We start from the raw sequence: 72089 nt of genomic DNA on the forward strand, positions 1-72089 counted from the left end.
TCTTCACTTCTTTTTATCTTCATCTTCTTTTTATCTTCATCTTCTTTTCTCTTTTAATCATTGTATGACATATTGTAGGAGATTAACTTTGTGTTAGTTCTTTAACTTGTCTAATACACACATTATTATTGACCGACCTCAGATAAGTATGACTTCTACATAAATCTACTTACGATTGCTTAACATAGCGCTAAATTGTCCTACACAATTCATTAATTATTAACTCCTAATATTACTTTATGCTCTTTACATTATTTCCATTAAATTCCTGCCATTTAATTCAAGTCATTTAGTTTATGTCATTTACCTTTATGTTATAAAATGTGAAAAATAGGAAAAAGCAGGTTAAAACTAATCGATTGGTCCCCATAGTGTAATCGATTGGTTCCTCAGAAAAATTGAAAATAATAGAGACAGAAAGTTGAGGACAATTGATTGGTCCCTCATGTTAATTAATTAGTCTGTTACAACAATTGATTGGTTCACTTGTTGTTTTAACCATAACTTGAGCTACGCGACTACAATGGAGCCGCAGTTTGAGGCGTTGGAAAGCTAACGCATAATATTATCCTATGGTGAGATCTTAGGAGGCTAATTGTATACGTACGATTACTAATGATGAATTAATTAATTATGATGAAGATTAATTCTTATTGAGGTGTTTATTATTTAATCTATGTATTGTTGGTGAATGATATTGGTGTGGACATGATATGACCGACTCTGTGAATGTGCAAGGAGTGCCACCAGACCTCCAAATTTTAAAGGCCTCAAATATAATAGTAGGGCTTAATATAAATAAATAGTTATATAATATATAAAAGGGAAGACAAAAACAACGTCAATGTGTCAATGTATATTGTGGTCGAGTGGTGGAGGTAGTGTTTTGCTAGTTTCAACATGTGTGTTTGAATCCTAATTTTCTTCATTTTAAGTATATTTTCTATTTTAATACGTTTTAAATTTTTTTATTGCATGAAACCTACCTACAACATGGACACCAGCCTACCACTTAAAGATCTTTTAAATTTTCAATTTCTTCTCTTCAGATTTTATTTTAAATAATGACATTTTAACGAACATTATATATATATATATATATATATATATATATATATATATATATATATATATATATATATATATATATATATATATATATATATATATATATATATATATATATATATATATATTAAGTTGCATTGCGTAGTTTTACTTTTTTAAATATTTAAAAATTTAGTAAATTTATTATTATTATTAAATAGATAATAAATTAAGTTATTAATTTAAAAGATTTTAAACTTATTTTAGCATAACTTTTTTACAAGCTTTTTCATTAATTTTTTCATTTTACTATATCAACTTTATATTTATATATATATAAGTAAGCATTATGGTGTGTCTCGTTCAAGTGCAATCAAACTCATATTACAATCAAACTCATAATACAATCTCTTAAATATTTAAGAGTTTTATAAATGTAAAAAAAATAGATGGTGATATAACATATTTCAATATAATTAAGACTATACAAAAAGTTTTTAAAATACAAAATTAAAAATATTTATATTTTTCTATTATTGTGAATGGACACATTAAATATTTTGGCATAATAGTTGTGAGACCTAATTTTAAGTTTATTAACCAATACACTTCGTTATTAATATGTCGACATTGTTCAAATAATTATTTCCTCATTAAATGATATGAACTTTCCTATAAATTAAGGATTATAAAAGTAGAAAAAAGCGAGGAAAAAAAAACTAATCTTCGATGAGTCAAATTTTTACACAATATTTCTATATTATTTGTTATTCTATATATTTAATTTTATTTAAAATTTAATTGAAATATGATTTATTTTTTAAACTTTGTTATGTTTTAATCTATTAAAGGCCTAATTTAAAAATAGAACAGGACCTTCAAATTGTTTGGGACGGTCCTAATGATATGCACTTATGAATGATGATAATTCAGTGATATTGTGTGCATGAATGTATGCCTATTAGAATTGTTGAATTGACATTAGTGATGGTGTGCGCAGCCAGATGGAAGGCCACTTGTGCAAAGTTTGTTTGCATGTCATTGTTGAAAATCATGCATCATGGTGTACAAACTTCGATTTAGATTTGGTGTGCTCTGGTCTGATAGTGTGAGTTCAGAATTGAGTAGCTATTTCAATGAGGAATTTGTGAAACATTACTATATGGTGATTAGTAGCGATTTTGGTGTGCTCTGCTCCAATGGTGTGGATTCAGGAGCGAGTAGTTAATTCCACTAAGGAATTAGTGAAGCATTACTATATGGTGATTAATAACAATTTTGGTGTGTTATGGTCCAATGGTGTAGATCCAGGAGCGATATGAGCCTGTGTTGTCCATGAATGATACTACATGCATAATGAGTCAGTTGGGGAGTATATTGCATACATGTTTGCATATATAATTGATTGTTCATGATGTTGTTGATTGGTTGAGGATACTTGATGTAAGTAGTGAATTGTTGTGAATAACGTGTATACCTGATGATTATATGATTATCCTGCCATTGCTTTGTTCTAACCGGTAACATATTTTGAGTGTATTATCACCCCTTTTTATTTATTTGTGGTGTATTTGCTCCTGTGTAGTATAGGTGACCAGGTTAAGGAGTAACTGCTTGAGGTAGAGGACGCATTCAATGCCTCCTTAGTTGCTTATTTGTTCAAATCTTAGTGAAGTCGCTCTAATATGTAATATCGGGGGAACGGGCTGTTATTTGTTTTATTTCCTGTTTTTTATGCTATTTCAAAGTTGTTAAATCATTTTGGGTATTTTTACAATTTAATGAGATTATGATGTCAAACATAATTGTTTTCCGCTGTGTATTTCAAAAGACTATTTGGTCTTGTGTTTGTTTTGATGGGTAGATCACGAGTAACACTCTAATTGTGGATTTTATTTGTCGTATTATCGTAAGTTACATCGAGTCGAGAATTACGGTGTTACAAGGTTCGTGGCGGCAAGACACACCGTAACACACATGGATTTGATCGTTGCTCCAATTTGTTATTTTTTAATTCAAAAACTACAACACTTTATGTTAAGTGTTGTAATACTTTGTGAAATGCAAAAACTTGCAACACTTAGTATGAAATATTGTTATATCTTGTTTAAAGGTGTGTTTCATCAAGGATTGTAATGTTGAGCAAATCAAAAAAAGTATTTAGTTATCGTATCCACAGAGACTGGAGCAATATTACCAACGTTTTAGATTGCTAATATAGTTTAAGTTTAAGTTTTCGAAAAGTTTAAAGTTTCAATCGAAAGTAATAGTGAAACGTAAGATAAACAGAATAAAATAAAAGGAATTGTAATATGACAAATTATCTTGCAGGGATTGGATTTATTCTACCGTTTACGTATGTAATGTACCGATTATTTTTGGCATAACAATGTATTCATTCATACTTCCACATACTTTTCAAAACAACATGTATGTCTACATGAGAGTTTCAAGATTCCAATCGGTTTGTTGAATCGATGATGTCTCAACCGATTAAACAATCTGATTGTATGAAGATCAAGTATTTTGAGGTGGATATTAAAAATAGTTATATGTCTAGCAATTAGAGTTTAACCGATTCGTTATCTTTGATTCATGAGTTCGAAAGCAATTTTCATTAACAAATCAAATTCATAAAATTTGACGATAATAACAAGATAGAATCAATAATCATGAAAACATGTTTATATTAAGAATACAATTGGTAAATATACATACGATTACAGTAGATTCTTCCAATCCCAGTAAGAGAGAGAGATTAGCTAGCCATTTTCATGGTAGCTTGTACAAAAAGGAAGAATTGGGGATGAATGAGCATCAATGACGATTACTCGATCCTGATGCGTATCCAACTCGATATTTTGATTCCCTCCCCTAAGTGTCTATTACAACCCTTTTTGACAGAATATAAATAAATGTTACAAATTGTTATCAATAAAAACCAGATATCCCTTCTGCATTACTCTTGGTCCCTTTTTATAATGGTTCTGGCCGCCTGAGTTCGCTTAGCGAGATGAAGTTTCGCTAAGCAAACTATTTCTTCTCCACTAAGTTTTGAGATGTCAAACGGCCTTCCAGGAGCCGCCAAACTTCGCTAAGCGAATTATAGTTCGCTAAGCAAACTTCCTTTCTTCTCCATTAAGTTTTGAGTTGTCAAACCGCCTTCCTGGAGCCGCAAGACTTCGCTAAGAGAACTTACTTCGTTACTCCTCGCTGCTAGCAAACTGGGATGTTTTGCCTCTGACTTGGTATCGCTAAGCGAACCAGAGCTCGCTTAGCGAATCAGGCCTTCGCTACCTCTTCGTTGCACCTTGCTGCTAGCAAACTTGGATGTTTTTCTTCTGACTTGGTTTCGTTAAGCGAACCAGAGCTTCCTTAGAGGGTCGGGCTTTCGCTGTCTCTTCGCTGCTACTCGCTGCAAGCGAACCTGGATGCTTTACTTTTGACTTGGTTTCGCTACGCGAACCAGAATTCGCATAGCAAAACAAGACATACTTTTGTTTTGTTTTTTCCTTCCTTTGATCCATTCCTGCAATAATTAACCACACATCATTAGAATTATCATTTTCTTGACAAAATGTGTATTATTTCATGAATAAGTGTTTCCTTAATTCGATAAATGTTGTTTTATATAAGTAAATATCATCCATTTTTGGGCATTTATCAAATTTTCCCTAACTTGAATTCTTGTTTGTCCTCGATCAAGATTGTTAATTATATAGTTCTGTTTTCAATCATTTTCTGAGATGATATGGTTCAAATGGAATATGATTGTTACAAATGGTCTTTGTTCCCTTTTCACCTTGATAGAATCAAAGCATGACTATGCAATAATGTGCTTCTATGCAAAAGATCATTTTATGCAATCAACTAAAGCAAACCATATCTCTTTCTTTGAATCATCATATCTCTCATTTTCATAAAAATGATGAAGATTTCTTTGAAGTTGTTTTGATGGTAAATTTAACTCTCATTAATAACCTTGTCAACATCTTAATCAACTCATATTTTCACCTTGACAACTTCTTTTTGAAACATTGTGTGAGCATAATTCTCAAGGCTTTTGATATGTTTTGCATATTGGTCTGGTGTTTGTGGGTAAGATTTGTTTCCTAAATCTAAAATATGACACTTTTGTTTGATTTCTCTTTTGAATTCTCCTCTTTCTTTGGTTGCAAGTATTTGGAGAGACTATGTTTTTCTTTTTCATTCTATTTTTTAATCATCATGTATAGTCTCTGAAGGAGAAGGGTGATCCAAAACGCAGCGGAATTTAAAAAAAATCTCCTTTAGTGATCCTTACGAAGGGGCATGATCAGTGATAGAATCGTTACCTCTTGTGGCGATTGTAACCTTTGATGCAGATCTACGGAGCGATCACGAACGTTGAACGATGACAACGTCTCTACTCAGTCCACACGAACGGATTCCTTCAATCTCAATGCTAGCTGCTATGAATGAAGGCTTTGAGTGAGAGAGAGAGAGAGAGAGAGAGAGAGAGAGAGAAACGAAATTGCAACTGCACAAATGCTTCTACACCAGGGTTCTATTTATAGAACCACTTGTGTGGGCTGCAAGCTAAAAAGTCCACTTAAGTGTATGTGGCCCATATCTTATAATATGCCGAAATCACTTAAGCACGTGGTACCTTACCATATTTCATATTCTACTTAAGTACACCGTACCTTACGATGTTCTACAATTCACTTAAGTGCATCGTACCTTACGGTGTTCCTTAGTTACTCTATCTCTCATCAATCTGTCCTTTTGTGTGTGACCCTATAAGTTTTCACGACATTGGCAATTATATCAAATCACGTATTTAACATAATAAACAGTGAGCGGTATCTAGCAACACATCACTGCTACCCAAGACACGAAAATGTCATGTGATCTGACAAATCCTTTTTTGATAATACTTATGTGTATAATTACCCTTTTGTCATTATGTCTATATTGAACACAAGGCATAGACCGTGTCATCCTTGTCCAGTTCAATATTGGGCCCATAGACATTTATCCTGTTACGCAGGATGGACAAATTCCATCTAGGTCACTCATGTCCCCCAACATGCTTCGTGGAGTACCCATCAACTGTCTTTATGGTCATCCAGTTACGGACAATGTTTGATCAGCAATAAGGCACTTGACTCTACATCTAGGATCCATAGTGGTTTCAGGTCGAAGGGTGGAATACACCATTATCACCATGAGAATAACTTATGACACTTTGCATAACATTCTATATAGTATTCTCATAACGGGTCAATCCAGTATAAATACTACTCTTAATATTCATACTTATGTTTAAGACTTGATAAATCCTTATCCATGATCCATGAGATGTGATCATTAGTCTATATACATAATAGTCTTAATTCTTTAATGTTATCCCATTTCACAATAAAGCTCGACTATGGATACTTTAAGAATAATGTCCTTGTGTTTAATGTAGTCTCATGATTAAGTCACACTTGATACATTAAACGGACTAGCTATTCTAGGGACTTTATTAAACAAACATAATAAAGAAAAAACCTTTTATTATTAATAAATAATTCGATACAAGTACCAAAAGTATTGGCCTCTAGGGCTTACACCAACAATCTCCCACTAGCACTAGAGTCAATCAGGCATACCCCTAATGCCCATAGATCTAGTATGACCATCATGCTTCTGCTGTGGAAGAGACTTTGTCAGTGGGTCAGCAATATTGTCAAGTGTAGGTACTCTGCATATTTTCACATCTTCTCTATCTATTATCTCTCGAATGAGGTGATAACGCCTAAGTATGTGTTTGGATCGTTGGTGAGATCTAGGTTCCTTAGCTTGTACGATAGCACCATTGTTATCACAATAGAGACCAATGGTATCCACAATGCTAGGAACTATGCCAAGTTTACTAATGAACTTTTTGATCCAAACAACTTCCTTTGCTGCACTTGAGGCAGCAATATACTCAGCCTCGGTTGTAGAGTCAGTAATTGTATCTTTCTTTGAACTTTTCCAGCTCACAGCGCCACCGTTTAAAAAAAACACATAACCAGATTGCGATCTAAAGTCATCCTTATATGTCTGGAAGCTAGCATCAGTGTATCCAATTACAACAAGCTCTTCCTGACCTCCATATATCAAGAATGAGTCCTTAGTCCTTCTCAAATACTTAAGGATATTCTTGACAGCTACCCAATGAGCATCACCGGGATCAGATTGGTACCTACTCGTTGCACTTAAAGCATACAAGACATGTGGTCGAGTACATAACATGGCATACATGATAGTGTTGGTGTAAGCCCTAGAGGCCAATACTTTTGGTACTTGTATCAAATTATTTATTAATAATAAAAGGCATTTTCTTTATTATGTTTGTTTAATAAAGTCCCTAGAATAGCTAGTCCGTTTAATGTATCAAGTATGACTTAATCATGAGATCACATTAAACATAAGGACACTATTCTTAAAGTATCCGTAGTCGAGCTTTATTGTGAAGTGGGATAACCTTAAAGCATTGAGACTATTATGTTTGTAGATTGATGATCACATCTCATGGATCATGGATAAAGAGTTATCAAGTCTTAAACATAGGTATGAATATTAAGAGTAATATTTATACTGGATTGACCCGCTATGAGAATACTATATAGAAAGTTATGCAAAGTGTCATAAGTTATTCTCATGGTGATAATGGTGTAGACCACTTTCGGCCTGAAACCACTGTGGATCCTAGATGTAAAGTTAAGTGCTTTATTACTGATCCAACGTTATCCGTAACTGGATAACCATAAAGACAGTTGATGGGTACTCCATAAAGCATGTTGAGGGACATGAGTGACCTAGATGGAATTTGCTCATCCTGCGTAACAGGATAAATGTCTATGGGCCCAATATTGAACTGGACAAGGATGACACGGTCTATGCCTTGTGTTCAATATAGACATAAGGGCAAAAGGGTAATTATACACATAATTATTATTACAGAAGGATTTGTCAGATCACATGACATTTGCGTGTCTTGGATAGCAGTGATGTGTTGCTAGATACCGCTTACTATTTATTATGTTAAATGCGTGATTTAATATAATTGCCAACGTCGCGAAAACCTACAGGGTCACACACAAAGGAAGGATTGATGAGAAATAGAGTAACTAAGGAACACCGTAAGGTACGGTGCATTTAAGTGGAATACGAAATATGGTAAGGTACCACACGCTTAAGTGATTTTGGGCATATTATAAGATATGGGCCAAAATACACTTAAGTGGGCTTTTTAGCTTGAAGCCCACACAAGTGGTTCTATAAATAGAACCCTTGGGTAGAAGCATTGTCACTCTTGCATTCCGTTTCTCTCTCTCTCAATCAAAGCCTTCATTCATAGCAGCTAGCATTGAGATTGAAGGAATCCGTTCGTGTGGACTGAGTAGAGGCGTTGTCATCGTTCAATGTTCGTGATCGCCACAAGAGGTAACGATTCTATCACTGATCATGCCTATTCGTAAGGATCACTAAATGGAGAAATTTTTAAATTCCGCTGCGCCTTGGATGGCAATTCTCCTTCAGTGGTATCAGAGCCACTTACGAAACCATGAATCTGATAACTGTTTATTTTCTGTATTAATACGATTAAAACAAAATGAATCAAAGATTAAATTGAGATCGATCAAGTTATATATATGATATATGTAATCCTGATGCAAAATATATTATATATGATATAGTGTTCTTGTTTCGTTCATTCAAACACTCAATGGTTGTTTTCCTTTGAGCGATCAATGGTTGTTTGCTTCTTGATCCGACATTAGTATGGTGAAGCAATGATGTGTTGATCAATCATACTGAATCAACAATCGAGATGTGTTTGACGGTCTAAAATTGGTGCATCAGGGTTAGTGACGGCACAAGGGTTTTGTTGTTAGAGAGTTATGCGATTGGGGTTGTGACTGCACAAGAGTTGTGCTTTCTAAACACTTTTTCGAACAGTGTTAACCGGTTAACGCATATGGTTAACCGGTTAACGCAAGACGGAATACTGTTTTCTAAAAGATTTTCAAACAGTGTTAACCGGTTAACGTATATGGTTAACCGGTTAACGCGTAACGGAATACAACTTTCTAACAGTTTTTCAACAATGTTAACCGGTTAACGTATTTGGTTAACCGATTAACGCAAAACAGAATACAAATTTTGAACAGATTTTCAAACAGTGTTAACCGGTTAACGCATATGGTTAACTGGTTAACGCAAGGCAAAATTCACCCGTTCGGCTAACTCTGCGTAATGTGATCGGTCGTCGAGATTTAATTTGGTTTTAATTAATTAAAAGAATTGATAATAATAATAATAATAATGTGTTTATTATTGTCTTGTGGTGATCGGTTATGGCCTTAGTTTTCCTTTATTTTGTTTTGGGTTTTAAAATATGACCTGCATGTCGTGCCTCTCTCTTAATCTCTCAATGTAACTTCTTTTCTCATCTCACTCCCTCGTATGTAAAACGAGTTTCTTTTATGTAATGTAATAATATAAAGAAAGCAAAGAAGTCAGCGCCAAAGGAGGACAACCTTGAAGATCTTGCTTGGAGAAGCTTAGATCGTTATTAGGTTAGCTTAGGTTCTCTCATTGGCTTGGGAGAACAATTGCGTTAGGGGCCATAACTGTTTCATTATATATGTATGTTGATGCATGTGTATGTATGTTGATGCATGTGAGAGACGATTTATATGATAAATAATCCGGTGAGATCAGAATAATTGCAAATTCCCTCAAATTAAATATTAAGTTTATGCTTTCCATGTTTTAACACTCATCAAGACTAGTATCGGATAATGTAGGTTTCGCCTACGCGAGGTGCATGTTCTATATTAGTAAGGTGCGATGGGATAATTGTAATATCCAATTGTTAAAACAATGGGTCAAACTTGACTAAACAAATTATAATAAGATTATATATGTTTAGAAGCAAGAGTTGGGAATTATCCATGTGGTGGATTGGAATAAGGAGTTATTCACCCAACTGAAATTTTCGAGAGTTGTATGAGATACAATTGGAAGGAGTTCCTACCTAAATAACCTAGTTTTGTGTAGTCCGCCTACGCGGACTTAGAACGAAGTGAAATATGGATCTCGACCCACTAGAAAATCTTCCAACGGGATTTTCCAAATCAAATGATGAGGGTCATTTGTTTTGAGTAAAATAGTAGGAGCATATTTAATTAAAGGCCTAATTAAATATGTCAATGATACTTATATTTTCATTAATTCTTATGTAGATTACTATGACAACAAACACCTCTAACAACATCTTGCGATCAATCCTTGACAAAGAAAAATTGTCTGGGACAAATTTTCTAGATTGGCACCGAAACCTGAAGATTGTCCTCAAACATGATAAAAAGCTATATGTCTTGGAGAAACCTATTCCTGAAGAGGAACCTCCTAGTTCTGCACCTAAGGCAGAAAGAGATGCTTATAAGAAGCATGTCGATGATGCCAATGAAACTGCTTGTCTCATGCTAGCTACCATGAACTCAGAATTGCAAAAGCAACATGAGAACATGGCAGCGTTCGATATGATCGAACACCTGAAAATGCCCTATCAAGAGCAAGCAAGGCATGAGAGGTTTGAAGTTTCAAAATCCCTTTTTCAAGGCAAGTTAACTGAGGGAGCCCCTGTAGGTCCCCATGTGCTCAAGATGATTGGGTATGTGGAAAACCTTGAGAGATTGGGTTTTCCCCTCGGAAAGGAACTTGCGACTGATTTGATCTTGCAATCGTTGCCAGATAGATTCAGTCAATTTGTCCTAAATTTCAATATGAATGATATGGAAGAATCTCTTCCTGAACTGCTCACCATGTTAAGAACTGCTGAGCAGAATCTGAAGTCAAAAGGGAAGTCCATTCTGATGATCGGAAATGGAAAGAGACAAAACAAAAGGCCCACTAAGCAGGGTGATAAAGGGAAAGGCAGGGAAGTTGCCAAACCCAAACCCACCGTTGCTGCTTTAAAGCCTAGTGGAGGCATAGCAAAAGAAGACACCTGCTTCCATTGCGGTAAGACCGGACACTGGAAGAGAAACTGCCCAAAGTACCTGGAAGATAAGAAGAATGGAGTAGAGACTTCAATTTCAGGTATTTTTGTTATTGAAATTAATTTATCTACTTCAGCATCATGGGTATTAGATACTGGATGCGGTTCTCACATTTGTACAAATGTGCAGGGAGGGACTAAAAAGGAGTAGAGATTTGGCAAAAGGTGAAGTCGACCTACGAGTTGGCAATGGAGCAAAGGTTGCTGCTTTAGCCGTAGGAACTTATGTATTGACTTTACCTAGTGGTTTAATAATTCAGTTAGAGAACTGTTATTATGTACCTGCAATTAGCAGGAATATTATTTCCGTTTCTTGTTTGGACAAGTTTGGTTTTTCATTTATAATAAAGAACAATTGTTGCTCAATTTATTTGAACGATATATTCTATGCTACTGCACAAATGAACAATGGATTATATGTCCTTGATCTTGAAATGCCTATTTATAACATTAATACTAAAAGGATGAAACCTAATGAGTTAAATCCAACTTACCTTTGGCATTGTCGATTAGGCCACATAAATGAGAAACGCATTTCCAAATTCCATAAAGATGGACTCTTGGACTCTTTTTATTATGAATCATATGAGACATGCAGATCTTGTTTAATTGGAAAGATGACAAAGTCTCCATTCACAGGAAAAGGTGAAAGACCTAATGATCTTTTGGCTCTCATACATACTGATGTATGTGGACCACTGAACATACCAGCCAAAGGAGGTTTTCAATACTTCATCACATTTACTGATGATTTCAGTAGATATGGTTATGTGTATTTAATGAAACACAAATCAGAGTCCTTTAAAAAGTTCAAGGAATTCAAGAATGAAGTACAAAACTAACTAGGTAAGAATATTAAAACTCTTCGATCAGATCGAGGTGGTGAGTATTTAAGCCTAGAGTTTGATGACCATCTAAAAGAGTGTGGGATCCTATCCCAACTCACTCCTTCTGGAAAACCCCAATGGAATGGTGTATTTGAGAGAAGAAATCGAACCCTGTTAGACATGGTCCGATCCATGATGAGTCACGCCAATCTTCCAAACTCCTTTTGGGGACATGCACTATTGACAACAGCTTACACACTTAACCGTGTTCCATCCAAAAGGTTGAGAAGACACCATATGAGATATGGAGTGGTAAGAAACCACATATGTCTTACATGAAGATTTGGGGTTGCGAAGTTTATGTGAAACGACACATTTCAACTAAGCTTGAGCCCAAATCTGACAAATGCTTATTTGTGGGGTATCCTAAAGAAACAAGAGGGTATTACTTCCACAATCCTTCTGAGGGAAAAGTGTTTGTCGCTCGAACTGGAGTTTTCCTAGAAAAGGATTTCATTTCCAAAGGAATCAGTGGGAGGAAAGTAGAGCTTGAAAAAAAATTCAAGAATCACAAAGCATCGATACACCTATGGAGGAATTAGAGCAGGAAACACAAGTAGTTGTGTAAGAGCAACCTGCTCAAGTAGAACAAGACCAGTGTAGGTCAGGCAGGATACGTCACCTACCTGAGAGATATTGATATCTCATAACTGATCAAGGTGATGTATCACTCATGGATCAAGAACGAACATGAGCCTTGTGTCTACAAGAAGGTTAGTGGGAGCATGATCGTTTTCCTGGTATTATATGTAGATGACATATTACTCATTGGAAACGATATCCCTACCCTGCAACAAGTAAAGTCTTGGTTGGGGAAATGCTTTTCTATGAAGGACCTAGGTGAAGCAGCCTATATATTAGGAATCAGAATCTATAGAGATAGATCACAAAATTGCTTGGCCTAAGTCAGAGTACATAGACAAAGTGCTGAAACACTTTAATATGAATGATTTCAATGGTGATGTGTTTTGCTTAAGTGGTGGCGTTGTGAGCTAGAAAAGTTCAAAGCAAGATACAGTTGCTGATTCTACAACCAAGGCCGAGTATATTGCTGCCTCAAGTGAAGCAAAGGAAGTTGTTTGGATCAAAAGTTCCTTAGTGAACTTGGCATAGTTCCTGGCATTGTGGATCCCGTTGGTCTCTATTATGATAACAATGGTGCTATCGCACAAGCTAAGGAGACTGGATCTCACCAACGATTCAAACACATACTTAGGCGTTATTACCTCATTCGAGAGATAATAGATAGAGGAGATGTGAAAATATGTAGAGTACCTACACTTGACAATATTGTTGACCCACTGACAAAGCCTCTTGCGCAGCAGAAGCATGATGGCCATACTAGATCTATGGGCATTAGGGGTATGCCTGATTGGCTCTAGTGCTAGTGGGAGATTATTGGTGTAAGCCCTAGAGGCCAATACTTTTGGTACTTGTATTGAATTATTTATTAATAATAAAAGGCATTTTCTTTATTATGTTTGTTTAATAAAGTCCCTAGAATAGCTAGTCCGTTTAATGTATCAAGTATGACTTAATCATGAGATCACATTAAACATAAGGATACTATTCTTAAAGTATTCGTAGTCGAGCTTTATTGTGAAGTGGGATAACATTAAAGCATTGAGACTATTATGTTTGCAGACTGATGATCACATCTCATGGATCATGGATAAAGAGTTATCAAGTTTTAAACATAGGTATGAATATTAAGAGTAATATTTATACCGGATTGACCCGCTATGAGAATTGTTGCTCAAGTTTGAATATTAACAAGTTTGGACCCGCTATAGTTTGAATATAAACATAGGTATGAATATTAAGAGTAATATTTATAAGGACACTATATGAATATTAAGCTTTATTGTGAAGAGGAATATTATTTACGTTTCTTGTTTGGACAAGTTTGGTTTTTCATTTATAATAAAGAACAATTGTTGCTCAATTTATTTGAATAATATATTCTATGCTACTTCACAAATGAACAATGGATTATATGTCCTTGATCTTGAAATGCCTATTTATAACATTAATACTAAAAGGATGAAACCTAATGAGTTAAATCAAAATTACCTTTGGCATTGTCGATTAGGCCACATAAATGAGAAACGCATTTCCAAACTCCATAAAGATGGACTCTTGGACTCTTTTTATTATGAATCATATGAGACATGCAGATCTTGTTTAATTGGAAAGATGACAAAGTCTCCATTCACAGGAAAAGGTGAAAGACCTAATGATCTTTTGGCTCTCATACATACTGATGTATGTGGACCACTGAACATACCAGCCAAAGGAGGTTTTCAATACTTCATCACATTTACTGATGATTTCAGTAGATATGGTTATGTGTATTTAATGAAACACAAATCAGAGTCCTTTAAAAAGTTCAAGGAATTCAAGAATGAAGTACAAAACTAACTAGGTAAGAATATTAAAACTCTTCGATCAGATCGAGGTGGTGAGTATTTAAGCCTAGAGTTTGATGACCATCTAAAAGAGTGTGGGATCCTATCCCAACTCACTCCTTCTGGAAAACCCCAATGGAATGGTGTATTTGAGAGAAGAAATCGAACCCTGTTAGACATGGTCCGATCCATGATGAGTCACGCCAATCTTCCAAACTCCTTTTGGGGACATGCACTATTGACAACAGCTTACACACTTAACCGTGTTCCATCCAAAAGGTTGAGAAGACACCATATGAGATATGGAGTGGTAAGAAACCACATATGTCTTACATGAAGATTTGGGGTTGCGAAGTTTATGTGAAACGACACATTTCAACTAAGCTTGAGCCCAAATCTGACAAATGCTTATTTGTGGGGTATCCTAAAGAAACAAGAGGGTATTACTTCCACAATCCTTCTGAGGGAAAAGTGTTTGTCGCTCGAACTGGAGTTTTCCTAGAAAAGGATTTCATTTCCAAAGGAATCAGTGGGAGGAAAGTAGAGCTTGAAAAAAAATTCAAGAATCACAAAGCATCGATACACCTATGGAGGAATTAGAGCAGGAAACACAAGTAGTTGTGTAAGAGCAACCTGCTCAAGTAGAACAAGACCAGTGTAGGTCAGGCAGGATACGTCACCTACCTGAGAGATATTGATATCTCATAACTGATCAAGGTGATGTATCACTCATGGATCAAGAACGAACATGAGCCTTGTGTCTACAAGAAGGTTAGTGGGAGCATGATCGTTTTCCTGGTATTATATGTAGATGACATATTACTCATTGGAAACGATATCCCTACCCTGCAACAAGTAAAGTCTTGGTTGGGGAAATGCTTTTCTATGAAGGACCTAGGTGAAGCAGCCTATATATTAGGAATCAGAATCTATAGAGATAGATCACAAAATTGCTTGGCCTAAGTCAGAGTACATAGACAAAGTGCTGAAACACTTTAATATGAATGATTTCAATGGTGATGTGTTTTGCTTAAGTGGTGGCGTTGTGAGCTAGAAAAGTTCAAAGCAAGATACAGTTGTTGATTCTACAACCAAGGCCGAGTATATTGCTGCCTCAAGTGAAGCAAAGGAAGTTGTTTGGATCAAAAGTTCCTTAGTGAACTTGGCATAGTTCCTGGCATTGTGGATCCCGTTGGTCTCTATTATGATAACAATGGTGCTATCGCACAAGCTAAGGAGACTGGATCTCACCAACGATTCAAACACATACTTAGGCGTTATTACCTCATTCGAGAGATAATAGATAGAGGAGATGTGAAAATATGTAGAGTACCTACACTTGACAATATTGTTGACCCACTGACAAAGCCTCTTGCGCAGCAGAAGCATGATGGCCATACTAGATCTATGGGCATTAGGGGTATGCCTGATTGGCTCTAGTGCTAGTGGGAGATTATTGGTGTAAGCCCTAGAGGCCAATACTTTTGGTACTTGTATTGAATTATTTATTAATAATAAAAGGCATTTTCTTTATTATGTTTGTTTAATAAAGTCCCTAGAATAGCTAGTCCGTTTAATGTATCAAGTATGACTTAATCATGAGATCACATTAAACATAAGGATACTATTCTTAAAGTATTCGTAGTCGAGCTTTATTGTGAAGTGGGATAACATTAAAGCATTGAGACTATTATGTTTGCAGACTGATGATCACATCTCATGGATCATGGATAAAGAGTTATCAAGTTTTAAACATAGGTATGAATATTAAGAGTAATATTTATACCGGATTGACCCGCTATGAGAATTGTTGCTCAAGTTTGAATATTAACAAGTTTGGACCCGCTATAGTTTGAATATAAACATAGGTATGAATATTAAGAGTAATATTTATAAGGACACTATATGAATATTAAGCTTTATTGTGAAGAGGAATATTATTTACGTTTCTTGTTTGGACAAGTTTGGTTTTTCATTTATAATAAAGAACAATTGTTGCTCAATTTATTTGAATAATATATTCTATGCTACTTCACAAATGAACAATGGATTATATGTCCTTGATCTTGAAATGCCTATTTATAACATTAATACTAAAAGGATGAAACCTAATGAGTTAAATCAAAATTACCTTTGGCATTGTCGATTAGGCCACATAAATGAGAAACGCATTTCCAAACTCCATAAAGATGGACTCTTGGACTCTTTTGATTATGAATCATATGAGACATGTAGATCTTGTTTAATTGGAAAGATGACAAAGTCTCCATTCACAGGAAAAGGTGAAAGAGCTAATGATCTTTTGGCCCTCATACATACTGATGTATGTGGATCACTAAACATACCAGCTAGAGGAGGTTTTCATAGCGGGTCAATCCGGTATAAATATTACTCTTAATATTCATACCTATGTTTAAGACTTGATAACTCCTTATCTATGATCCATGAGATGTGATCATCAGTCTATATACTTAATAGTCTTAATGCTTTAATATTATCCCATTTCACAATAAAGCTCGACTACGAATACTTTAAGAATAGTGTCCTTATGTTTAACGTGATCTCATGATTAAGTCACACTTGATACATTAAACGGACTAGCTATTCTAGGGACTTTATTAAACAAACATAATAAAGAAAAAGCCTTTTATTATTAATAAATAATTCGATACAAGTACCAAAAGTATTGGCCTCTAGGGCTTACACCAACAGTCTCTCCCCAACTTTGTCTTTTTCTTTCTTCTTTTTCCGGAGTATTCTTTTTCTTTTTGTTTTGCTTGTAACCAAATTTTTATGAATTGGTTTTGGTTCTTCAAGAGCCTTGTGACTTGTTCTTTGATATTTCAAGTTTTATTTGATTCATTCTTGAAACCTAAAGGATGGTTTTGTTTTGTTTCAATTGATATTCTTGGTTTAGACTGGTTTTTCAAAAGTTCACTCAACTCACCAAGTTATGTTGAGGCTTTTTGGTTGAGTGGTTTTCCTCAAACATAAGGCTTGGCCTTGATTCTTTTTATGCTCCACAAATGTTTCAAAAATAACCGTTAGGTTCTACCTGATTCAATCGAGTTTCAATCAAGGATTATTAGCAATGACTTCTATTTAGTGCACAATGGAAAACTCCTCACTTTTTTCTGGTTTTTCGGCTATATGATTCAAGCAAGAAGATAAGTGATTTGTAAAATTGAAGCCTGAAATGATTTTGCAAGAATCACATATTTCACAATCATGCTATCATTCTACAAAGCTTTTAAAAACATGTACCTTTGCCTTGTGCATTTCGTCTAGTTTTATCATTACCACTCATGTTTGTTGTAAATAGAATTTTTATTTGAACTCTTGATGAGGATGACAAGAACATAACAAGAAAATTTTCAAAACAAACTTATGACATACCAACCGTTTAATAGAGTACCAAGTGAGTTTACGGTATGAACTACCGTAAAAAAGATTCAAATGACTACAACATAAAATTAATAAATTGAAATTTCAAAATAAAGTACTAAAATTTAAACTGATATTTAAAGTACTGAAATATTTTTAAAATATCACTCATTTTATGGTGAGCTTTCAGCTTTATACTTCTCTTTACTCTCCTCCCATCTCTTCATCGTCATCGGATGTTGTATCGTCACCGGATGCTATTTTGGAACCTCCTAAAGTTCCTTCTTCATTTTTCGTTTCCGCTTCAGCCTCTTCCTTCATCATTCTCATCTTCATGGCCAACTGCCTCTCCCTGATAGAATGGCTTATCCCCAGGCCATGCAATATGCGTATGAAATTCCTCCGGAGTCATGAAAGGGTGACCTGCATCGGGTTTCCCTCCTGGCTGAATGTACAACCTGTACAAAGAGACATGCAAAGAAATAACAGCTCCATGATTGGAATCATTTTGATCCCAAGTATAGGTGAAAGCTTGGCGAAGTCTCAGATCCCAATCACCATAGTTCAGAGTGTTGGACGAAGTTTTCCCCGTTTGCTCTGCTTGCCTTATCTTTTTTTTCTTTTCCAAGAAGAACCTATCCACATATGTGTCATTAACCTTGGTTTTGATTTCAAATGGCACCACACTTGGAATTCACACTCGAGATGCAATGAGCAATCCCATGATAAGACCAGGAAAAACAAGAGGACAAGTGCTTCTGGTTCCTGTTCCAAACTCCTTACCACTTTCTGCAACATTTCTCATTTCATTACCAATGATTTGAGCCACATCAATTCGCTTACCCGACATGATAAAATAAAGAAGTTGAGTTGTATCCAATGTAAAAGTGCTAGCGTGGATTCTCGGTCGGATGTTATGAAAAATGAATAGGATAAGAACTTGAGCTTCCAGGATTAGATCCTCCCTACGATACCTAGTTGCTGTACCAGAATGGTTTCTTTCCACTTCTCTTCCATCCAACAAAATTTTCTTTGAAATTTCCTCCATATTCGGTACCTTATTGATGGATTCTTGATACCTGCACATCTGCCCTTCCCGCAAGACTAAAGGATTTCCAAAAAGTTCATTAATATCATCCCTATGAAATTGAATCGTTCTTCCCTCAACCTTGATGGAGAAAGAGAAGGCAAATCATGCTGAGGGAAAGGCATTGGCATAGAATTCCTGAAGCATTTTAGTATTGATTTTGTAGTGAGGGTTCAAAAGCTTATCCCATTTTTGGATGGACCATAATGCATTTAAAGACATATAGGACCCTTCAGGGTTAATCTCAAAAATCCTTTCATACCATATGGATCTCCCGGTTAGTTCCTGATACCTATCCTATTGCTCTGGTCCAAGAAATTTTGTCAGATCAAAGGATTCTTGCCCCCTTGAAGTTCCAGCTCTTGTGGTTTTCTGTTTCTTTATGATCACGTTTCTTTTTGGAGCCATACCTGCAATAACAAAACACCAGAAATCTGTTCTTTTAACACACTAATTTTTTTCTGTTTCAGGCCAACTTCGCTTAGCAAACTTTGCAATTTCTGGAAAACAGTTTTGTTCCCTGGTTTTTCCCTCTTTTTGTTCATTCAAAACATTGATATCAGAGACTTGTGAATTGAATATATTGCAGATTAGGTGCATATTATAAACATAAAAACATAGAATATGAACTATGACACCTAGTTTGAACCATAAATGCACAAATCCCACAAGATCTAAAAATAACAAAAAGTAAAAGAGAATGATGGTTAAAACCTGCATACATGAGGTTCCTACAACTTTGAAGATGGAGAAGAGATAATGAAAGTGTGAAAAAGTGAATAAAGTGAAGGAGTGAATGGAAAAAGTGAAAAGAGTGAAGAGTTTCTAGGGTTTAGTGAGAGAAAAAGGTGAGAAAATCTGAAAAGGTAAGGCTAATACGAGACATAAAGGCTGGTAAGGTAGTATGTGGAGTCTTTTAATTATCATAAATGCATGTTTGACCACCTCATATTCGCTTCGCGAGATTAGGTTCGCTTAGCGAACTTTCTGGGTTTCAACATTCGCTTAGCGAAATTGGTTTGCTTAGCGAATTCTGCAGTAATTCAGAATTCTGCAGTTTTGACAAATGTTGTTCCAGTCCTTTTATTAGACTTTAAGGTTCTCTAACAAAAAAAATTACTTACAGAGTCGTTGCCTCCCGAAAAGCGCTCGTTTAACGTCATTAGCTTGACGCTTTGTCGCTTTTATGGTTCGTTCAACGGAATTGTGGTGGTAACTCGATCAATCTCACCACCTAAGTATGACTTTAGCCTTTGGCCGTTAACTGTCCAAGTTGCATTAGTATTTGGATCTTCCAACACAATTGCTCCATAAGGCCTGATGTCCTTTATTCGGAAATGTCCAGACCATTTTGTTTTAAGTTTTTCGAGAAATAATCTCAACCACGAGTTGAAGAGTAGAACCATTTGCCCTACTTTGAAATATTTGTGCAGGATTCTACTGCCATGATATCTCTTCACCTTTTCCTTGTATAATCTTGAATATTTATATGCTTGCAGCCTTAGTTCATCAAGCTCATGCATTTGTAGTTTCCTTTTCGTACCGACTTGTTGTGAATTAAAATTGAGAGACTTTAAACCCAAAAATCCTTGTGTTATAATTCAACCGGTAAATGGAAAGCTTTACCGTATACCATTTGAAACAAAGCAAGGCCTATTGGTGCTTTGTAAGCGGTACGATATGCCTAGAGAGCTTCATTAAGCTTTAGTGACCAATCTTTTCATGAAGTGGAAACTGTCTTTTCTAAGATGCTCTTTATTTCACGATTAGATACTTCCGCTTGTCCATTCGTTTGTGGGTGATATGGTGATGGAACCTTGTGTTTGACGCCATAATGTTCGAGAGCTCTTGCAAGTTATGCATTGCAGAAATGAGAGCATTCATCACTAATCAACACTCTTGGTGTACCAAATCTTGTGAAGATGTTTCTTTTCAAGAATTTCACCACTGTTTTGTTGTATGCTTTTGGCGATGCAATAGCCTCTACCCATTTTGATACGTAATCAACGACCACTAGTATTCATTGCTGAAAGATGAAGGAAAAGGCCTGACGAAATCAATCCCCCAACAATCAAATACCTCTACCTCTAACATGCTTTGTAATGGAATTTCATTTTGCTTGGAAATTCCACCGGCCCTTTGACAATTATCATAATTCTTGGCATGTTCATATGTATCTTTGAATAAAGAAGGCCAATAGAATCCTGCTTGTAAGACTTTAGAAATTGTTCGTTCTCCGCTATTATGGCCGACATATGGTGAATTATGGAAATTCCATGTGATGCTTTTGGCTTCCTCTCTAGTAACACATCTTCGTAATAACCCATCGAATCCGATTTTGAACATGTACGGATCATCCCATACATAATGAGTGGCATCGCGCAAGAATTTCTTCTTTTGTTTCTAATCGATATCTTTGGGGATGAGACCAGAAGCCTTATAATTTACAAGATCCGCAAACCATGGTCTTTCCTCAATCATGAGCAATTTTCATCTGGAAATTCTTCAAGTACCTCTCTTTCTTCTTTTGTAATCTCGGGATTCACCAATCTTGATAGATGATCCACAACCAGATTTTTGGTGCCTTTCTTGTCACAAATCTCTAAATCAAATTCTTGTAATAAGAGACTCCATCATATTATTCTTGGTTTTGAGTCCATTTTGTTGATCAAGTACCTGATAGCTGCATGGTCAGTATAGCAAATAATCTTGGATCCTATGAGATAAGACCGGAAATTTTATAATATGTACACTATAGAAAGCAACTCTTTTTATATGGTTACATAGTTAACTTGTGCATCATTTAACACTTTTCTTGCATAGTTTATAACATGAAATTTTTTGGTTTTTCTCTGTCTTAAAACAGCCCCGACCGCGTAATCCCTTGCATCGCACATGAGTTCAAAATTGAGTGTCCAATTGGGTGCAATGATTACCGGTGCCGTAATTAATTTTTCTTTTAAACTTTCAAAAGCAATTAAACAATATTTATCAAAAATAAATGACATGTCTTTGTTGAGGAGATTGCTTAATGGTTTTGCGATTTTTGAAAAATCCTTGATGAATCATCGATAGAACCCGGCATGGCCAAGAAAACTTCGAATTCCCTTGACGTTGGTTGGTGGTGGCATATTTTCAATGACATCAACCTTGGCTTTATTTATTTCTATTTTTTGGTTGGAATCTTATGCCCCATTACAATGCCCTTAGTCACCATAAAATTGCATTTTTCCCAATTTAATACCAGATTTGTCTCCACGCACCGTTTTAATACGATGTCCAAGTTTTTGAAGCATAATTCAAATGATTCACCAAACATGGAGAAGTCGTCCGTGAATACCTCGATGGACTTTTCGATCAAATCTAAAAGATGGCCTGCATACATCTTTGAAATGTTGCAGGTACGTTGCATAGACCGAAAGGCATTCTTCGATATGCGAATATTCCAAATGAACAAGTGAAGGTTGTTTTCTCACGGTCCTCGAGATTTACAGTGATTTGATTGTATTCTTATTATCCATCTAAGAAACAATATAATTGTTGCCCTGATAATCTTTCCAACATTTGGTCCATGACAGAAGCGGGAAATGATCTTTTCTTGTTGCTTGATTGAGTCTTCTGTAATCAATGTACATAAGCCATCCAATTACTGTCCGGGTTGGAATCAACTCATTTTTCTCGTTTGTTATCACCGTTATACCACCTTTCTTTGGTACGACTTGCACATGACTCACCTAAGCACTATCCAAAATTGGATAGATCATTCTTGCTTCTAACAACTTGACTACCTCTTTGCGTACGACTTCTTTCATTGTTGGATTCAAACGCCGCTATGGTTGGGCAAATGATTTGTAATTCTCTTCCATCATGATGTTGCGCATACAATATGATGGACTTATGCCCTTGAAATCGGATAACACCCAACCAATTGCGCCTTGATTTTCCTTAAGAACTTGGATAAGCTTCTTTTCTTCATGGTTGGCCAGAAGTTTGCTAATTATTACCGGTTTCTTGCATTCATCGTCAAGGAACACATACTTCAAGTGATCAGGTAATAATTTCAATTCCAATTTGGTGTTCTTTTCCCCGTAATCTTCTTCTAATTCCTCAATTTTTGTCTCTTTCAATAGTATTTCTTTTGCTGAATCTAGTTCTGTTAAGCATTTGTTGAGTTCCTTTTCTTCTTCCGGATCAAGAACGTTGAAAACATTCATGAGGGTTTTTTATAATGGTGCTGTCAAGTATGCTTGTTTTTGTATTTTCAATATTTCTTCATCAATTGCATCAACTCGAAAACAAGCTCCCTTATCCTTGGAATGTTTCATGGCGTCAAAGAGGTTGAAGGTAACTTCTTTATCTTGAACACGTACTTTCATTAAACCATCATCAATATCAATCATCATGCGTGCGGTTTTCATGAATGGACGTGCCAAAATCAGTGGTACATCATCATCTTCCTCTATATTCATGACAACAAAATTGATAGGGAATAAAAACTTATCTACCTTGACTAGCATGTCTTCGGCAATATCGGATGGCTTTGTGATCGATTTGTCGGCTATATGCAAAGTCATCCTAGTATTCTTCATATCCAAATCACCAATTCTTCGTATTAATGAGAGTGGAATGAGGTTGATACTTGAGTTAAGATCAATTAATGCTTTCCCAACGTTTACGTTTCCAATTGTGACATGTAGCGTAACTCTTCCTGGATCTTTTTCTTTTTGTGGAAGTGTACGTTGAATGATCGCACTGCAGATTGTGTCAAGATGTATTGTTTCTTCATCAGTAATCCTTCTCTTCTTGGTGAGAATTTCCTTCATGAATCGTGCATACATAGGCATCTGTTCAATGGCCTCCGCAAAGGGAATATTGATTGGCAACCGCTTGAAAATATCCAAAAATCGAGCGTATTGCCTTTCTTTATCCTTTTTGGTTAGAGCATGAGGGTATGGTAGGTTTTATACTGGTGGATTTATCATTTTCCCTTTTTCTTCCCTTATTCTCTGATTTTTTCGCCCTTCATTCGTTTCTTTCTCATCTCTACCTTTTCTCTCTTCGTCCTTTTCAACTAATTCTCCTTTATTATTATTTTCTCTTTCTTTCTCCTTTTCTTCTCTTTTCTTTTCTCCCTCTTCTCTATTTCCAACAACACTCCTTTATTTTTTCTCATTTTCGTCACCGTTTGCATTTAGCATTTTTCCACTTCCCGTTCTTATTGACTTGCAATGTTCTTTTGGATTTGGTTGAGTTGTGGCTGTGAAGGTGCCTTCTTGTTGCTCCGCTAGTTTCTTTGCAATTTATCAGACTTGAGTTTCAAGGTTTTTGAACAAAGCGTTGGAGTCTTTCTGATTAGCCATAGATTGTTGCATGAATTGTTGCAAGGCATCTTCAAGTTTGGATGTTCTATCTGGATGATTTGCGTTTTGCTGTTGTTGGTAGTTTTGATACTGATTTGGCATGCTTGTTGTTCTAGAGTCTTATCTCTAACCTTGGCCATAGTTACCGTTGTTTCCGCATTGATAATTTGGATTTCCTTGATATGGTGTCGGTCTTTGTTGATTCCCTATATAATTGACTTCTTCATTGATTTGAGGATAAAAACTGGTTTGATGGTCTCCCATACATAACTCGCAAAAAGCTACTTGTTGTGGTGCACTTGCCGAACCGTGCATTTCCTTAAGTTGTTGCGGAAATTTGGACATATGTTTTGTCAATTCTTCTACAGTTTGAGTGATAAGTTTATTTTGTGCTAGTATTGCATCGTTCGTACAAATTCCAGCATTCCAGGCTTCTTTTGTGCGGTTCCTCGATTATATTGGACTTGATGATCAGTGAGAGCCATTCGATTAATAATTGAAACTGCTTCTTCTACATTTTTTGGTAATAAAGAACCACCGGCTGTTACGTCAAGTAAGAGCTTTGGCTGAGGCTGAAATCTGTTGCAGAAGATGTGGATTTGTGTTAGGTTGTCAAAACCATGATTCGTACATTTCCATAGCATGGATTTGTAACGTTCCCAAGCATCACATAGAGTTTCATTTGCAGATTGAGCAAACGTGACAATGACTGTTTTAGCATCCATGAACCGGTTGTGAGGGAAGAATCTGTTAAGAAAATTCTCTTCCAATACATTCCAATTGGTCATGGTTTCAGTAGGTTGATCAAGTTTCAATCCTTTACTTTGCTGATCAAGGAGTGCGGAAACAATCTCATGAAATCAACTTCCTTTTCAGCTTCGGGTGCACCTAACGTACCGGCCAACTCATAGAAATTTGTGAGATGGCTTCATGACCCAAACCAGCAAAAAGGTTAGTGTAAATAATCTACAGCATCCCTGTTTTCAGTTCAGTTCATCTTGTGGCTGGGTTGTTGGTGAGACGAGCCATCGCCTTGGGATGTTTGCACAAGGAACGTTAACAATCTCGTCTCCCATGGTTTCTGTGATAAGAGTTATTGATAAAACATAAGTGGATTCCTTATTATTTTGTTTGGTTAATTGCTTTTTCTTCCTTGTACGTATTTTGTTCTTTCAGGCTCTTCTTTCAATCTCGAGATCAAAAGGTATTAATTCCCTTGAGCTCGTACCTCGCATACATAAAGCTTTGTAATTTCTAACCAATAAATGTTAGGAGAAAGTAAGATAAAATATAGGTGTAAATGTATATACAGTATTTTTAACAAATATACAAACTTAAAATATAACAATAATCGTTATGTTTGTAATATCTACACGCTAGTCCCCAACAACGGTGCCATTTTGATGTTGAGTAAATCAAAAGAAGTCATTTGTTATCGTATCCACAGAGATTGGAGCGATATTACCAACGTTTTAGATTACTGATATAGTTTAAGTTCAAGTTTTCGGAAAGTTTAAAGTTTCAATCGAAAGTAATAGTGAAACGTAAGATAAACAGAATAAAATAAGTGAAATTGTAATATGACAAATTATCTTGCAGGGATTGGATTTATTCTACCGTTTACGTATGCAATGTACCGATTAATTTTGGCATAACCATGTATTCATTCATACTTCCACATACTTTTCAAAACAACATGTATGTCTACATGAAAGTTTCAAGATTCCAATCGATTTGTTGAATCGATGATGTCTCAACCGATTAAACAATCTGATTGTATGAAGATCAAGTATTTTGAGGTGGATATTAAAACTAATTTTATGTCTAGCAATTAGAGTTTAACCAATTCATTATCTTTGATTCATGAGTTCGAAAGAAATTTTCATTAACAAATCGAATTCATAAAATTTGACGATAATAACAATATAGAATCAATAATCATGAAAACATGTTTATATTAAGAATACAATCGGTAAATATACATACGATTATGATAGATTCTTCCAATCCCAACAAGAGAGGGGGATTAGCTATCCATTATCATGGTAGCTTATACAAAAAGGAAGAATTGGAAATGAATGAGCATCAATGACGATTCCTCGATCCTTAATGCGTATCCAACTCGATTTTTCGATTCCCTCCCCTAAGTGTCTATTACAACCCTTTTTGATAGAATATAAATAAATCTTACAAACTGTTATCAATAAAAACCAGATATCCCTTATGAATTGATCTTGGTCCCTTTTTATAATGGTTCTGGCCGCCTGAGTTTGCTTAGCGAGATGAAGTTTCGCTAAGCAAAGTATTTCTTCTCCACTATGTTTTAAGCTGTCAAATCTCCTTCCAGGAGCCTTCAAACTTCACTAAGAAAAGTATAGTTCACTAAGCGAACTTCCTTTCTTCTTTATTAAGTTTTGAGCTGTCAAACCGCCTTCCAAGAGCCGCCAGACTTTGCTAAGAGAAGTATAGTTCACTAAGAGAACTTCCTTCGCTGTTCCTCGTTGCTAGAAAATTGGGATGTTTTGCCTCTGACTTGGTATCACTAAGTGAACCAGAGCTCGCTTAGCAAATCAGACCTTTGCTACCTCTTCGATGTGCCTCGCTACTAGCGAACTGACATGTTTTGCTTCTGACTTGGTTTCGCTTAGCGAGTCGGGCCTCCGCTGTCTCTTCGCTTCTAGCGAACCTGGACGCTTTACTTCAGACTTGGTTTCGCTAAGCAAAACAAGACATGCTTTTTGTTTTGATTTTTCCTTCCTTTGATCCATTCCTGCAATAATTAACCACACATCATTAGAAGTATCATTTTCTTGACAAAATGTGTATTATTTCATGAATAAGTGCTTCCTTAATTCGATAAATGCTATTTTTCATAAGTAAATATTATCCATTTTGGGGCATTTATCAGATCGCAACCTTGTGAAACAACACCAATTAACATATAAATAGACTATTTTGGATTCAAAAAAATACAATAATAATTAAACTCCCCTCGTTAGTGTAAATTCCATATTTATCTCTTTTCTACATTCGAGTTTTTATTTGTCTTATGCAAACTCGAAGATATGCTGAATTATCCTAGGTATTCCTGCGTATAGATTTTATGACATTTTAAGAGTGTTTGAAATACTATTAGGAAACTGTTCATATGCATGATTCTAACATTGATCCATTTAACTTACAATCATGATCTAATAGTCTCGAGAGGTTGATGGTGAAGTGTATTTTCAATGTTAACAGTCCAACGTCTAAGTCAACAAAGTCAAAGAGGTGAAACTTGCAGGTATGTAAGGAATCATATCTTGTGTGACGCAGAGTCACACTTATATAAAATGACGGTTATAACCGCCTCCAATGAATCATACCTTGGTGTAGAGTCACAACGGTGAAGATGGAATGATTCCTTACTTCAATGTGGACACTCCAACGAGGGCACAACAGTTCATCAATTTGAGTAAACACAATTGTCAGATCGGGGCGATTTGATTTGACCATTTAGTCAGTCCAGAACAATTATAATATATATATATATATATATATATATATATATATATATATATATATATTATTTTTACAATTTCTAAAATAATATTATTAAAAATATTAAATTAACCATAACGGTCGTATTATTATATTTTTTTGGCTTAATACCATTTTACTCCCTACCATATAGACGAGTTCTGGTTTCCCTCCATGTAATTTAAACTAACTTTGCCATATGAAGAATATGTTTTTTTTAAACCTTGATGGAAAATGACATACTCCAGGTCCCTATGTGTTATTATTATTTTTTTTTAATTCTAAAAATAATGATGTGGCTTTATTATGGTTATTTTTAATTATTTTAAGTTTACATTTTTTTATTTGAATTATTTTAAATTCCATTGGAATTTTATTTATTTATTATTATTTTAATTTTGGAAAATTTTAAAATTACAAAACTTTTGTTGGAAATCCCCCAAAATCTATGGAGAATTTCAATCAATCTTGATGAACAAAATTGTTTTTACCCACACAATAGCAATGAAAAGAGAAGAACAATGGACAAAGAAAGAGTGTAAAGAACGATGAAGGAGAAGAAGAATTAAATTCTGCAGAGTTTCTCTATACCCATTGTCATACCCCAAAATTTGCCCATCAATAGTTCAAGACATTTTTCAGGGGCATTCCGACTCATTTTATGGCACTGATCTTAAAGGGACAAAGGCCCAGCTCACGAATGACCCAATCCAGAAAATGGCAAACTGGCCTGTTCGCTACACGCTCGCCTAGCGAACGTTACGTTCGCTACACGCTCGCCTAGCGAACGTTCGCTACACGCTCGCCTAGCGAAGATAACGTTCGCTACCAGCTCGCCTAGCGAGGCTGACAGACAACAAAAAATTTCGGGCTTCGTTCTGAGCCCATTAGGTCATGAAAAAGGGCATTATAAATACCAGCACTTCAGTAATGAAAAAGAGGACGAAAAACAGAGGAAGACGGACGGAAACCCTGGCACGGAAACTCTGGAGGCTACTTTAGAGAGTTCCGAGTGAAGAAACCCTGAAGGCCGCTTCCCCGCCCCGAAGCTACCGCCGCCCAACTCAATCCGGCTCGCCAATTCAAGGTTGCAATTCGATTGCAAACAGGTTTGCATTACTATTATCGTGTTATTTTCTTAATTTGCATGTGATACCGCTTTATGTTCTTAACTTGCATGTGATAATATAATTGAATTCATAAACATATTTGAGGTTTTGCATGTGAATTTAAGTGTGCCTGGATATTGTGAATGCTGAACCATATAATTATGTGTTGGATGCCATAAGCCATGCCGCAGGTTGAAGTCATACTGTTCTGAAATTCAAAACCCGCAGCCGCTCGCTAGCACATCGCTAAGCGAGCACGCAGCGGGTGTTCGCTAGACCTTCGCTAGGCGAAGCAGAGGCGAACAAGGGCAGCCGCCAATATTTTGTTTGTTATGTCTTATGCGTATCTGGTCGATTTTATGTTAATTATACACTGTTTTCTTGCTGCTGTTTTTCTTTTACGGTGTAATCCTCGATTGCACCCGGATTTGGTATGCTAACCCGTTTGTTGAATTTTGCAAAGGTTCATATGTCCCAGAAAAAAGATCGCCGTTTAGGTCTTCCATTTTATTTGTGGGATACCCTTGGGGAGACTCACCCTAAATCGCTTAATTAATTTTAATGTGTTAATTTTAATGTATTAATTTTAATGTATTAATTTTAATGTATTGATTTTAGTATGGACTTAATTACTTAATTGACTTTAAAATATGACCTTTAAATAAGTGATCTTGGACCTCTCTTTGCTGCCTTACGGCATTACGGTATAACGGTCATGTCCCGCGAATGTGGGGATACACTTAGCAATGGCCCTTCGATTAAATCATCATAAAATAAATCATAGTCCCTCGGATGTTGCCTTCGAATATATGATTTCGTCCCTCGATGACCCTTCGGTGTAGCCTGCGGTTCAATGATGATCGTCCCTTCGAATGCTAAGGTATCCTTACAACTGTTGCCTTCAATGACCTATCGATGACCCTACGATGACCCTTAAACATCCAAAGGGTAAAATTACTTACTTCTCAATAGTAAGGACAGTTTTACCCTCATAAGGATAGGAAACGTTCATAACGACCTTAGGAAGGTATAACTCTCAATTGCTGGATCATAACCTAAAACATTTCCCACCCCTCCCACTTTGCAAATCCTAGAAAATCACCACTTGGTATACATTCATACTAGAATCATTACCAAGTCACATTTTTCTAAACCGTTTTCAAAATCAAACGAGATAAATACTTTGTATACATTCATACGAGAATCATTACAAAGTTAAACTCTCTTTTCGAAACATTTTTTAAACAATTCACGAACACTTTTCAGACAAAAATATAAGTGATCCGGCAATTAAGAGCCCATGGATAACCATGGATACAAAGGGTGCTAACACCTTCCCTTTGTATAATGTACCTCCCGAACCCAAAATCTATTGAGGTCTTTCCTGTTCTTTCCCACCTTTCCTTATTGGATAAAAGAAAAGTCGGTGGCGACTCTTGCTATCCGCGACATTGCGATAAAAAGCAAAACACCCCAAGTCAGTTCACCGTGTGACAGAACTGGCGACTCTGCTGGGGACCACTTAAAGAGAGGTTACCTTAATAACAAGATCACATATTCACATTGTCTGATTTACTTTTAAGGGATTGCTTGGGTATTCTTGAGTGAAAGATCCTACACCCGGATCTAGTGTACCTTAGGTAAGTAGCAATAGATCATCGCGACTATCCGGCGTATACTGGAATGGTTAAAATGATGGCTACGGTTAATGTGACACTTTGGATGTCCTGATGTTCCTCATGTTCACTTGAGGAAAAATTTGGCTTCCGCGTGGTGTCATTAAAGCATTAACCAGACCTTTAGAACCCTAATTGACTCGTCCTAGCCATTAGAAAGTAGTGAGATAACTGACTTCGGTTCCGACTGGAGTTGGTTGATACTCGATACTACACTCTTTGAGATTGGACTTTAGGGAAGCTTTGGTCAACCACTTGGTGTTGCACTGAAGCGGACTTAAAGAAAGGTCGATGATTTGAGATCCTTCTAGAACCCGGTTACTATTCTAGGACAGGTTGAACCAACTAAACCTCAGTGGGGAGGATACTTACCTATGGAACTCATGCAAGCCTCAAAACCTAGGAATGATGGTTGTGTGACTTGCTTGTGCGTGTTATTTATTTAACCTCATAACATCATAGCATCATAACATCATAACATCATGACATCATTGTACTAACCATTTCAAGGACTTAGGGATTTAGCTTTGCTCTGTTGAACAGGTTATGACTTCCAGGAAGACTATCCGGATCAATCTTGTAGCAATCTCTCCTCAACTCAAGGATTTGGTGTCAGAACTTCCCGATCATGCTCAGTTCATCAAGAAACATGGTCATCTCCTCAATTTGGTTACCACTGGTTTCAAAGAAGATATGATGAGAGTCCTATTCCAGTTCTTCGATCCTAAACATCATTGCTTCACTTTCCCAGATTATCAGTTGGTACCCACATTAGAAGAATTCTCCCAGCTGCTTGGGATACCTATCCTGGATCAAATACCTTTCAGTGGTTTAGAAAAGATGCCAAAATCTGAAGAAGTTGCCGCAGCTTTACACATGACAAAGTCTGACATTGAGACCAATTGGGTAACGAGGAGTGGAATGAAAGGTTTACTTGCCAAATTTCTGATAAGGAAGGCCCGAGAATGCCTAAAAGTTATGAATGTCCATGCTTTTGAAGATGTTCTAGCATTGCTAATCTATGGTTTGGTGCTATTCCCTAATCCGGACCAATTCATAGATGTGAATGCTATTAAGATATTCCTCACTCATAACCCTGTGCCTACCTTGCTGGGAGATGTCTTGCATTCCCTTCACACTCGTACTATGAAGAGGCAAGGGACTCTCATGTGCTGCGTACCTTTGTTGTCTAGGTGGTTTATTTCGCACCTCCCTCAATCAGTCTTGAAGAATGGTCAGAATCTGAAATGGTCTCAAAGGATAATGGCACTCTCCCATTCAGACATCCGATGGTGTTCTAACTTCAGAGGAAATGTTATCATCATTGACCGATGTGGAGAATTCCCTAATGTACCACTCATGGGGATAAGAGGAGGTATTACTTATAATCCCGCCTTAGCCCTACGTCAGTTTGGGCATGCTCGAAGAGATGGTCCACATGAAATGATCATTCAAGGTATAGTGTTTGACTATGACAATGACTCTCAAGGTCTCCGCCAAACGTTTGTACGAGCTTGGGGCATGGTGAAAAGAAGCAATTTAGGAAAGAAAAACTCCATTCCTATGGAGCCTTATCTCCGATGGGTACGAGCCAGAGCTCGCGAGTTTGTCATGCCATATCTTGCAGTCGGACCATTGATTGTTGAATCAAGTGTCGAAGGAGGTACTACCCAGATCATTTCTTATCCAGATATACCTACTGATGTTGAGGAACTAAAGAGATCCTGGACCTAGTTGAGAGAGGAGAGGGATACTTTCGAAACTCAGTTCAATGCAGAAAGGAAGAAAGTATTAGAGCTCACCAGTCAGCTTAATGAGGAACGAAGACTCAATGCATATCTTCGCCCAAAAAGAAGTCGCCCCTGGGAGACTTGAGCTTTCATTGTATTTTACTATTATTCCTTTTGTAATGAACATTGATCAAAAAAGTAGCAATAAACATTTCTATCTTGTTGGTGATTTATGCAAAGTTAAATTCCAAAAGTCCTTGAAAACATTTCATGCATTGCATCGCATAACATAACATTGCATAACAGGTATTCTAAAGGACCATATTCTCACGGTCTGCCTCTTAAACAGAAAAATGGATCTCGAACAAACTGTCAAAGATCTCCAGACTCAGAACGCTCAATTCAAGGAGATGATGCTAAGCTTATCCAAGGGGCAGGAGGAACTGAAGGCTCTTTTGGTCGAAAAGAAGAAAGACAAGAAAGCTGTGAGTTTCATTAACCCGGGAAGAAGGCGTAAAGGACAGGCTACGGGAATCAAATTTGGAATCCCGAATGGTCCAGAAGAGGGGGCGGAGAATGACTCAGAGGAAGAAAATGATGATTTCTCCAACCCTGAGGATGACGATGAGAACTATGAAAATGAACAGTACTCTCCGAGAGATGATAAGTACAAGTTGCTGGAGGAACGCATGCTAGCCATGGAGGGTCAGAAGGCGCCTGGTCTAGATTTCGAAAGTTTAGGTCTGGTCTCCGATGTGACCATTCCCCGCAAATTCAAAATCCCCACTTTCACTAAGTACGATGGTGCATCCTGTCCTCAGATGCATCTAAGGGCTTATGTGAGAAAGATTCAGCCGCATACCACTGATAAGAAACTGTGGATCCATTTCTTCCAAGAAAGTCTGTCTGGCACTCAATTGGAATGGTATTATCAGCTTGAGAGCTCTGACATTCGCACCTGGACTGATTTAGCAACAACTTTCTATAAGCAGTACCAGTACAATTCTGAATTAGCGCCTACTCGGCTACAGTTGCAGAATATGGCTATGGGATCTAAAGAAAGCTTCAAAGAGTATGCTCAGAAATGGAGAGATTTGGCTGGCAGAGTCAAACCCCCTATGACTGACCGAGAATTAGTAGACCTGTTCATGGGTACCCTGACTGGCCCATTCTACAGCCATTTACTGGGGAGTTCTTCATCAGGTTTCACTGAACTTATACTGACAGGTGAACGGGTGGAGAGCGGCCTTCGAAGTGGAAAGATACAGGCAGCTACCTCTACAAGCAGCAAAAAGTCCTACCAGGGGAAGAACGAATCAAATGCTGTGTACGGTCAAAAGGGTCGTAACAAGAAAAACCGTGACCACGACATTGGAGCAGTTACGATTGCAGCACCACCATCTCAAAACTTCCAGCCCAAACAAGACAGGCCAAGAAGGCAGTTCACCAGGATCAATATGACCTTGGCACAGGCACTGCAGGGAATGCTAAAGGCAAATTTGATCACCCTCAGAGATCCTCCTACAAATCCCAACACTTCCTCTTCTCGTTATAATCCCAATGCCAGGTGTGCATATCACTCCAATAGCCCCGGGCACGATACAAACGATTGCTGGCCATTGAAGAATAAGATTCAGGATATGATCGAAGCTGGAGAAATTGAGTTTGAGCCTCCGGAGACTCCTAATGTCATCACTGCTCCTATGCCTAACCATGACAAGACTGTTAATGCTGTAGACAAGACTGTTTGCATAAATGTCCATTGATTTGATTTGAATTAATATATGCATTTGAATATGATCAATGTTTATCAAAATACATGCATGGAATGGCAATAGCAATTACTACCCAAATTCAGGATCAAGGAGAAGGTCTAACCATGCTTCCAATGAATCCGCTACCAATCTTATTCTCCCCAGCAAGCTTGTTTTTCCTCAGGAGAAATTGGCATTATTCCCCGGGCAAAGCCAGCTATTTCCCAGAAGAAGTCGATATCATCAGACAGATTGATCCTCTCTTCCATCCCCAGCCAGGCTCTGTTGAATATTTCCACCATCAGACCGAAATCAACAACCCCCGGCCGAGAAAGGGTCATCATTACAAGTATCTCCAATCAGTAGATGGGGATTTATTTTCCCCAGTAGAGTCTCCAAGCAGAACTTCTCATACGCATAACTCATTCATTACATCATTTCACAGCATACGCATGCATACAACATTCGCATTTATTTCTTGGCATAACACGAAACATCTCATGCATCATGACATAGCATGAAGCTAACGTTTCTGTGCAGGTTAATTATCCTCCGGATATAGTCAAAGTAAAAGGTTCATTCAGACATACACCTTTATCAATTATGTACAAAAATTCGGATACGTATTCCAGATACCATTCATGGGAACATTCATTCTGACAACACTCCGATATCCTCCTAACGATGGCATCTTTAAGCTCATCCCAGACATTTATTGCAAGTACAACATATACAGATACCATCAGATACAGCCTAACATACGGTTCATTCTGATTCAGCCCAACATATGATTCCTTCAACTATTTCAAGACGGTCTAATGTGCGACCCAATTAGACCTTCGTCTCCTCAGATGCTACCTAGTGTACGGTACATTTCTGAAGTGTAGTCTAGTGTACGACTACCCCCTTTTATCATCAGATTCAGCCTAATGGACGGCTCATTCTGCTCAGATACGGTCTAATGTACGACCCAATTAGACCTTCGTCTCCTCAGATGCTACCTAGTGTACGGTACATTTCTGAAGTGTAGTCTAGTTTACGACTACCCCCTTTTTTATCATCAGATTCAGCCTAATGGACGGCTCATTCTGCTCAGATACGGTCTAATGTACGACCCAATTAGACCTTCGTCTCCTCAGATGCTACCTAGTGTACGGTACATTTCTGAAGTGTAGTCTAGTGTACGACTACCCCCTTTTATCATCAGATTCAGCCTAATGGACGGCTCATTCTGCTCAGATACGGTCTAATGTACGACCCAATTAGGCCTTCGTCTCCTCAGATGCTACCTAGTGTACGGTACATTTCTGAAGTGTAGTCTAGTGTACGACTACCCCCTTTTTATCATCAGATTCAGCCTAATGGACGGCTCAGTCTGCTCAGATACGGTCTAATGTACGACCCAATTAGACCTTCGTCTCCTCAGATGCTACCTAGTGTACGGTACATTTCTGAAGTGTAGTCTAGTGTACGACTACCCCCTTTTATCATCAGATTCAGCCTAATGGACGGCTCATCCTGCAACTCCAATACAGTCTATCATAAGACCCATTTGGATCTTCAACTCAGAGACGATCTAGCGTACGATCCATTCTGATTTTTCATCCTCGGCAAAGTCATCTGCCTAACGAACAGCTCACTCTGGTATTCAGATACGGTCCAGTGTATGATCCATTCTGATCCCTTATCCCCAGCAGTATATAGCATACTCCGACTCCCCGGCGAAGTCGACAGCATAATGGATGACTCACTATACGGTCTGATGTACGACCCGGTGTGACACCCATGTCTCCAGATATCGTCTAACGTACGACACAATCTGGAAATCTCCTCATCAAACTTCCTGGATGGCATCTTTAAGCCCATCTCCGTCAAGACTGATGGACAAGCGCAAATTGGTGGGGCATTCTAGTGTTCAATAATCTTTCACCTCCAGACCACGAACGGCACATACCATTCTAACTCTCTCGGTTCAAGAATATTGAACAGGGGCAGCTGTCATACCCCAAAATTTGCCCATCAATAGTTCAAGACATTTTTCAGGGGCATTCCGACTCATTTTATGGCACTGATCTTAAAGGGACAAAGGCCCAGCTCACGAATGGCCCAATCCAGAAAATGGCAAACTGGCCTGTTCGCTACACGCTCGCCTAGCGAACGTTACGTTCGCTACACGCTCGCCTAGCGAACGTTCGCTACACGCTCGCCTAGCGAAGCAAACGTTCGCTACCAGCTCGCCTAGCGAGGCTGACAGACAACAAAAAATTTCGGGCTTCGTTCTGAGCCCATTAGGTCATGAAAAAGGGCATTATAAATACCAGCACTTCAGTAATGAAAAAGAGGACGAAAAACAGAGGAAGACGGACGGAAACCCTGGCACGAAAACCCTGGAGGCTACTTTAGAGAGTTCCGAGTGAAGAAACCCTGAAGGCCGCTTCCCCGCCCCGAAGCTACCGCCGCCCAACTCAATCCGGCTCGCCAATTCAAGGTTGCAATTCGATTGCAAACAGGTTTGCATTACTATTATCGTGTTATTTTCTTAATTTGCATGTGATACCGCTTTATGTTCTTAACTTGCATGTGATAATATAATTGAATTCATAAACATATTTGAGGTTTTGCATGTGAATTTAAGTGTGCCTGGATATTGTGAATGCTGAACCATATAATTATGTGTTGGATGCCATAAGCCATGCCGCAGGTTGAAGTCATACTGTTCTGAAATTCAAAACCCGCAGCCGCTCGCTAGCACATCGCTAAGCGAGCATGCAGCGAGTGTTCGCTAGACCTTCGCTAGGCGAAGCAGAGGCGAACAAGGGCAGCCGCCAATATTTTGTTTGTTATGTCTTATGCGTATCTGGTCGATTCTATGTTAATTATACACTGTTTTCTTGCTGCTGTTTTTCTTTTACGGTGTAATCCTCGATTGCACCCGGATTTGGTATGCTAACCCGTTTGTTGAATTTTGCAAAGGTTCATATGTCCCAGAAAAAAGATCGCCGTTTAGGTCTTCCATTTTATTTGTGGGATACCCTTGGGGAGACTCACCCTAAATCGCTTAATTAATTTTAATGTGTTAATTTTAATGTATTAATTTTAATGTATTAATTTTAATGTATTGATTTTAGTATGGACTTAATTACTTAATTGACTTTAAAATATGACCTTTAAATAAGTGATCTTGGACCTCTCTTTGCTGCCTTACGGCATTACGGTATAACGGTCATGTCCCGCGAATGTGGGGATACACTTAGCAATGGCCCTTCGATTAAATCATCATAAAATAAATCATAGTCCCTCGGATGTTGCCTTCGAATATATGATTTCGTCCCTCGATGACCCTTCGGTGTAGCCTGCGGTTCAATGATGATCGTCCCTTCGAATGCTAAGGTATCCTTACAACTGTTGCCTTCAATGACCTATCGATGACCCTACGATGACCCTTAAACATCCAAAGGGTAAAATTACTTACTTCTCAATAGTAAGGACAGTTTTACCCTCATAAGGATAGGAAACGTTCATAACGACCTTAGGAAGGTATAACTCTCAATTGCTGGATCATAACCTAAAACATTTCCCACCCCTCCCACTTTGCAAATCCTAGAAAATCACCACTTGGTATACATTCATACTAGAATCATTACCAAGTCACATTTTTCTAAACCGTTTTCAAAATCAAACAAGATAAATACTTTGTATACATTCATACGAGAATCATTACAAAGTTAAACTCTCTTTTCGAAACATTTTTTAAACAATTCACGAACACTTTTCAGACAAAAATATAAGTGATCCGGCAATTAAGAGCCCATGGATAATCATGGATACAAAGGGTGCTAACACCTTCCCTTTGTATAATGTACCTCCCGAACCCAAAATCTATTGAGGTCTTTCCTGTTCTTTTCCACCTTTCCTTATTGGATAAAAGAAAAGTCGGTGGCGACTCTTGCTATCCGCGACATTGCGATAAAAAGCAAAACACCCCAAGTCAGTTCACCGTGTGACACCCATAAACTGTGGAAAACTTCTTAGTCACTTTGCAACTGGAAAATACTGTGAATACAATGTTATGACTACTCTATTTACTTCATTACAAAAATAAGGGTTACTCCCTCTATTTATAGATTTAGGTTAACTTGGACCTCAAGCCAAAACCCAAAACTATAAAAGCCCAAAATAGCTAACACTACTAAAATATGCCTAAGTCGAAATCCTGTGTGAAGCAACATGCTTCAACACTTTCGACACTAATACAACTCAAGACACTAGGTGATTCAAAACTTCCTTGTTCTGCCGAGCAACCTGCTTCGACATAAGGAATTACAATTCAACACACCACCTAATTCATTGTGTCTAAGCTATCTATATTTATCATAACTCTTAGTCTTCTAAACACTTCGACCTGCACTCCCTTCGTCATGATGTCTACAATCTGATTTTCAGTTCCGTAGTGTTCCACATTCATCTTCCCATCTGTCACCTGCTCTCGAAGATAATGGAACCTCATTTCGATGTGCTTGTTTCGACCATGTGCTATCGGATTCTTTGTCAGATTGATAGCTTACATGTTGTCGATCTTCATGGTAATTGCTCCATGATTCTTCATTGTTATCTCTTCGACCAGATTCACCATCCATGTTGATTGACATGCACAAAGAGAAACAACTATGTATTCTTCTTCGCACGCGGGTCAAAAACGAGTGGTTTTTGTAAAAACGTAATACAACGACAATTAAACTCGGATATCGTCTCAAGGATTCTTGTTTGTAATAATTAAACGTAATCAAATGGGGGGGTTGATTTGGTGTTCAATTACAAAAATGCAGAAAATAAGTGATTATGAAAAGTGATTATTTGAATAAGCTGAAACGAATCTACCCACTATATCATCTTCCGACTTATCATTGATCCCTATAAAATTCCAATTCCCTAAACGAGTCTGATCCTATTCGATTACAAAAGCTACTGACAAGCGCAATAACAATTATACGAAGTCTGTCCCTGAATTCCGAGTAAAGCAAACGGATTAAAACTATTGCGGATTAAGCAAACGCAATATGATCGAACGCAATAATGCAAAAGCTACACTAATCACGAAATTGATTCAAAAGCAGACAACAATCAAATTAAAGAATTCTATCATGTAAAAACAATTAAATTAAGCAAGTAATTATGATTATAGATATAATTCAAAGGAACAGATTAATGGAAAATTATAAAAGAACCTCAAAGTGGCATCCGATTACAGTGAATTGATTCTTGGGAAATTAGTTCACCATAGTCATTCTTTGCAAGCTCTCAAATTCGTACATGAACCGTGATTTTCCCGTTCCATTCCCAATGGTGTACGACTGCTAGACCTAGGGGAAAACAAAGACCCGTTTTACAACTCAACTGGGTCGACCCAGCCCACTACAAATGACCCAACAAAAATACAAATAAAATTCTGCAACTTCAACAGACTTTCTGGCCCTGCTACAGTCCGATTCAGCTCTTGACTTCTGAATAAAAGTTGTAGATCTTTTCCTTAGCTTTCCAACGCATACTCACAAGCCTCAATCTGATACTCGTAGCTCAAGATATGATTTTTCTCGTGAAAGTTGCTAATGCTGAAAATATAATGCGAAAAACAAATAAGTGCAAAAATAAAATAAATTATAAAAACACATTAAAACATAAAAATAAGTAAAGCAAACCGAAGAAATGCTTAAGTACAAACATGGAAGAACGTGCATTAAAATGCACTGATCAAATTCTCCCACACTTGAACTTTTGCACTCCGAGCAAAACGAAAAACAAAACAAAGAAAGCACAAATACATCATCAGTTACTCATCCTAGGCTACAAGTCATCTTCGGTTAACTTTGCATTGATAGGTACTAATCTTGCACACTAAGGATATTGTAAGAACACTAATCCACATTTATGCAGACATAAACCTCCTGAATACACAAATCAACTCGAATCATATTATTATACTAAAGCCTAACTTACTCATCCTTCTTTTCCTCTTTTTCATTCAGGCGCAATCACATTAAGCCCGTTATCTCCACACACTCATAGCAAGGCGACCGGTTAGTGACTCTGATCCTTTTCTGCACGGGGTTCTGGTACTTAAGTGGCATAACCCTTTGCTTACTCACTTGTAGTTGCGGGGGATCGGACCGTAATTCGTCCTACCAAGTTCAGCACCAGAAACCACTGAACCAACTACAAAAGAGTCTTATTTCCAACTTTTTTTGAAGGTTCCACAACCGTTGGGTTAAGTGACCGGGTGAGGGTCACCAAACTTAGAAGGGGCATTCCTTTATTTTTTTTCTCTTTTTTTTTCTTTTTCGGAACACTCACTTATATTCATCGGCTTCCCTGCGTAGAGTGTGTGTGAGATGGTGCTGACTGCTGAAATAAACTACTCAAGAGCTGTCAGAGAATGAGAATGTACGGCTAAAACATAATAAAAATTCAACTCAATTTCCATATGCAAGAGACTTACGGTGTTAAAACAATATCGATCTTGTGAATTTTTCTCAAGTCTCCACAAACTCGACTCAAAGTAATCTATAGCCTAAAACTTTCAAGAAGATTGCAATTTTTTTTAGAAAGAAAACAAAAACAAAACAAAACAAAGAACAAAAACAAAGAAAATAAAGTATTCCCTCCCCCACACTTAAAATATGCATTGTCCTCAATGAAAGAAACAAACATAAAATAAGAGAGAGAAGAGAGAGGAAAGAACACACCCGAGTAGTCAAGGAGGATAGGTGATCACATAAGCAGCCTTTCCCAAAGAGATATATTCTACATTTTCTTCTTCCAAAGTGGGGTTGTCATGGAATAGCTTTGGGTAATGTCCATTGAACTTGAAATTTTTATTAGTATCTTCGCCTTTTATTCCAGGATCAAAGAATCTTCTAAAAGTAAAAGTGTCAAATGGACACGTGAAGTTGATCTGATCTGGAATGTCAGCTAATGTCCAACCAAATGCCTTTTTATGCTTCCTTAAAACCTGCAAAAGCTTATTTTCTTGATCGAAATCAAGGTTAGAAGAAATTATAGCCGGTAGTTTTTCATTCATCTGTAAATAAGCATATTTCATATTTTCAGGAAGTTGCTTCAGCTCGAGGGAAGGTGGCTGCTCAATAGGAGGAGTGTTTGGGGAAGTCGGGATATCAAGAGCTTTATCTACATGAACAACTTTATTTGCAACCTCATCTGCAGTAAGAATATCAACTTGCAAGGCAGCCTCAATTTCAGCACAAACAAAGCAAATTTTAGTTTCAGTACAAATATCACAAGAATAAACATCATCAAAACCAGACAATGATGGAAAATCAGATGCAAATAAATCACTACAAGTATCATCAACAATTTCAGAAATCAAATCTATTTGAAAAATAGAATGTTCTTCCAAGGGTTGTTGGTTTGATCCTTGAGCTTGCTGCATGGCATTCACCAAAGTGGCAAGCTGCCCAATCTGTGTTTGCAAAGTCTTTAAAGTAGAATCTACTTGTTGTTGAAACTGGAGATTATTTGCAGCCATTTGTTTGACAATATCTTCTAGTGAAGGTCCAGAGCACACAACCTCAAATTCCTTCAGATGCTCATGCGGATCCTCACCTGCAAGACCACTAAACCTTGGAAACAAGTGTATTAAACCAGATTTCAATTCAAAAGGAGTGTGAGCTTCAGGATATTCAATACACATGTCATTGTAATTCACATCAGGGACAGCTAACTGCCTTAAAGTTCTTTGGTCAGCCATAGTAAAAAACAAACACAATGAAGGAAAACGATTAAAATAATATTACAAAAATAAACTAACACCGAAATTAATCTAATGACGTCAATTAAGAATTTTGAGAATTTTTTCAGATTTTTTTAAAACTACCAAAACCGAAAATAAATCATAAAAAATAGAAAAATAAGGAATTTCGGTTTTTTAGGGCGGCATCCATTATTTATTTCATAAATAGAGGCTTTTGATTACTGATTTTTTCCTAATGAATCGACAAAAAATCGGAATAATCTGAGACAATTTGTTTAAAAACAGATTTTTTTTTATCCCAAACCGCAAAAAAGACCAATACGTAAGTTGGACGAAACTGCGAGGAAACTAGGACCTATACGCTTAGACACTAAACCTATGACTCTAAAAACGATTAAAAGAAACAAGAATCCCCGGCAACGGCGCCAATTTGATCCGCTGTCGCACGCGAGTCAAAAACGAGTGGTTTTTGTAAAAACGTAATACAGCGACAATTAAACTCGGATATCGTCTCAAGGATTCTTGTTTGTAATAATTAAACGTAATCGAATGGGGGGGTTGATTTGGTGTTCAATTACAAAAATGCAGAAAATAAGTGATTATGAAAAGTGATTATTTGAATAAGCTGAAACGAATCTACCCACTATATCATCTTCCGACTTATCATTGATCCCTATAAAATTCCAATTCCCTAAACGAGTCTGATCCTATTCGATTACAAAAGCTACTGACAAGCGCAATAACAATTATACGAAGTCTGACCCTGAATTCCGAGTAAAACAAACGGATTAAAACTATTGCGGATTAAGCAAACGCAATATGATCGAACGCAATAATGCAAAAGCTACACTAATCACGAAATTGATTCAAAAGCAGACAACAATCAAATTAAAGAATTCTATCATGTAAAAACAATTAAATTAAGCAAGTAATTGTGATTATAGATATAATTCAAAGGAACAGATTAATGGAAAATTATAAAAGAACCTCAAAGTGGCATCCGATTACAGTGAATTGATTCTTGGGAAATTAGTTCACCATAGTCATTCTTTGCAAGCTCTCAAATTCGTACATGAACCGTGATTTTCCCATTCCATTCCCAATGGTGTACGGCTGCTAGACCTAGGGGAAAACAAAGACCTGTTTTACAACTCAACTGGGTCGACCCAGCCCACTACAAATGACCCAACAAAAATACAAATAAAATTCTGCAACTTCAACAGACTTTCTGGCCCTGCTACAGTCCGATTCAGCTCTCGACTTCTGAATAAAAGTTGTAGATCTTTTCCTTAGCTTTCCAACGCATACTCACAAGCCTCAATCTGATACTCGTAGCTCAAGATATGATTTTTCTCGTGAAAGTTGCTAATGCTGAAAATATAATGCGAAAAACAAATAAGTGCAAAAATAAAATAAATTATAAAAACACATTAAAACATAAAAATAAGTAAAGCAAACCGAAGAAATGCTTAAGTACAAACATGGAAGAACGTGCATCAAAATGCACTGATCAATAGCTTACATGTTGTCGATCTTCATGGTAATTGCTCCATGATTCTTCATTGTTATCTCTTCGACCAGATTCACCATCCATGTTGATTGACATGCACAAAGAGAAACAACTATGTATTCTTCTTCGCATGATGATAATTCCACTACTGGTTCCTTTCTCGAACTCCAATCAACTGGTGCACCACCTAACATAAACACATAGCCAGCTGTGGATTTTCGATCCTCAACATCACTACACCAACTTGAGTCGTTGTATCCCACTAATTTACATTCTCTTCCTTCATCAGCTGCAGGAAATAAACTTCCATAGTCGAGAGTTCCTTTCAAATACCTTAGTATCCTCCTCGCCGCTGCTAAATGTGATACCTTTGACTTCTGCATGAACCTACTCACCATACCTACACTGTATGCTAAGTCAATCCTTGTATGAAAAAGGAATCGAAGTGACCCAATAAGTCTTCTATATTGGGTTGGGCCGACATCATCTTTATCTGAATCTTTCGATAGTTATAATATGGGTTCAGCTGGAGTCGAAGTTGGGTTGCAACCCTGCATCTCAAATATCTTAAGTATTTCACCTACATACCTTCTTTGGTGCATCATCAAACCTCTACCAATCTTGTAGAATTTGATGCCAAGGAAAAATGAAATGTCACCTAGATCTGACATTTTGAATTCCTTGTTGAGATCACCTTTGAAGTCTTCGATCTCCTTCTTGCAGCTACCTGTTATTAACAAGTCATCGATATAGAGACGTAGTATAAACAATTCACTCTTGATTCTTCTTACGTATACTCCATGATCAGATTTTCACTTCATAAATTAATTCTTCCTTGGAAATCCATCTATCTTCTTGTTCCAAGCTCTTGGAGCTTGTTTAATTTCGTACAGGGCTTTATGCAGCCTGTACACCTTTCTTTCTTCGCCTTGTTTCACAAACCCAACTGGTTGTGCAACATAAACTTCTTCTTCTAAGGGGCCATTCAGGAATGCACATTTCACATCCATCTGAGACATCTTCCAGTTGTTCATATTTACTAGACCAACAACCAACATGATTGTTTCGATCCTAGCAACAGGTGCAAAAACTCCATCGAAGTCGATTCCTTCTTTCTGAAGAAATCCTTTCGCAACAAGTCTCGCCTTGTGTCGATTCATTTCCCCTATGGGATTCAATTCACCTTGTATACCCACTTCACATTGATTTCCTTCTTTTCTCGGGGCAATTCAACAAGTGACCAAGTGTTGTTGACTTCGATTGACTTCAGCTCTTCGTCCATTGCTTTCATCCACTTCGAATCTTTCAATTCCTCAACTGCATTGACAAGTTCGACATCTGCGTAGAAAGAATATTGTACCAGCTCACCTTCTTCATTGACCACATCATCTGATGTAATCATACATTCTTGCAACCTTGCAGGAATGTGCCTTGTTCTTTGAGGTCTGCTTGGGCCTGCTTCACCTCTGACTTCTTACCGTCGAACTTCTCTTTTGACTTCACCAGTTGGTTCATCATAAAAGATTCTCACTGAATCTTTTTTGACATTCTCAGTCCAATCCCACTCCTTAAGCTCATATATGGTCACGTCCCTGTTGATCACCACTTGCTTATTCACTGGGTCAAATAACTTGTATCCTCCAGTCGAATGATATCCTATCGGGACCATCTGATTCGACTTGTCATCAAGTTTTCTTCTCAACTGATCTGGCACATGTGTATGTGCTATAAATCCAAACACCTTTATATGACTCAAGCTAGGCTTGACACTAGACCAACATTCTTCTGGCGTGATTCCTTCTAGCTTTTTCGTCAAACTTCTGTTCAGGACATACGTCGCAGTCGACACAACTTCTCCCCATAATTCTTTGGGTAGATGCTTGCCTTTTAACATACTTCTAATCATATTCATAATGGTTCTATTTTTCATTTATATGACTCCATTCTGATGTGGAGTGTAGGGTGGCACCACCTCATGCACAATCCCTTCTTTCACACATAATGCATCAAAGTCTTTCGGCACATATTCTCCACCACCCCCAGTCCTCAAAATCTTGATCTTTCGACCGCTCTGTCTTTCGACCATAGATTTAAACTTGGCAAATACCTCGATCACTTCACTTTTCTTCTTGATCAGGTAAGACCATAATTTTCGACTGAAATCATCTATGAATGTAACAAAGTATTTGTTTCCTCTAATCGAATCCACCTGGAGAGGACCATATACATCAGAGTATATGACTTCAAGAATTGCCTTCGACCTGCTTCCTGCATCCTTACTAAAGTTGTTCTTATGTTGCTTTGCCTGCACACATTCTTCACACACTTTGTTTGGAATGTCGATTTATGGTAATCCTGAAACCATCTTTCTTCTCTTCAAATATTTGATGTCTTTGAAATTGAGATGACCAAGTCTATAATGCCATATCCATTCATCTCTGATGGCTGTTGTTACAAGGCACTTATGCTCCATCACATTTCGTTCAATCTTGAAGGTTCTATTCTGAGACATTGGAGGCTTCAAGATCAATCTTCCATTTGAGTCGAGAACTTTCATCATCTCGTCTTTGATCGACACTTTGTAGTTCTTTTCGACTAACTGCCCTATGCTGAGCAAATTGCTCTTCATGCCTGGTGTGTACAACACATTTGAAATTACTGACCTCTTGCCATCTTTCCTCATAATCAGAACATCACCAACATCTTCAGTTGCTAGAGTGTTGTCATTTGCAAATTTCATCATATTCTTCATTGAGGGTTTTATGTTGACAAACCAGTCTTTTCTTCTAGACATGTGTGATGAGCATCCTGAGTACAAGTACCATTGGTCCTTGAATCTCTCTTCATCTCTTGTTGTAACCATTAACAACGTCTCTTCTTCTTCATGTTTCTCCAGCTTTGCATAAGTTTCTTGATTCTTTTGCTTTTCTGGACAATCACTAGAATAATGACTATACTTCTGACAATTGTAACACTGAATGTGACTCTTGTATGACTTTTGACCATCACCTCTTCCTCTACCTGCAACACCACCTCTTTGGTTGCCCTGGTTCCAGGGTTTTCTCTGATTCGACCAGTTTCCTTCTTGCTGATTTCGACCAGTCGAATTGTTGTAACCTCCTCTGCCTTTGTTTCCATTCCAGCTACCTTTGCCTTTCTTTTCTTTTGCTGATTGAGCCTGCAAAGCCATATCACTCTTCGACTTTCCTGCAGCTCTTTCAGCCATTCTTTGTTCATGAGATTCAAGTGTCCCTTGAAGCTCTTCCTTTGTCAGTTTTGAAAAATCTTTCTACTCTTCTATGGCTACTACCACGTGGTCGAACTTTGGAGCCAACAACCTCAAGATCTTTCTAACAACAGATCTTGATGTCAACACTTTTTCACCTACCTTGATTGGATTCACCAGTTTCGTAACTTTGGCGAAGAAATCAGTTATGCTTTCATTGTCTTCCATCTGAAACAATTCATACATCTTTTTGTGAGTTTGTAACCTCACCTCTTTCACATTCTCTACGCCTCCAAACGATTTCTCCATAATTTCCCATGCTTCTTTCGCTGACTCTACATCACTAACCTTTTCAAAGTTATTTGCATCAACACATTGATAGATTATAAAGATAGCTTTATAATCTTTCTTTTTCAATTCTTTATGTGCAACTTTTTCTTGATCCATCGCGGCCTCTGCAAGCGTTGCTACTCCTTCCTTCACAAGATCCCAAAGATCTTGATAACAGAACACAACCTTTATCTGCTTGCACCAGTTCTCATAATTGTTGTTCTTGAGAATCAGAAGATTTGCTGGAAAATGGCCGTTTGGATGATTCGTTGCCATGGTGATTTTCTTCCCACAAATCGTTTCAACCGGAGCTTCTGATACCAGATGTTGGAAATCTCCCAAAACCTATGAAGAATTTCAATCAATCTTGATGAACAAGATTGTTATTACCCATACAATAACATGAAAAGAGAAGAACAATGGAGAAAGAAAGAAAGTAAAGAACGATGAAGGAGAAGAGTAATAGAATTCTGCAGAGTTTCTCTCTGCCCACAAACTATAGAAAACTTCTTATTCACTGCAGAATACCATGAATACAATGTTATGAATACTCTATTCACTTCATTACAAAAATAAGTGTTACTCTCTCTATTTATAAATTTAGGTTAACTTGGACCTTAAGTCAAAACCCAAAACTATAAAAGTCCAAAATAACAAACATTACTAAAATAGGCTTAAGTCGAAATCCTGTATGAAACAACATGCTTCGATACTTCGACACTAATACAACTCAAAACACTAGGTGATTCAACACTTCCTTGTTCTGTCGAGCAACCTGCTTCGACATAAGGAATTACAATTCAACAACTTTAAAATTTTGAGAATAAGGAGACTTATATTTTTTATTTAAACCTTTTTATATTTAATATAAATTATTTATTTTTGAAATTATATACATAATTTTTTAACATTATTAAAAATTAATTTATTATTATTATTTTTAATTATATTAATCTTAACGGTCATTAAAATGATCTAAAAACAAGCACAATTTTGCCGCCAGTATGCCTAATTTTGCCGCCAGTATGCCTGTTCATTTTCCATTGGAGCAGGATGCTTTAATTATTAATGTTCACAAATTTAATATTTATGAATATATTTTTTTATTATTTTTGAATTTAAATGTAACATCATTTAAAACTGTTGAACTTATAAATTAAAAATAATGTTCCTTATAAATCAGAGATAATATTCCTTGAAATTCATACATTTAAACACATTTAATAATAAAAATTATAATTAAAAATAATTTAGAATTTCCATTATACGTATTTAATAACTTTTCTTTAAATTAGATATAATTTAAAAATAACTTTCCTTTAAACACATTTAAATTAGAAATATTAGAAATAATATTGAAACACAATTAAATTCATAATCATATATTTAAACACATTTAATAACCTCATTTTTTGAATAACATATATTCATGTTTAAACAAAATTAATAACAAATTAATATTAATTTTTAATAACATTAAAAAAGCATATGTTTAAATAAGATTTCATTTAATTTCAAAAATAAACAATTTATTATATATTAAATAATATTTAATGTTAAATAATTTAAAGTTAATATATAGATAAGTATATACTATTTTAAAATATAGATAAGTATTATATATAAGTTATATAAATTATAAACTTATTAACATTATATTTATTCACACATTGAACTTTTATTTAATAATAAATTTTTAACAAAAAAACCAAAATTATTTTTTAATAATAAACTAAAACTTTTTAATTTTTGAAAATATAATATATACATTTTTTATAATTTATAATTTATTATTAAATTAATTAACTTTAAAATGATTTTTTTAAAATAATACTTATTTACATAGTTTTGTAAATATATATATTTAAATGAAAATAGTTGATAAAAGAACAAGTTTGGCCAAGTGGTAAAAGATTTTGGGTTTAACTCCTATTAATTGTATTTTTTTTATTTATATTTTCACCTTTTATAATTCTAAAGTAAAAATAATAATAATCAATACATGTCTTTTTATTAAAAAAAATAAAAAAAAATTCAACTAACACGCGATTTAATCGCCTGTATGACAGATGTAAAATGCTATTATTTCAAAAAAAATAAAAATTGGTGAAGCTTTATTATTAAAATTAGTAACCTCTAAACATATAGTATTATGAATCATAATGGCTGTATTATTAAAGTTAAAATTAAAATATTATAATATCCATTGACATATTCATCCTCTCATGCAAGTCCAACCTCTTAAGCAATTGTTTATAACTTTTTCAGATAATCTTCCAAATGATAAAGGCAAACGGTTATTCATAATTGGACGTTTTCTTAAAGAATACTAGGATAACTCAGATTCAGTCCAGATTCACTTGTTATTCTTCTGCTTCCTCATCATCATTTTTTCTTCTTCCTTTTTCTGAATTTTGCAGAAAGTTTTCATTTTTCCTTCAAAAATGGCATCTTTTAGCATGACCCAGATCAGGACTGGTAATTATACATCTGGGTTTTCCTTGAATTATCCTAACAAGGTTTATGCTCGTCCTAGTAGAATTGGGTTTAAGGTTTTTGCTTCTGAGAGTGAATCATCTTCAGAGCCTGATCTTAGTGTTACTGTTAATGGTTTGCGTATGCCCAATCCATTTGTTATTGGATCAGGTCCACCCGGAACTAATTACACTGTCATGAAAAGAGCTTTTGATGAAGGCTGGGGTGCTGTCATTGCTAAAACTGTAAGCTTTCTATTCACAACTTATTTCTATAACGTATTAAATTCATTTGATTCTAGACTAGTTTTCGTGTTCTTGATTTGTTGGTGAATTTGTGTTCGTATTAGTAATGCATGTAAATGAAACTTAGGCTTTATTTGGATAGATGGAATCAAATGGGGCCGAGTGGTATGAGATGGAATGGAGTGTTATTATATTGTTAGGATAATTTAAACTCGGATGGAGTGGGATGGTGTGGTGAGGAATCCAATTCATTCTATCCCTTACCACCATATGTCTGTTCATGTGATTTGAGCGGAACGACGAATTTGACTTGTTCTGTCATGAATTTCCAAGAGATGGAGTGAAATATTCATTCCGCTCCATTTTGTTCAATTTATTTTATGATATTCAAACATATACAAGAAATGCATGTGGGATTGTTTGGGTTAGTTTATTTGGGTTTGCCTAATTCCACTTATGAACTGTTTGGAAGAATTTATGTGAACAACTTATGAAATGTTTATGAACTGTAATCTGCTAGGTATCTCTTGATGCAGCAAAGGTTATAAATGTAACTCCTCGATATGCTCGGCTACGGGCTAATGGAAATGGCTCGACAAAAGGAGAAATTATTGGGTGGCAGAACATTGAACTTATCAGTGATAGACCACTTGAAACCATGTTGAAAGAATTTAAGCAATTGAAAGATGAGTACCCTGACAGAATTCTCATAGCTTCAATCATGGAAGAGTACAATAAAGCCGCTTGGGAAGAGCTTATCGATAGAGTTGAACAAACTGGAGTTGTAAGATGTGTTTCTTGGCTGAGTTTGACAAGTTGAATGTCTTTTTTCCATTGTTTTTAAAACAGAATTAGCAGTCGAAATGGCATAACATAGTAAAGGCTGGTTCAAAGTTTAATTGGTTGAACTGTCTTGTTCGGTTTTTTAAATCACTGATTTTTTCTATTCTTGAAAAATCTGATAGCTGACCTCTGATATTCTTTTAGGATGCAATTGAAATAAACTTCTCGTGTCCTCATGGTATGCCGGAACGCAAAATGGGTGCTGCTGTTGGGCAAGATTGTGCTCTTCTGGAAGAAGTTTGTGGATGGATAAATGCAAAAGCTACTGTTCCAGTTTGGGCCAAGATGACTCCCAACATAACTGATATTTCACAGGTTTGCATCGAATCGTGTCCCTTTATTATAATCACCCTTTCAAAATTTTCATGATTACCATGTTTGTAATTTCGGGGATTCTTCTGCTTATAGCCAGCAAGGGTTGCTCTAAGTTCAGGATCCGAGGGAATAGCTGCTATAAATACAATCATGAGCGTGATGGGAATCAATCTCGATACATTACGTCCTGAGCCTTGTGTTGAGGGGTTTGCAATCTCACTCACACCAAATTCACAGTTCTGCTTTGTTTCTTCAATCATCTGATATCTCTAAATTTGGATGTTAGGTACTCAACTCCAGGCGGTTATTCTGCAAAGGCGGTCCATCCGATCGCCCTTGGGAAGGTTATGAGTATTGCAAAAATGATGAAGGCAGAGTTTGATAGTGAGAATTATTCACTTTCCGCCATTGGTGGTGTTGAGACAGGTGGTGATGCTGCTGAGTTTATTCTTCTTGGTGCAAATACTGTCCAGGTATGATGCAAGAATCAATTTTTAGACCCTATTAATATGTATGATCTGCTCGGTTCCATGTCTAAGTTTGCAATCTCGCATCCCAATACTATTGTCACCGCCTGTTTGATGCCAGTTGCGAATGCGAATCCAACACATGTGGTTACATTCAATCGGTCTGTGTCAATGCTTGATAGACTGATGAACTTCGGTCTTCGCTGTGATAAAATTTATGCATAAAAACAATTATGTGATAAGCACTTAATTAGGTAGTTTATTAAAACTATGTCAAATAATGGACAATCTTTATTAAATTGCAGGTATGCACTGGGGTTATGATGCATGGCTATGGTCTTGTGAAGAAGCTTTCTGTTGAGCTAAAAGACTTCATGAAAAAACACAATTTCAAATCAATAGAAGATTTCAGAGGGTATAAATAGTTTCACAAATTTTGAAATAATCATGTCTGAGATATTAATTTTTGAATAAAAATGACAGGGCATCTCTTGAGTATTTTACTACACACACAGACTTGGTGAAAAGGCAGCAAGAAGCAATAAAGCAAAGGAAAGCAATAAAGAAAGGATTGCAATCTGATAAAGACTGGACAGGAGATGGTTTTGTGAAAGAAAGTGAAAGCATGGTTTCTAATTAAGAAACTTTTCTTGTATGATTTATATATTATGTTGTTCATGCAAATGGGGTGGTGAAGGACTTTGTTATCTTTGTTCATTAATAAATTGATATTTGTCCTTCTAAGAACAATGAAGTATTTAATATCAGAGTTGTTTGGTTCTGAGTGGGTCTATCTTTTTTAATGCTATTTGATTATTTGTGCTGTTTTTTTCTTTTTGTTGTTTATTAATTATTTGTAGTCAGTGTTTTCAGACACTTCTTATGTTTTGTTATGTTTTGTGGATAATTTATAGTTGTTGGTGATTGACCTTTATAATATATTATATATGAAAAAATGTTAACAAATAAAAAAATGAATAAGAAACCTACCGTATCTAAATTTGAGAAGATTTGGACCCAAGACATAGAGACAAGACATAGAGAGTTTGAGTCTGGCAAACTAGTCTTGGAATACTAACAAGATCAACTAGCAATCCAAAGAGTCCCAAACCATGCACAACCTTTTTTAAACGGGGAAAGTATAAAATTTGGCTTCTACAACAAGAAATCTTAAGAAAACTTGGCCAAGATTTGAGTACAAATTCCCCGATTCTCATAATATTAAAGTTATCATTAAACCAAAAATGAGCTAGTTAAAGTTCTACAACAAGAATAATTTTGGTGGAGCCATAAGGGAAAAGGCGCCTGACTTCAAGAAGGCGACTAAATTAACAAGATTTTTCACTAAATAGCTAGCAAATTAAAAAGAAAAAACAAAATCACTTTTACTCTAACCGAACGACTTATGATAATCAAGATGACATATTCAAGACTCTTATAAATCATTTATCAAATATTTTCTCCTCCAGCAACTATGCCCCCTCAACATTGTTAGACGATAGGTAACTATCTACCGGGGTAAATAGATCCAAGTTAAAAACTTTAACAAAAAACTATTTTGAAAAATTTTATGGCGTAGTGGAAGTGACACAGATCGAATAGTATAACCGAATCACTATTGAAATTTTTTATGCATATATTGAATCAAAGTGATGATAATAACAACAAATTAATCACAACACTTTTAATCACAACCAATTGAATGCAAAATTACAAGTAAATACTATTTCCAATGATAAAACACACAAATATACTATTAAGTCAAATTATTGAACATCTTGTGTAAAATCGATTTCATATGGAAATATGTATGATTTTGTTGATCTTTAAATCCAACCACAATCTAATTGATTGTGATCACCTCAACAAAACCTCTTTCAAAAGGTTTATTAAAATTCTATCCAAACGTATTGATCGCATAATCGATGAGTTCAACAATTTGCAAGTGGAAAATATAAGAGAGAGAGAGAGAGAGAGAGAGAGAGAGAGAGAGAGAGAGAGAGAGAGAGAGAGAGAGAGAGAGAGAGAGAAAGAGAGAGAGAGAGAGAGAGAGAGAGAGAGAGTACAAAAGGATTTGTTTAGGCAGTTCCCCAATCGACCTCACTATGGGTACGTCTGCCCTCATTACCGAACGCGAATTGAGATAATGAAATTAACCTTATTTTGCAAAAGTAGAATACAAGAGAAATGTAGTAATCCAACCCTACAAAACCTAAGTTTGATGTTGATTATGACAATTTCTCTTCCCTTGATCAAGTAACCCAACAATATCAATTTGATTCACCGTCTCGCGCTACTCCTTTGCAAGAACATTTTATTATTCAAAGTTTTTACTCGATCAAATCCAAATTGCGAATTACTATAACCCAAGATTTACAATTATGATCCACCGTCCCACGTTACTTCTTTGCAAGAACCTCTCGTTCTTCAAAGTCTTCACTCGATCGGATCCAAATTGTGTAACCTTGTCCAAAACCTTCAAATACCTAATTGATTTTGAGGGAAAACCTCATATCGGTTCTCTTATTTGAAACCCTCAAAGATCTCAACCCAATTTACAATTCAATCAACCTAAATTGGACGTTATCAACCGATTATAGATGACACTTGCCATACCCCAAAATTTTTTCCACCCCCTCATTCAATTCATATGACTTATGATTTTGTTCATTTACATACATTTGTCTATTTGATCATGCATTTAGATCATTCATCGGCATTTGCATGTTGCAATAAATTTAGGCAAAAGGTTCGACAATAATAGATGTAAATGGACTTTCAAGGGGTGTATTATTTGGTAATTCGGGTTTATTTCCCATACTGCTTATGGTGCAGATCATCTCTTTTCATGGTTAGCTGGGAGATTGAAATGATTGTCACTTAATTCAGAGATTTGCTTGGATTAAAAAAAAGGGCAAAGTTGGAATTAAAGAAAGATTTCATTCATTTATTGAAAATTCATGGTACAATGCATATTTCTTGAGATACAAATCAAAAGAATGGATTACAAGGGAGGAGGGTAAAAAACTACATCTTGTCCTACAATTGACTTTTTGGTCAAACGTTTGACATTTTTTGTCAACTGTTGACTTTCGGTCATCTGTTGACCATTAACTCGATTTTGACTCCTGAATTTTACTAGACATATTCTACAAGCATATGATCAAGGGATTCATCATCATTCATCACAAATGACTTGTGTCATGATTATGTCAAGTGCTAATTTCTAACAAATGTTATCTTCCATTAAGCTTCACTCCCATGGCTTATTTTTCACTTCTCAATGTTGCTTCAAGGTTACTCTTCCACTACAATGCTCATATTGCTGCAAGGAAGAAAGTACACCAAATTAGATATTCATATCATGAGGTTAAATCATCAAAAAATCATGGAAAAGTCATGAAGAACTCAAGGACACTTAGAAAAATTATGCACTATGTGGAAAATTCAATACTTGTTTTTTTCAACACTTTCCAACATTGATTCATGCTCAAAAATTCAGAATTTGACTCATGAGTTTACACCATTCAAAAGTGCTTAGTTTCAACACAAATCACTTCTCAAAAGCACTTAAAATCATGGATTAAGTAACTCAAAATTCAAGGCAAAAGTGGTGAAAAACCAAAGGTAAAAGCATTAAAATTCAAGTTAATTACTAATGACCCTTTGCCTTACATCCTAACGTGGTACTTCTTCAAAATTCGAACACTTTTGCCTCTAACTACCTCATTCCTAACAAAATCCTCAATTACACAATCAACTGTTAACTACCATAACTACCAAACTAACACAAAACTACCAAACTAACACAAATCCTAACTTCCATTTTTTTCATTCAATCCTAACCATTCTTAACAATTAAAGCCTAAATTAATTTTCAACCATTGATAAACCTCTTACTAGGATCACAATCCAAGGGTGTTCATTCGCTTGCAAAGTCTATATAAATTTGTCATTTCCGATAATTTTTGGGGGTTAACTAACATAACTAATTGAACCATTTCCCCCACCATTTTCCCTCGAATTCTCTCTCGTTTATTCACTCCCTCACCATCATCGAAGTTCATATTCATCACCATCTAGAATTTCACATTGAAATTCTAAAATTGTGGAACTTAGCCACAATCCAAATTTCACAAATGATCAATCAACAATTCATACATTATCATCAACAATCATAATCTAAATTTTATCAAGATTTATCAATAATCATCATCCAAAGTTCATCAATTCAAGCTTATTCATCAATATTCTACATTCAAGATTCATCTTCTACATTCATTCATCACTAAAAATAATTATTAAGTTTGGAAGTTAATTGGATTAAAGGTGCTTATTCTTGAAGTATTTCGGGTTTCTTTTCGGCACTCCGATATTCAACACTAACTGGGGAAAACCTATCCTCCGTCGATAATTCTTCACCTCTTCAACACCCTTGCCATGAATAATTGTATATTTTCTTGTTGATTAATTTAAGCTACTGTTGTGAATTACTTATTTGAATAATCACTTATTTTGGCATAAGACACATAAAGTTGAAAATAGTGATTTTTTTAATTCTTAACCATTAATAATATGTAAATAGTTTTAGAAATCCACCACAATCTATGGAAAATTTCTATCAATCTTGATGAACAAGATTGTTATCAGCCACACAATGACAATGAAAAGAAAAGAACGATTGAGAAAGCAAGAAAAGAATGTTAGAGAAGAAGAAAAATATTTTCTGCATAGTTTTCTCTCTTCCCACAACCTGTGGAAAACTTCTTTACTCACTTTGCAACTGCAAAATTCTGTGAATACAATGTTATGAGTTATTTCAAGAATATGGGTTACTCCCTCTACTTATAGATTTAGGTTAACTTACTCCCTAAGCCAAATCCCAAAACTATAAAAGCCCAAAATAGTTAACACTACTAAAAATAAGTCTAAGTTGAAATCATGTGTGAAGCAACATGCTTCGACGCTTCGATATACTAATACAACTCGACACACTAGGATATTCGACACATCCTTGTTCTTTCGAGCAACCTACTTCGACACAAGGAATTACAATTTAACACACTACCTAATTCATTATGTCTAAGTTATCTACATTCATCATAGCTCTTAGTCTTCTAAACACTTCGATCTGCACTCCCTTCGTCATGATGTCTGCAATCTGATTCTCAATTCTGCAGTGCTCCGAATTTATCTTCCCATATGCTACCTGCTCTCGAAGATAATGGAACCTCATTTTGATGTGCTTGCTTCAACCATGTGCTATCAGATTCTTCGCCAGATCGATAGTTGACATGCTATCGATCTTCATGGTAATTGCTCAATGACTCCTCGTTGTCATCTCTTCAACCAGATTCACCATCCATGTTGTTTGACATGCATAAAGGGAAGTAGCTATGTATTCTGCTTCGCACGATGATAATTCCACTACTAGCTCCTTTCTCGAACTCCAAGCAACTAGTGCACCACCTAGCATAAACACATAGTCAGCTATGGATTTTTGATCCTCAACATCACTACACTAACTTGAGTCGGTGTATCCCACTAGTTTGCATTCTTTTCCTTCATCAGCTTCAGGAAACAAAATGGCATAGTCGATAGCTCTACCTTAGTATCCTCTTCGCCGCTGTTAGATGTGATACATTTGGCTTCTGCATGAATCTACTCACCATACCTACATTGTATGCTAAGTCAGGACTTGTGTGACAAAGGTATTGAGGTGACCCAATAAGTCTTCTATATTGGGTTGGGTCGACATCATCTTCATATGAATCTTTCGACAGTTGTAATCTGGGCTCAGTTGGAGTCGAAGTTGGGTTGCAATCTTGCATCTAAAATCTCTTAAGTATTTCTCCTGCATACCTTCTTTGATGCATCACCAAACCTCTACCACTCTTGTAGAATTCGATGTCAAGGAAATATGAAACGTCACCCAGATATGATATTTCAAATTCCTTGTTGAGATCACCTTTGAAGTCTTCGATCTCCTTCTTGCAGCTACCTGTTATCAACAAGTCATCAACATAGATACATAATATAAGAAATTCCCTCTTGCTTCTTCTTACATATACTCCATGTTCATTTGTGCACTTCACAAATTCATTCTCCCTTATAAAGTAATTTATCTTCTCGGTCCAAGCTCTTGGAGCTTGTTTAAGTCCGTACATGGCTTTATGTAGCATGTACACCTTTCTTTCAAGAATTCATATTTCACATCCATCTGACACATCTTCCAGTTGTTCACGTTTGCTAGACCAACAACCAACCTGATTGCTTCAATCCTAGCAACAGGTGCAAAAACTTCATCGAAGTCGATTCCTTGTTTATGAAGAAATCCTTTCGCCACAAGTCTCGCCTTGTGTCGAGTCACTTCTCCTTTGGGATTCAATTTCACCTTATATACCCACTTCACATCGATTTCCTTCTTGTCTTGGGGTAATTCGACAAGTGACCATGTTTTGTTAACTTTGATTGCCTTCAGTTCTCCGTTCATTACTTTCACCCACTTCAAATCTTTCAATACCTCAGCTGCATTGACTGGTTTGACATATGCATAGAAAGCATAATGTATCGGCTCAAATTCTTCATTGACCATATCATATGATGTAATCACACATTCTTGCAACCTTGCAGGAATGTGTCTTATTATTTGAGGTATCCTGGGGTCTGCTTCACCTCTGACTTCTTGTCGAACTTCTCTTTTGACTTCACTAGCTGGTTCATCATATAAGATTCTCATTGAATCCTTCTTAACATTTTTAGTCTAATCCCATTCCTTATACTCATCTATGGACACATCCCTACTGATCACCACTTGCTTGTTCACCAGATCGAACAACTTATATCCTTCAGTCGAATGATATCCTATCAGGATCATCTTGCTCGACTTGTCATTAAGTTTTCTTCTCAAAAGATCTGACACATGTCTATATGCTATATATCCAAACACCTTTAGATGACTCAAGCTAGGTTTGACACCAGACCAACATTCTCTGGCGTGATTCCTTCTAGCTTCTTCGTCAGACATCTGTTCAGGATATATGTTGCAGTTGACATAACTTTTCCCTATAATTCTTTGGGTAGATGCTTGCCTTTCAACATACTTCTCACCATATTCATGATGGCTATATTCTTCATTTCTGCGACTCCATTATACTATGGAGTGTAGTGTGGCACCACCTCATGCATAATCCTTTCCTTCACATATAATGCGTCGAAGTCTTTTGACACATATTCTCCACCATCATCAGTCCTCAGAGTCGTGAGCTTTCGACGGCTTTGTCTTTCAACCATAGATTTAGTCTTGGAAAATACCTCAATCATTTAACTTTTCTTCTTGATCAGGTAAGCCATTCAACTGAAATCATCTATGAATGTAACAAAGTATCTGTTACCTCTAATCTAATCCACCTGGATATGAACATATACATCAGAGTATATGACTTTAGGAATTTCCTTCGACCTGCTTCCTACATCCTTACTGAAGTTGTTCTTTTGCTGCTTCGCCTGCACACATTATTCACACACTTTATTTGGAATGTCGATTTCTGGTAATCCTGAAACCATATTTCTTCTCATTAAATCTCCGATGTCTTTGAAATTGAGATGTCCAGGTCTATAATTCCATATCCATTCATCTCTACTGGCTGCTATTACAAGGCACTTATGCTCCATCACATTAAGCTCAAACTTTAAGGTTCTATTATGAGACATTAGAGCCTTCAAGATCAACCTTCCATTTGAGTCGAGAACTCTCATCATCTTGTCTTTGATCGAAACCTTGTAGTTCTTTTCGACTAACTACCCTATGCTGAGCAAATTGCTCTTCATGCTTGGTATGTACAACACATTTGAAATTACTGACCTCTTGCCATCTTTCCTCATAATCAGAACATCACCAACACCTTCAGCTGCTAGAGTATTGTCATTTGAAAATTTCACCATGTTCTTCATTGAGGGCTTTATGTTGACAAACCAATCTTTCCTTCCAAACATGTGTGATGAGCATCCTGAGTCCAAGTACCACCGGTCCTTGAATCTCTCTTCATCTCTCGGTGTAACCATCAACAACATCTCTTCTTCTTCTTCTTCTTCTTCATATTTCACCAGCTTTGCATTAGTTTCTTGAATCTTATGCTTTTCTGGACAATCACTAGAATAATGACCATGCTTCTAACAATTGTAACATTGAATGTGCTTCTTGTATGGCTTTCGACCGCCACCTCTTCCTCTACCTGCAACACCACCTCTTTGGTTTCCTTGGTTCCAGGGTTTTCTCTGATTCCACCAGTTTCCTTCTTGCTGATTTCGACCAGTTGAATTGTTGTAGCCTCCTTTGCCTTTGTTTCCATTCCAGCTTCCTTTGCCTTTCCTTTCTTTTGCTGATTGCGCCTGTAAAGCCACATCACTCTTTGAATTTCCTGCATCTTTTTCATCCATTCTTTGCTCATGATATTTATTCGTCCCTTGAAGCTCTTCCTTTATCAGTTTTGACAAATCTTTCGACTCTTCTATGGCTACTACCATGTGGTCGAACTTTGGAGCCAACGACCTCAAGATCTTTCCAACAACAGATCTTGATGTCAACACTTCTCCACATACCTTAATTTGATTCACCAGTTTCATAACCTTAGTGAAGAAATAAGTTATGTTTTCATTATCTTCCATCTGAAGCAATTCATACATCCTTTTGTGAGTTTGTAACCTCGCCTCTTTCACCTTCTTTGCATCTCCAAACGACTTCTCTAGAATTTTCCATGCTTCTTTTGTTGACTCTACATCACTAACATTTTCAAAGTTATCTGGATCAACACATTGATGCATTATAAAGAGAGCTTTGTAATCTTTCTTTTTCAATTCTTTATGTGTAGCTCTTTCTTGATCCTTCACATTTTCTGCAAGCGTTGTTACTCATTCCTTCACAACATCCCAAAGATTTTGATAACATAACACAACCTCCATATGCTTGCAACAATTCTCATAATTATTGTTCTTGAGAATCATAAGCTTCACTGGAAAATGTTTGTTTGGATGATTCATTTCCATCGTGATTTCTTCCCACGAATCGCTCAAATCGGAGCTCTAGATACCAGTTGTTGGAAATCTACCACAACCTATGGAGAATTTTTATCAATCTTGACGAACAAGATTGTTATCAGCCACACAATGTCAATGAAAAGAAAAGAACGATTGAGAAAGAAATAAAATAATGTTAGAGAAGAAGAAGAATATTTTATGCAGAGTTTTCTCTCTGTCCACAATCTGTGGAAAACTTCTTTATTCACTTTCCAACTGTAAAACTCTGTGAATACAATGTTATGATTTATTTCAAGAATATGGGTTACTTCCTCTATTTATAGATTTAGGTTAGCTTACTCCCTAAGCCAAAGCCCAAAACTATAAAATCCCAAAATAGTTAACACTACTAAAAATAAGCCTAAGTCAAAATCCTACGTGAAACAACATGCTTCAGCACTTTGACACACTAATAAAACTCGATAGACTAGGCTATTTGACATATCATTGTTCTATCGAGCAACCTGCTTCCACACAAGGAATTACAATTTAACAAATACATCACTGGAAGCGATTTTGTGTCAAGATTCCAAATATGTGATTATTTTTTCATGAATCATTATAACGAGTGCGAATCAATCGATTCTTTATACACTTTATTATTCACCTTTTCACCGATTCTTCAAAATTCTTGACTCATTTGCAAAATCCGATCATATATTTGGATTCCATACAAAAAATTGAGTATGGTGATATATACTTTGTATATTGTTTATTGATTTGATAATTTTAGTGGATTAAATTCAATAACTATGAACAATTGAAGAATAATGTGGAATAAACCCAGAATGCACCAGATAGTGGCACGTGTCCTGCTCTATTTCTTTTTTTCTTTATTTAATCCGCGTCATGCAGTGCTTTCTGGTTGGCTGTCTCGACACTAAAGATAAATCGCTAAAGAAAAATAAGAATAAGATAAAACTTATCATGTGGGCTTTTTTGGCCATTGTGCCTTATTTTAATTGTTATTTGCACCCCCAAAATGATCCAGTTTCCTTTTTTTAATACTTTTTTTCTTCTTTTCTTCATTACTAATTCATTCTTTATCCGATTTTAATTTTGATTTTGATTTTATTTTTTGTGCAGCAATTAAAATTTAATTTTCCCATTTGTTCATTAAAACAAAAAAGAACTTTTTTTTTCTTTTTCTCTTAATAAAACTTCAAAACACTTAATAATTATGATAAAAATTGTTTGCCACGAGCCTTAAGAAGTGGAGAAAGAATAAGAGGGAGTATTCCTATCCTTATTTTGAATATCCTTGGATACGGGGCGTATGACTCAGTTGTTCAAAGTATTAATCTCCATTCATAGACTTTAGTGCAATTCAAATCAAGATAATTTTTCAACACTCATCCTCAGATTAAAATCAATCACAACCAATCTAGTAAAAAAATCCACCTTAGGGAAACTTTCAAAACCCTTTCACAAAGGACATGTTATTTATGTTCTACCGCAATACAAACAACACGTAAACCTCCTATGCATGAGCATACAAGCAATGTTTAGCTGTTAGAAAGCGATCCAAGCACATACATTCTAGCGCAATACAAACAAACGCATAAGTCTCTCATGCGTGAGCATACAAACAACATTTAACTGCTAAAACGCGAGTGTTAACATCGTCCAATAAAAACAACCAACAAATTCGTATTTTCTACCACAAACTACGAAACTTTGATTTTCTCATTGCACTATGAGAATACGTAGGCACATGATTTTGAAATCTTGAGGAGCACACTAATTAAAAACTTATTTTCCCCCTTAATTAAATCTAATAATTAATAGCAAGTAACGTTTAGATAATAATACTCATCCGTGCAAAGAACAATTAAAATGGTCCCATTTAGTACAATGGATGTGAGAGGTTCTAATATCTCCCCCTTGCATAACCGACTTCCTTACATGTTTTTCTTCCCCTTGGGGTTTATCGATATTTTCCCTTTCCTTTGGAATAAATAAAGTTTGATGGCGAATCTGTTGTATCTTCAAGCGTGCGATACGCTCAGGTATTTTTCGCGGTGCGACAGGTGATGACTCTGCTGGGGAGTACCTAAGCAAGTTAAGCCTAATTTTGGTTGTTTTCTTTGCATGTTTAGGTGTTTATCTTTATTGCATTACTTGATTTATTTTATTTCATCATTATTTGCTTTTACTTGCTTTATTTTTACTGCATTTTTATTGACTTTATATATTCATTATATTCTAGATATCTGTTATATTCTTAATTGTGGGTTGGGTTTCATGATGTTATTTGAGAGAGAAGCTATATACCCTAGATTGAGTATAAATACAAGATACAATCATGGATAGTCATGTTGACCATTATTCTGTAAGCATTTTCTATGACAAGGTATTTTCATCTGGATCCATGACTCTATGAGGCCTTTTAGGGACCACCTTTTTGAAGACTAGAACCTACCTGTGAGAGGGATATGGTTTTTTCGCAGGAAACCTAAAACTCTTCATTCCTTGAAAATCTTGAATACGTCAAACCTTTGAACCTACATTGAGAATCATCACGTGCAGTATCACGCATGCGATACAAACGTAAAGGTTGCATTGCGCGCGATATAGGTTATCACACGCGCAATGGGCATTTTCATGAGCTTTTTCTGATGCGTTCTGATCAATTTTGAAGGTTTTAAAAAGGGAAAGTTGGTATTTTATCAAGGGTTCTGAATTTATACACGTGAAGGACGGGTTTACAGCACCAGGGGGCAATTTTGGAGAGCATTTGAAGCCATTGAAGGCTGGTTCTTCAAGGGGTTTCTTATGCAACTTTCTTATTTGATTTTAGTATTGTAATTTGAATTATGAAAAACTAATTCTCTTTAGGTTAGGTTGTGTTTGATGAACCTATTTTGATATTTTTGAGACATATATTTGATTTGATATTGCATGAATAATTTGATCTATAATTCTATTCAATTGCACCTTATTCTTAATGCTTTTTATGTGAGATATTATTTTAATCTGATTTTGGGCACATAGGGAATATTGACCATTAGTCTATGTGTTGGACCTAGAGAAATTGTTGTCCTTATGCTAGTGGACTAGGGATAGGAAACTCCGAGTAGTGGCTTAGGAATTAACATTCTGCTGCATTGCCTAATCTTGCTTACGCTGGTGGACTAGGGACATAAAACTATGAGTATAGATTAGTGAGTTATACACCAAGGGATTGTGTATAGCGGTTTTATTAATTCGTAGTGGGACTATAGAGACGATATCACTCATGTAATACATAAAACATCAACAATAGAGAAATATGGGATTCTATACACAACCTGACCGCTTTCGTATTATCGTCAAAACCCTTTATTTTATTTTTGCAATAAAAACTCAAACCCCCAAATTAGTATTTTCTATGCATTATACAATATTGTCTTGTTAAATAGCAATCCTTGTGGATTCAACCTTTTTTATTACTGCAACATTATCGGTACATTTGCCGAGAAATCATCAAGTTTTTGACATCGTTGTTAGGGTTGTTGATAATTTCAACAAGGCAACGCTATTATGTTTTTTTTTGGTTTCTTTGTAGCTATTATGAAGTCTTAGAGAATATTAAATGAATTTGTGAAATGGAAAAAGTATACTCATTAGTATACGATAATTTTTTTGTTTGAAGCACTCAATCGAAGAATGATCAATGATGAAGCATCAACGATGGTGATCAAAGTAAGAGTTTTTAGTTGAGGTGATCGTAACATTTCTGATCCATGATCATCTAACCTGAGTAGATATGTTCTATGGTTGATATGCTTATCTCGTTGATTGACCAACTCTCATATCTGGCAATATATAGAGAAGGAAAATCCATAATGTGTTGGTCTTGCCTTTTAAAAAAGATGTTTTTATCAAGTCATCTAGATATTTGAGGTATAACACTATTTTAAATTTGAAATGATTGAAAAACTCCGATTAATTCCTTTAAAATAATGAATTTTGATTTTACTCATAAAATAAAATTATTGTGCTAACCCAATAGATGAGTTTCATAGACATGTATAGTAAGGAGGTGCAAATAAAGCTAGGCAGAGAGGTACAAAAGAAAAAGAAAATCCATCACAAAACCCAAAAAGCACAAAAGAGGTTGACTCACGTAAGCCCAATCGATTGACACCATGTGGAAATTGATTGGAGAAGAATGATGCGTATATTTTCTAATCAAATCTGAGTTAAACGTAGTCTCCAAGTTAATCAGATCCTTGTCTTAATGAAGATCGTTCAAAATCTTGCAAAATCTGAGCATCCAATTGATTGGAGCCCAAAGCTAATCGATTGGCACACCACTTTTTAAATGATTTTGATCTCATTTTAAATGTGCACAACTCCATTGATTCTTACAAGATTTACGTGTTCAAAATCATCAAGAGGCATACTGTAAATATGAATTGATTCCTCACTCTTTTGCATTGCAAATCTTTGTCTAATTGTGTGTGTGAGATTATTCCACAAAAACACCATGGTTCCTAGAAGGCTAAGCTTTTTCTCTAGTCCCCTCCCAAAATATTTCACCACTTAATAGTAATAAGTAAGGTTCCTCCAAGATTTCGCCAACCTAAACATTTTGAGAATTCACACCCTAGATTCGTAAGCTTTTAAATAATGTGAATTATTTAAGACTTTTGAAGAACTAAATATGTCTACCTTTTTCTACAGCCCCTCAAGAAATGTGTATCTATCATTAGTTAAGATTTTCTTCCCAAATAGTTTCTTTATTGATGGAGTAGTTCATTATGAAGTAAAAAGGCATATGATATCCCTGTCATTGGAAGAGTTTGCAAACATTCTAAATATTCCCTATGAAGATACTGTCCTTGAGCTCCAAGATAAAGGATATAATCTCAACCTTAATACAGTTGCATCCTCTCTGATGAAGAATCCATCATCCTCTATACTAAATCTAATCTTTGTTGGATATATTCGCCCTAATGTAAGTATGAGATGCAACCTAATAGGGGGTGAATTAAGGTTGCCCATTTTTTCTCATTTTTGTGCTATGTTCTTAATTTTCTTTGGATATGAAAATGATATGTTCTTATCAAAATAAAGTGTAGAAAATTAAAGTGTTGAAAATATAAATGACACAAGGATATATCCTAGTCCCCTTTATTAACCAGGGGTATATCTAGTCCCTTCATACATTGACTTCCCCTCTAAGCTTCATATATAAACACCAAACCCATGGTGGACTTTGAATCAACCCAATTCAAAGGACCTTTTCCAAAAGTATCAAACACTAGGATGATTCTCACATAAACAGAAAATACGCCACTTTCTATTTACAATACTTTTTAGAAGGCACACCATTTTCTATTACAAATAATTGTCACCACACACTTGGTGATTAAGTTACAGAAATATGATAAAAATATACTTTGAGTAACAATGATTTTGGACACTTTCCAAAATTAAGAAATTTGATTTTACCTTTCCAATAAAATATTTACAATTATATAAAACTTAAGTGCTCAAAGGTTTGATGAAACATTTCTATAATATATGAAAATTATGCTAAAACACTTTCAAGGAAGTTTCTGATTGAACACTTGAAATGTGATTGTATTGTTTGAAAATTTTAATGAAAGAAGTCATTTTAAAATCTGATGTATTTTGCCTTAAATAAATCCTATGATACATCTTGGATTTTATGCAATGATTTAGTGATTTTCATGAACATTTGCAATGAATTGGAATCACAATGTTCAAAAAATTTCAAAAATATCGCAGGTGTGATCGGTTACACTTTTGGTGTAATCGATTACCACCTTTGAAACAATCATATTTTTCAGGTAAAACATATGTGTAACGGATTACACATTTAGTATAACCGATTACACTAAATTAAGAAAATTATTGAGGTTCTAGAAGGGTGGTTATGGTAGTTTTAGATTCCATAATTTACAAAAAAAATCAAATTTTTGCTTTTTAAAAGACTTGACATAAAATGTCTTGATGCATGAATGGTTTATAAACTTTATAGATGAATGGGTGAGAGTTTTTCTAAGTATATAAAGTTATATATAATGAATTTTAATTGAGTACCTTTTCACCAAGATCTATTTCTTTTTTTTTCAAAAATATCCATAAGCTTATGTGTTCTTGATTGTTGATTACAAATGTTTTCTTCTTTGATAAGATTTTGTCTACATTAAAACTAAACTAAGTTAAATGATGAACATCTTCTTCACGACTCCCCCTTTCCGATGATGACAAAATATATTGATGAAAAACTTTTGTTTGACACTTGATGTCCCCTATCTTGTATATCTCCCTCTTTATTTTTCAATCCATGCTTTGTCTTTAGCATCCTGAAATTTAACAAAAACAACAATCTCTTCTCAACCTTTTTGATATTATCAAAAATAAAAAGAGTAAAATTCAAAGTAAAGTAATATAGGGAAAATATAAATCATATATTAAAATACTTATCTTCTTCACAATGATTTGATGCCAATATTGATATCAATGTTGATGCTCGTTGGAAGTGTCAATCTTTTCAATTCAACTTCAATCGAATGAAACTTTAATCTTACCATTTCATATGGTCTTATTGTATCTTGAATAACCAATTTAAATTTAAATTTTTTAGCACATGGTTTCCAAGAAAAAGAAACTTTGGTCTCATAACTCAATTTGATGTTGAAGCCTTATGGGTAATAGAGAAGAAAATCAAGGAAAATTGGGCAAATCAAGTAGTCAAGTACAAGATGGGGAGCAAGAAAGAAGGAGTGTGTCTACCATATGGTAATCTAATCAAGGAATATACTGGTTTTTGCGTTACTTTTGAATTCTGCAATTTCCTGTTTTTCTGTAATTCAATTCCAGTATTATTTAAATTAATAAAGCATGATGTATTTCCTTTTAAATGCTATGTTTGCATATTTAATTTCTCGCAATACATCTTTTACTCATTTTTTTTATAAAGGGGTAGAAGTATACTCTCAGGTGGAGTAGAGTATATTCTCTAACTAAGGGGGAGTTTAACCACTCCAAAAACATTTTTTTCCTTTTACCACATCCCTAAGAGATGAATTATCATCATAAAAAATGGGGAGAATTTGGAAACATATTTTGTAAGGTATTCATGACAAGTGATCAAAGCCATCACGATTTGCCTTGGTTAATGTGCTTTTGATGATGACAACTTGATAAAGTCAACTTAAAGGAAAATATAAAGGAGAAGATTTTAATACAACCTCAATGCAACCTTTGAGTCAAGCAAGTATGAAAAAGCAGTTAAAGATGTAGTTAGACAAGTTAGGATTTAATCATCTGATGATGGCACTCAACTAGAATAAATCTCAAGCCTCATCACCAATAAGATTGAAGAAAGTTTCTATATGATTGGTTTACTTGATAAGTCTTTAAGCTTCAAAGTATTGAATAAAGGAAGTGCGAAAACTTGTTGTGTTGCGTCTGAGTGAACCGTCTTTTGGAAAACACAAGAGATTTTTTGTAAAGTTATACGGCTAGATCATAGAAACACACTAAAACACGTTTTAAATCCTATATTTCTAATCCCAAAATATTTTTGGAGTCGTGCCAGTTGAATCAGGTTCTGTCTGAATGGTTTTGGACAAAATATTGTCCAATTGATTGGCACTAATACCCAATCAACTGGGTTAATGTAAAAGTTGTCCCCAAACGTTTAGGAAAACATCTTAATGGACGAAAACAACTCTTGATCTTTTCTTTCCTTTTTAACTTTTCTAATAAATTATTTTTTGGGCTTTTAATCGATTGTAATAAGGTGCCAATCAATTGGCTCATTAATTTTTGCCCTAAAAAATTCTTTTTTGTACCACCCTCTAGCCTATAAATAGAGGTTATTCCTTTTACATCTTTACATTCAGAAACATGAGTTAACTATCTCATTTCTCATTATCTCTCTCACTAAAATATTTAAAAACCTTTTCTCACATATTTTAGCCATAATGCTTTCGAGAAAGTCATTTTGTGTAGTGAGGCATTTTTGTATTCTATAAAGGGTATACCTGTAAATTCACCAAGAAGTATTTCTTTTTTTTACCTTGGATGAATAATTTATTCATAAGGGAGTTTTTTTTTGGTTTTAAAGCTAAACTCTTTAAATCTTTGGTTTGGGGATTGCAGTTCTAAGTTGTTGTTTCGGTTCGTAAGCTCAGTCTGTTCAAAAGCTTTCTTCGGTTCGAGACCAGCCTGATATAAATCTTATTGGTTTGTGAATATCTTGGTAAAAACTCAGGTTTGGTGTGTAAGCTTATCATGGTTAAAAGCTTGCATTGGTTCGAGATAAGTCATGTATAAAATCTCCTTGGTTCATGATCATCCATATCAAAACCTCAGTTCATTTTTTGAGTTCAGGCTAGTTTAAAAGCTCACCTTGGTTTGAGATAAGATAGTGTGAAATTTTGATTTAGCTTGGGGACTAACCGTTTCAAGTCACATGTCGAACAATATATGGACTATAGAATATCATGACATGTCTCCGAAATGTATGGGATCAAATGTGCATCAAATTTCTTTATGGGAGATATTTGGTCATCTTCAGAATCTTTTGATTTTGTTACCAATATTGGTATTGAGTTACGAGTGATATAACTGATCATAGATGAAATTGACCAATTTATTAAAAACTCCATTCAGATTGTTTATGTCACCCATGTTAGTTCTTTTTTTACATATGATCAAGTGTCATGCAAAAGCAAAAGATTACTTGAAGTGGATGTCTAGTGCTTTAATAGTTGTTTTGATATCATATTGTATTTGATATACTTATGATGTATCTTTGTACTATTTTGATATACCACTATCAAATGTAATAATACCTCAAATTTATATTTTAGACAATTTTATAAGGTATTTTCTTCATATTCAAGCCCAAAAAATAAATTAATTAAACAGTTAGTGAATCATATGCATTTGATATATCTAACAAGATATATTCTCCTATCATACATAGGAGAAATAAACAAAACATAATTTTAAATACCTAAAAATTAGATTATAAACAGAAAATAAAAGAAAAACAAGACACATTTTTGGGTTTTTATGAAATGTTGGTGGTGTTCATAGAATGAGAAACAAGGGGACTTTAGGATTCTCTTCATTTGCGTGACCACCATCACTATAACATCTCTAAACAATAGTAATGAATAATTAATAATTTTTTGGAGGAGAATAGGAATTCGAATAGTTTAGAATGATGAAGGGAATTGAGTAGATCTTCCAACAAAATAGACCAATTTAAAATTTTAAAAAAAAATTAGAGTTTAAAAATTAATTTGTGTAGCGGAAATTTTTCATACAAAGCATATACTTTTTATTATAGAAGGAGGGCTAAAAGCCCAAGAAAGAAAAACTACAAAAGACAGCAGTTAAAACAAAAAGAATCTCCAGAAGGAAACTATCATAAAGCACCATTCATGCACAATGTCTGCTTAACTTTGCCAGGCATCCACACTTTTATTAGCTTCTTTGTAAATGTGTTGCCGAACCTCCCAATCTCTATTAAAAAGCTTTATAACCTGCTAACATAATTCCTTTTCCAAGAATATGTTGTTAGTGTTCATATTGATTTCTTGATACACCATTTTATTGTCTATTTGAAGGATGATGTTCCTATTTCCATGATCAAAAGGCAACTAAAGCTCAATAATAATGGCTTTCATTTCTGCCTCAACATTTGTAGCAACTACCATCTTGTGAGAAAAACCACCACACCATTGGCCATTGGTGTCTCGAAAGATCCCTCTGCATCCTACATACCAATTATCTTTTACTGTCCCATTAGTGTTAAGCGTAATCCACTTATCATTAGGCTGAGATCAACTGGTATTATAAGTTACTTCTTGACTTTGATGAATCTTACACAGTAAATTGATACTGTCTTTATAGATGTTAGTCTTCCTCCAAACTTCAGTAACCATGTTGTGCAACATGATACTATCATTATTATGGTTCCTTTGATTTCTCTACTGCCAGAGCATGTGACAAGCTATAGCCAAGCGTTGTTCCAGCCAGGAGTCTGAATGCCATTAAGATTAAAAAATAGCCATTCAGAAAAATCACAATAAAAACTTCTCCAAATGAATTTCATCCACAAGACTGTGCCATATGTAATGAACATTGACACAATCTCTCAACACATGTATGATAGTTTTTTCAGCATGAGGAAACTCGGGACAATAGGGATTTCTCAAATGCTTTAAAGACAAACACTGATTGGTGATCAAGGAATCTTGTTTCACCATCCAAATAGTCCTAATTATTCCGGGAACCCTAAATTCCAAATTCTACTCCAAAAATCATCAAGATTGTCAATGGAAGAATTTCAAAGAAACTCATAAGTACTAGATATGAAGAAAAAACCAATGTTAGTACCTCTCCAAATACAACTATCTTCTCCTTTAGCAGTACTGTGGGGCTCATTAACAACAGATTCTCTATAATGTTTGGAGGGAAAATGTTTTTGATGAACTCCATATTCCAATTCCGTTATCTGTTGAATTGTAATTCCTTTTTTCGAAGCAGGTTGCTCAACAGAGCAAGGAAGTGTCCAACCACCTAGTGTGTTAAGTTGTGTTAGTATCGAAGTGTCGAAGCATGTTACTTCACACAGGATTTCGACTTATTGCTATTTTAGTAGTGTTAGCTATTTTGGGATTTTATAGTTTGAGGCTTTGGCTTGAGGTCCAAGATAACCTAAATCTATAAATAGAGGGAGTAATCTTTATTTTTGTAATGAAGTGAATAGAGCATTCATAATATTATATTCACAATATTTTTCAGTTGCAAAGTGAATAACAAGTTTTTCACAGTTTTTGGGCAGAGAGAAACTCTGCAGAATTTATATTCTTCTTCTCCTTCATCGTTCTTTACACTCTTTCTCCATTGTTATTTCTTTTCATTGCTATTATATGGGTAATAACAATCTTGTTCATCAAGATTGACTAAAATTCTCCATATGTTTTGGGAGATTTCCAACATCTGGTATGAAGAGCTCCAGTTTAGTCGATTCGTGGGAAGAAAATCACCATGGAAATGAATCATCCAAACATGCATTTTCTAGTAAATATTCCAATTCTCAAGAACAACAATTATCAGAATTGGTGGAAGCAGATAAAGGTTGTGTTATGTTATCAAGATCTTTGGGATCTTGTGAAGGAAGAAGTAACAATGCTTACAGAAGCCACGACAGATCAAGAAAAGGTTGCACATAAAGAATTGAAGAAGAAAGATTACAAAGCTCTCTTTATAATCCATCAATTTGTTGATGCAGATAACTTTGAAAAGGTTAGTGATGCAGATCAGCGAAAGAAACATGGGAAATTCTGGAGAAATCATTTGGAGGCGCGGAGAAGGTGAAAGAGGTGAGGTTACAAACTCACAAAAAAACGTATGAATTGCTTCAGATGGAAGACAATGAAAGCATAACTGATTTCTTCACCAAGGTTACGAAATTGGTGAATCAAATCAAGGTATATGGTACAGTGTTGACATCTAGATCTGTTGTTGGAAAGATCTTGAGGTCGTTGGATCCAAAGTTCGTCCATGTGGTAGTATCCATAAAAGAGTCAAAAGATTTGTCAAAATTGACAAAGGAAGAGCTTCAAGGGACACTTGAATATCATGAACAAAGAATGGCTGAAAGAGCTGCAGGAAAGTCGAAGAGTGTTATGGCTTTGCAGGCTCAATCAACAAAAGAAAGGAAAGGAAAAGGTAGCTGGAATAGAAACAAAGGCAGAAGAGGTTACGACAACTCGATTGGTCGAAATCAGCAAGAAGGAAACTAGTCGAATC

General features: G+C 35.8%; 2 protein-coding genes across 2 annotated transcripts; one reads left to right on the forward strand and one right to left on the reverse strand.

Moving 5' to 3' along the window:
- Nucleotides 1-23120: 23120 nt before the first annotated feature.
- On the reverse strand, nucleotides 23121-23741 carry LOC127090986 (uncharacterized). Its single transcript, XM_051029477.1, has one exon. It carries the CDS (start codon nucleotides 23739-23741, stop codon nucleotides 23121-23123), a length of 621 nt encoding a protein of 206 aa, XP_050885434.1.
- A 25294-nt stretch (nucleotides 23742-49035) lies between these two features.
- LOC127102535 (dihydropyrimidine dehydrogenase (NADP(+)), chloroplastic) lies at nucleotides 49036-52002 on the forward strand. Its single transcript, XM_051039921.1, has 7 exons — nucleotides 49036-49596; nucleotides 50117-50380; nucleotides 50584-50754; nucleotides 50848-50960; nucleotides 51041-51227; nucleotides 51527-51636; nucleotides 51705-52002. The coding sequence occupies exons 1-7, from the start codon at nucleotides 49321-49323 to the stop codon at nucleotides 51859-51861; spliced, it is 1278 nt and encodes a 425-aa protein (XP_050895878.1). The 5' UTR covers nucleotides 49036-49320; the 3' UTR covers nucleotides 51862-52002.
- Nucleotides 52003-72089: the final 20087 nt, after the last annotated feature.

The sequence above is a fragment of the Lathyrus oleraceus genome, chromosome 1, assembly GCF_024323335.1.
Source record: "Lathyrus oleraceus cultivar Zhongwan6 chromosome 1, CAAS_Psat_ZW6_1.0, whole genome shotgun sequence".
Lineage (NCBI taxonomy): Eukaryota > Viridiplantae > Streptophyta > Magnoliopsida > Fabales > Fabaceae > Lathyrus > Lathyrus oleraceus.

Excerpts from the sequence above, each read along its gene's own strand:
- LOC127102535 (XM_051039921.1), top strand. The coding sequence starts at position 49,321 with ATGGCATCTTTTAGCATGACCCAGATCAGGACTGGTAATTATACATCT. Across the intron at positions 50,961-51,040 it reads CCTGAGCCTTGTGTTGAGGG|GTACTCAACTCCAGGCGGTT; the intron begins GTTTGCAATCTC and ends TTTGGATGTTAG. Across the intron at positions 51,228-51,526 it reads TTGGTGCAAATACTGTCCAG|GTATGCACTGGGGTTATGAT; the intron begins GTATGATGCAAG and ends ATTAAATTGCAG.
- LOC127090986 (XM_051029477.1), bottom strand. The coding sequence starts at position 23,741 with ATGCCTATGTATGCACGATTCATGAAGGAAATTCTCACCAAGAAGAGA.